Below are 72,089 nucleotides of genomic sequence, written 5' to 3' on the forward strand. Positions count from 1 at the left end.
TGAGTCATATGTACACTTCTGAAAATATGGTTCCTCATATACACATGGAAAAGGCATTAGTGTGACGTTACCAATGGAAAATGAAAGGAATTCTTGGTAGACCAAAGTAATAGCTGTAAAAACTGAGGTCATTGTTAGCTTGCAGCTGAAAACAATTGCACAAAATATTTTTCCTGGAGGCGATCATTTTACTTCATTATTTTGCAGAAGTATTCTATGAATACTTTCTATTTTGTTATACACAATGTTAAAAAGGCTTGTACTCAATGATTGAGAATTAATAAAAGTAATACTTTTTAGTGTTTCTTCAAGGACATAAGTGAAACTGGCAATTTATTTTCTGTGAGTGTGGTGGTGAATAATACAAAGATAATACAGATGAATGCTACTCTCTTGGTTCACGTTAAGTCTCCAACAGTTTTCCCCACTATTGCTTTTGCACCATCATTGGAAGTGTCAACATAATGAACAAGCAAAATAATGTCTGTATATAATTATAAATATAGTTTTGACCTCATGAACTCGTGAAAGTGTCTTAGAAACTCCCAAGGGTCCAATGATGACATTTTGGGAACCACTGATCTATGTGATTCAATAGTATTTACACTGAATTAATTTTCCAAATTTGTATACATTTTGTACTTTCAGCTAACATTTGAAGAAAAGTGTATTAGGACAATATACATTTCAAAGATATGAAATGTTTGATAGTGTAACACAAAATCTGAAATATAGATATTTTACTCTTGATAGAAAGTGAAGGAAAACAAGATTAGGACTTGCTGTACAATTCCAATGCCAAATCTAAATTTTTATTGAAAAGTACAGGTATTTCTATTTTATTGGTAGATGTGTGATATGGCTTGGCTCTGCATCCCCACCCAAATCTCACCTTGAATTGTAATAATCCCCACATGTCATGGGAAGGACCTGGTGGGAGGTAATTGAATCATAGGGGTGGGTTTTTCCATGCTGTTCTAATGATAGTGAATAAGTCTCACGAGATCTGATGGTTTTATAAAGGGGAGTTTCGCTGCACATGTTCTCTTGCCTGCCACCATGTAAGACGTGCCTTAGCTTCCCCTTTGCCTTCTGCCGTGATTGTGAGGCCTCTCCAGCCATGTGGACCTGTGAATTCATTAAAGCTCTTTTTCTTTATAAATTACCCTGTCTTGGATATGTCTTTATTAGGAGCATGAGGACAGGCTAATACAATGTACTACAGAAAAGCTGTGTGCATCAAAGCTTTTTTTTTTAATCAAGCTGTTCATGAAATATAATCCCATTTTTAATGTGCTAGAGTTCACTAAGTGAAACTGAAGTGAATTATTTTAAAAGGAGAGGTATTTTATATCATAATAATTACAACAGTCATTTTGGTAACTGTTGTGCTTTTGGAGCTTCAAAAGGATTAATTGTTTTGTTAACCTTATTCCTTTTAAATAATTTTCCTGGGATGTCATATTCATACACAGGCCCAGTGGAAGTACAGGTTGATCATTAGCAAAAACAAAATGGCCTCCTCAATATTTAAAATGAATAAAAATGTTTCATTAGTTGGTATCAAGAGATATAACATAGGTATTTGGATTTGGGGCTCTTTGTGGATAATCATAAGATCAAGAAACACTGGGCCTATGTTCCCATATAGAAACCGTCAATTGATGGCTACCCGTTTTGTATAGGCATTTACTCTCCAGTTTACTTCCATGCCAATTAGTCCTTATTATTTTGCATCTCTCTCAATTCATTCATGTTAACTACAAGGGGCTTGTATGCATTTGAGTATAGAACCTGTGTTTTGTAATTTGTATCCTTGTGTACATTGAGGATATCATCTCTTGTATGATAAAAAGTATCTTTGTCTAAGAATCATGAAACCTGAACTCTTGTTTGCACTTTGTATGATAAAAAGTATCTTTGTCTAAGAATCATGAAACCTGAACTCTTGTTTGCACTTTCCCCACCAATTTGCCATAAATTGACATTTATTAAGTGAAAGGTTTAGGCCATAACTATTTGCTTTTTAAGGGTTTTTTTTTTTTTTTTTGAGACAGAGTCTCACTCTGTCACTCAAGTTCGAGTGCAGTGGCGCGAGCCTGGCAAACTGCAACCTACACCTCCTGGGTTCAAGCGATTCTCATGCCTCAGCCTCCCAAGTAGCTGGGATTACAGGCATACACCACCACACCCAGCTAATTTTATGTCTTTTTATTAGAGATGGGATTTCACCATGTTGGCCAGGTTGATCTTGAACTCCTGACCTCAGGTGATCCGCCTGCCTCAGCCTCCCAAAGTGCTGAGATTACAGGTGTGAGCCACTGCACCCAGCCCTAAGGGCTTTTTTAAACCAGTGTGTTTCTATATTTTTTTTAATTATTAATTTTTGTGGATGCGTATTAGGTATATATGTTTTTGGGTGTCCTGAAATGTTTTGATACGAACATGCAATGCATAATAACCACATCATGGAGAATGGTGTATCCATCCCCTCAAACATTTATCCTTCGTGTGAATGTTTCTATTTATAATTGTCCTAGAATCACAACACATGGTCACACATGTTTAGTTTTTAGTACTGAATGTAAATAATTACACACTGCCCAAAGCTCACAATGACATTTTATTTTCTCCTTTGGAAACCAAGGCAATGGTGATCTCACCTTCATAAATTCTTTAGCAAATGACACATCAAATCCAAATATTCAGATTGACCATATTACATTAGAGTGCAAACATATCTGAGCTTTATTTTAAAGTGGTACCATATTTGCTATTATTTAACTAAATGTTCTCCATAATTTCTTACTCTATACTGTCAATATAGATTAAACACTTGATTGCTAACAAAGAAAAATAAAACAAAGGAAAATGATCACACTTCATGAAAAGAAAGTTAAAATAATTTTGGCAGTCTTCCCATCAACCTAATGGGATCAATATGTCTTCTGGATGCTCTACATAACATCTGATCTTTTTTTCCTTGATGGTTAACTCAGCGCTCCTCTGTTTTCATACATATTATAATTTTAGTATCACGTTTTCAAAACTTCAAGAATACCCTTTCTCACTCTGTCCATTGTTTCTACCTTTCTTCCTTTTTTCCTTCTTAGCCACTTATCTAACATCAAAGCTATCCAACATGGTGGGGGATATAGTCTTTGCCCTCATGGGTTCACAGTAAAATAAATGAGATGGGCATACATATTTTTACATGTAATACAGTGTGATAACTTAAATAATTGAGGTAAGGGCCGGGTACAGTGGTAGAATAAGGAGGAAGTGATGACATTCACTTGAGCAAGTCAAAAACATTTCTACCAAATAGGAGATATTAAGGAGTTATTTGAAGGATAAGGAAATTTTTTCTAGGAAGGTAAATGGGGACAGGGCATTCCAATCAGAGATAGAGTCAATAAGTAAAGCATGCTGGCATCTAATAACATGGCATATTTAAAAAATATTAGGTTGGTGCAAAAGTAATTGTGGTTTTTTCCATTAAAAAATAGGATTTTTCGCCATTATCAGGAAATTTACTATTTCTGAGCCATGAATTTGTGTTAAGAGATGAGGCAAGGGCAGGTTACAGAGTGTAGAAGCCCTTGTATGGTATATTAAAGAAACAGTAAGCATTTTTAGGCAGGGAAACTACATGGCCAAACTCATGTTTTAGAAAAGATCATGCTGGCATCAGTGTTAAAGATAACACGGAGAGTGAAAGACTTATTCTCATCTCTCTGTTTCTTTTATCTTCAGCCACAAAATGATAAAACTAGGTGCACTTGAGGGGTTTATTTTCTCTCAGATGGCTAGTGGGCTCTTCAGACACAAAGGATAGTTCTAACAGGAGATTAAGCCCAAACACTTCAGACTTGCCTGCTAGATCTTGCTTTTACAAGTACTAACTCTTCAGTCTCTACTGAGCCCGTGGGCCACCTGTTTCTCCAAATCCTTGGCTCATTTGCCATTCCATCCACATTACTCAAATTTTGGATTAAGTTTATTTAGTGGTAGTTTTCAGCTCGATTCAAACAATTTTATTAGGAGGAGTAAAATTTTACGGTGACTGTGGATCATTTGTTGGGAATAAAATGACATGTTGCTCTTGCTAAGCCTTAGGTACAGCTTTCAAATGATACTTGTTTTCCCAAGCTGTTTTACCTGCATTTGGCACCACTCAACATTGAGCATTCTGTTACTCCCACAGACCTTATATCTAATGCAATTAAAGAAAAACAATTTTTCAAAAGTTGTGCTGTTGGAAGACTCACACACAATGTTGGCATCTGGGTTTGACAAGATGACATTTAGATTTATTTATCTAAGCCCCAAACACATAATATCTCTGGTATGATTAAGTATTTTGGCTTAATAATCACGTTTAAAATCTGACCTAAGAAAAGCTAATCATACTACTTCTAAATGTCTTAAATATCATCGTGATCCTTTTTTTCACTAATGATAACACAAAAATTATGGGTAGGTTGACATTTATTAAAGGATAGCAATATCATTAAGATCAAACCCTTTGGAGTCAGAGAGGTCTGAATTAAGTGTTAAGTCAACTGCTTCTACTTACTAGCCTTGTGACATTGACTAAGTTACTTGACCTCACTGACCTTCAGTTACTTTATCTGAAGAGTGAAAATAACAATACTGCTTCTGTGTGGAGAAGGGAGTATTCAATGAGATCAAGCACATGGAGTGCCTGGCAAACAATATTCTTTGTAATTCATATTACTGTAGATGAAATTTAACATCACCTTGTCGAGACTTGGTATTTCTGTTTAGAAATAAGATGAAAGGCGTATCAAGGAATGAATTTTCCTTCCTTCCTGAACCAACCAAAAAATCAGAAATATTTTTCAAGACATTAGACATCAGACAATGAAGGATGTGGATCAATCAAAGATGAAGAATGCACAAGGTGAGCCCTACAGTTATCCTACCTGCCTGCTTTGTGAGAGTTTCTGGTCTGTAATGCAGAGAGGGGAGATTCAGGAAAAAAAATTAAAACAGGTTTTAATCATGAAGTTGAATAGATGGTGTCGAGAGTCTAGTGAAACCAATGTAGCTGGAATTCACAGGATAGAGTAACAGAGATGAAAGAGCTGCACAAAGAGAGACAGCTCAAAATATCTGCAGGGGATTTCCCTCAAGTATACAGGAGAGTACTAATCAGAGTATGCATGTAACAGAACCAGCACAGGCCCAGGAGAAAAAAGAAGAAAAAAAATCCCCCCAAATCAGAAAAGATAAGAGAATCACTGACTAATGCTCACATAGAGCCAGAAATAGCGCCTATTCCAAACAGCCAGGCTGAAAATTCTCGTAATTCATGTAGCATTGAGTTGTTTACACAAAAGGATCTTGCTTCAGTAATGGGAATAATAAGCCATAGACTGAAAATGGTTCTAGTTCCAGCTAGCAAATCCTAAAAGCAAGATATGAAAGGATTAAGTTGTTTCCAAGCAACTTTACTGTATCCCAGAGCAAAGCTTAATAATATTTATGGCCAGGTCGTGGTGCACGCCGGTAATCCCAGCACTTTGTGAGCCCGAGGTGGGAAGATCTCTTGAGCTCAGGAATTTGAGACCAGCCTAGGCAATATGGCAAAACCCTGTCTCTACAAAAAATATGAAATTTAGTTGGGCATGGTGGTACATGCCTGTAGTCCCAGCTACTAGGGAGGCTGAAATTGGAGCATCACTTGAGCCCTGGAGATCGAGGCTGCTGTGAGCCAAGATCGCACCACTGCACTTCCACCTGAGTGACACAATGAGACTCTGTGTCAATAAATAAATAAATAAATAAAATCTATACGAATATAAAAAATATCAGCACCTGAAAAGATAAAATTCACAACATCTAGTATTCAATAGAAAACTATAACACATGAAAAGAAGCAAGACAATATGAACAATTATGAGAAAAAATTTCATCAATCAAAATCAATTCAGAATGAATATAGAGTTAGAAGTAAGCAGAAAATAACACTAAGATACTTATAACTGTATCTCATATGTCTAAAAGTGAGACATGGATGATTAAAAATATCCTCAAATTAAACTTAGATTAAAAATTGCAATATGTGAGATGAAAATACATTGGATTAATAGGAGATTACATATTGCAGAAGAAAAGATTAGCATACTTGAAGTCATAGCAAGAGAAACTGCTCAAAACTAAACAAAAGAGAGAAAAAGAGTAAAAACACTGAACAGAGAAGCAGTAAACAGTGGAACACATTTAAGCAGCCTAATACATGTATTTATTATACATATCTGCATTATATGCATATAATACATATTTCTACTGCCTCTGTACCTGAGTTCACAGGTGTTCATCTTTCTCCCTTAGATGTTTGTTATTGGTTGTTCCAAACATGTCCTAGGCTCTGGTAGTTTCATGATCACTTCAGCCATGTTGACACCAACAGTAGTCTACCCTAAGACTTTTGCTCTCCCTCTATATATTCTCCTTAGGTCAATGAGGAGCTACATTCTTCAGCTTTTTTGGTCAGCGTGGTTCTCTCTCATCCGATGGTAGCCCCAGAGTGGCTTAGATAATGGAAAGCATCACTTTTGACAACATCATGGAAAAGGGGTGGGAAGCCAAGATTTCTCGGTTAAGTAAAGGAGGTTTTTAATTATCACCATTTAAAGATCCTTCCACACCTGATCTGCCACCTCTTCTCACTTCCCCAGATTCAATTCTAGAGGTACACATGTCAGGGAGAGGGTATTTCCTCCAAGTCATTCCCCATGGTTCATTGCGTTGTCTCTCACACTTCACCGTTATCTAGCATTTTGGACATTTTACCAAAAATTCCATCAGGTTAATATAGTCACAGTTAAGTCTCAGTACAGATGCAAGTCATTGCACTTCCCTCTGATAATTTATTTTTCATGAATCTTTCATTTCTTGGATACTATCAGGTAACCTTCCATTTCTACCCCCTTTGTCCAGTGTCCATTCAGATCCTCTTGGTTTTCTGTTTTCAGTCTGTTAAAAGTGACACTATTGATAGAAGCAACAATATAGATGAAACTCAGAATAATTACATTTAGTGAAAGAAGTCAGACAATTGCATATGTTGTATGACTCCATTTATATAACATTTTAGAAAATGCAAAGTAAGCTGTGGTTTCTGAAAGCAGCTCAGTGGCTGCCTGGATTTTAGAGGGTTTGGAAGGGGTGAGGAAGGAGAAATTGCAAAGAGGCATTGTTGGGGGCCGCACCGGGGGTGGTGGAGAATGAAAGAACACACACAAAGACAAAGACACACAGAGAACATGGCGGCCGCACTCAGAGCCTCCGCCTCACTTTATTTATACTCCATAAACCTCACGTCAGCAGAAAGAATGCAATGCAAAACAAACTTTCTTTTCCCACATGTAACCTTCTACTCAGTACCTTGTTTCTATATTCTTTCTTATCTACCCGCCTTCTTGGCGCCTACGGGAGTTCATTAAAAGTTCAGTTGGAGATACTGTCCTTGAGCCCTATCTATTCTCAGCATACTGTTTTCAAAGGCCCCTGCAAGGCATGAAAAAAGTTTAGTTATAATGAAGATGTTCACTATCTTGATTGTGGTGATGGTTTCATAGATGTATGCCTATATTAAAATTTATCAGATTGAATACTTTAAGTATGCTCCATTTATTGTATGTCAATTACACTTCAATAAAGCTGTCAAAAAGTAAACAGGTGATATAATTAGCACCCCTTACACAGAGAAATTCTCAGGAACCTTTTAAAATATTTTAATCAGTATGTTGGTGAAGATTAATAAACAAAAACTTAAGAAAACTTAAACATTTTCTCTAAAATTGTAAAGCCTTCTTTTAAATTCCCCTTAATTTGATTCATCAGATTGTTACAATTAATACTGTTATTTTTGCCTGTCTTACTTCATTTTCCTAAAAAAGAGAAATTCTTCTATGGCAATAAAGTAGTTTGTCATTCAGGTAAAATCCACACTACAGTGAGGCTTAAATTTCGAATTCCCTACTCTCTAGTCAGACATTGCATATTATTGTTTGATCTTAGAAAAGAAAAATCAAGTGAGCATTTTAAAAAGCTGAAAAATAATTACAGTAAATTAAGTAAAATCTATAACCATTGGAGCCAAATACTACGTTGCATGCACACGAAATCTATCATGCCACTTGGATTTCTAAGGCTGTTTTTCTTTAATTCATTCCTTACATCCATTTACCTTATGTTTATTGAATGTTTCCTATGACCTAAGCACTCTGACCAACATCAAATGACCTCAGTTAAAATGTCAGCTTTACCATTATGGTAGGCAGAATGAAACCTCCCAAAGCTGCTCATATCCCAGTCCCCAGAACGTGTGAATAGGTTGCCTCACACGGCAGAAAGGACTTTGCAGATGAGATTAAGTAAGGTTAGGGAATTTGAGACGGAGAGATTATCCTGGATTATCCAAGTAGGACCAATCTAATAATATGGATCTTTAAAAATAGAGAACCTTTCTCGGCCATGGTGAGAGAGATGTAAATACAGAATAATGGTCAGAGAGATGCAATGGTTTTCCTTCCACAAACTTCTGTTAAACCTGGATGCTTCTGTTCTGGTAAGAGAAGGCATTGCATCTTAATTGATCTACTTTCACTAAAATTAGCTTGCAGAAGAGGAGCCATTGAATCATAATTTATCTTCTTTAGCTAAACATCTCTCTCTCTATCTATCTCTCTTTTTCTCCTCTCTCTCGTGTTGTGTGTAAACACTTAAAATGAGATCTATCCTCTTCATAAATTTTTTTTTCTCTTTTTTTTGTTGTTTTTTCTTTTTTTAAAATTATACTTTAAGTTCTAGGGTACATGTGCACAACGTGCAGGTTTGTTACATATGGATACATGTGCCATGTTGGTGTGCTGTACCCATTAACTCGTCATTTACATTAGGTATATCTCCTAATGCTATCCCTCCCCCCTCCCCTCTCCCCACAATAGGACCCGGTGTGTAATGTTCCCCTTCCTGTGTCCAAGTGATCTCATTGTTCAATTCCCACCTATGAGTGAGAACATACGGTGTTTGGTTTTCTGTTGTTGCGATAGTTTGCTGAGAATGATGGTTTCCAGCTGCATCCATGTCCCTACAAAGGACACAAACTCATCCTTTTTTATGCCTGCATAGTATTCCATGGTGTATATGTGCCACATTTTCTTAATCCAGTGTGTCATTGATGGACATTTGGGTTGGTTCCAAGTCTATTGCCTCTTCACAAATTTTTAAGGAATGTGGACAACTTCTAGACGCCACAACCTTAATGGAAACGTGAACACTTTATTATCATTGATTACTTTTGATACTAATGTGGTCAGGAATCCATTGCTGGTTGTGTCCTAATTCCCTAAGTCCAAGTATAATAAGAGTTAAGCAGAGTTGTGATTCAAACAGTGAATCAATATTTCAAAATTAACTTTGTGACAAAAAAACCTGAAGATCATCTCTTGAATCCTCTTCTTCCTCATCAGTGAGCACACCTTCAGTGGTTTCGCTTCTTTAAACTTCTGTCCTTACTTTTTACATTTTTCTTCTTTAGCAAAAATTGCGTGTGTATTTGTGTTTTGTGTGTGTGTGTGTGTGTGTGTGTGTTAAGAATACTTAACATAAGGTCCATCCTCTTAAATTTTTAAGTAAACAACACCTATTGTTAACTCTTGTACAACTGTAAATTTACACCCATTAAAATACTCCCCACATTTCTATCCTCCCATGTCCTGGTAACCAGTATTCTATTGTCTACTACTATACCTTTGTCTATTCTAGATGCCTCCTATAAGAGGAATTAGGCAGTATTTGTCCTTTTGTGAGTGACTTATTTCACTTAGCAAATGTCTTTCAAGTCCATCCTTGTTGCCCTTTGACAGAGGAAAGAATAAAGAAAATATGGTATAAACATTCAATGAAACATTATTCAGCCTTTAAAAAGAAAGGAATCCTGCCATTTTGCTAAAACACTGCAGGTAAGTTTATTTCTGTCTTTCCTGAGCACAAGCCAAAGATAAATAGGATTCTGTTGCAATGAATGAAACTTAGGGTAAATGTTGCAAATAACTGTTAAATTTTGGAAAGGATCACAATAAAAAATGGATTACTCTTGATAGACTTGGAAGATATAGATGCTCGACTGAAGTTTGGATAAAGGCATTACCAAAGACTCAAGCTAGTCTTTTAAATATACAGTTATATCATTACAGGTATGACTGAAGTAAACTGAACTGTGACATTTGGCTAGCACTAATTGCAATGTTTTACTGAAATGATAATACAATGTAATAGGTTCAGGAATACTTGAGATTGCATTGACATTCCATTAAATAATTAACCAATGGGTGTCATAGTATAGTGAAGAAAACATGGTTCATGGCCAGAATTTTGGTTCAAATTCCAACAGCATTGATTAATTGTATTTATAAATCACTTAAACGTTGTGAGACTCAGAGTCTTCATCAGTAAATGGCTATAATTCTAGATCTCAACAAGATCTTTTGTGTTTTTGTAGATGCAAAAATTAACAAATACAGAAGTAACATGAAAATGGTAATGTATTATATGCCTCAGATTTTATAGTATTTTTATATTATTTTCATATTAAAAGCATCCTTATGAAGTAATTATTTTTATCTCATCTAGTACAGTTGGAAAAGACTCAAAATGGTAATTGATCACTCACAGTCTCACAGTCTATGAATGTCAGAATTACGCTTTTAACCCAGAATTTATTGTTCCAAATTCTGGGCATGCAAACGTTCTTATATAAGCCACTCTTTATATCATTGTTTTTGATTTGCTTGTTGAAATCAGGTTTTAGGAATGGAGCAAAGAAAGAAATATGCAGAAGGCATTAAATAGGCTTATTACTAGAGTTTGATATCTCTCTTCAAACAAAACAGACTAAAAAAATATTTAGGGTCAGTGTTAGGAACCTTGAAAGCTTCCAAATATGAGTAGAATTCGTGTATACAGACTCAGCATTGAAATTAACTTAACATTTCAAAGATTTCATATTCCTATTACTTGCAACTAACTTTAGATGGGGCCAATTTTGAGCCATTCATTCCTAATTGAAGCAGTTTCATTTTATAGGCCTACTTCTCAGAAAATATGTTGAGGAAATCCTAGCGGTATGATGAAGTAAAGTGCCTGTCACAATCTTCTTCAATGTCAATTTGCAATCACATGTTGGGGACATTTATGATAACACTGTGTTATCAGATTCTACAGTCACATACTAGATTCCAATTAAATATCAGTGACAAATAAACTTGGTCTTGAGATAATTAAATGATTTTTATACCAATTATTGTAAATAAATTTAAAAAACACCTGGTACTTGCCATTTGCACATTGGTGGGTTTTAGGAAACCCTTGAGCAATTTGACCTTGTCAAACTGGAAATGTAGAGATGAAAAATGATCCTTATATAAAAATTAGAAACTCAGAAAAAAATCCAGAAGTTAAACTTGAGGAAAACTGAAAAGTAAACTATTTGGACAACCTTCCATTATTTTAAAAATAATAAATCTAGATTAAGTAAATGAATAATGATCACGCTCCAGATCAGATGTTTTAGAAGTATGTAAGTAGCAGATGTAGCAATTGATCTAGAATTTTCCCCACATTAAGAAAACATAATCACTACTTTAACCATTTACAGTTGACTTTTACTCCAGCAAAATGAATTAGTAGATCAATAATTAGTCCCTGCTTTTATGACTTGAACATTATTAGGTTTAACTCAGTTGTCTAGGAGACTTTATTCTACATAGAACTTGATTAGGAAGGTTGTAATTGTTGCACTACTATTCAAACTTGAGAGGTTTCCAAAAAAGAATGCTTTCTTTTCATTTTAGAATAACTACAGTGATGGAAATGAAACATTTATTTATTTTAAATGGTAATTCATCCCTTATAGAGGAGGACATTTTAAAGAGTAAAAATATGTTATTATCTGCATAAGAGTTTGCATTATATTCACCAGGAAGGCATTTTCTTAAAGGTGCAAATCATTCTAATAAGTAAAATGAAGGGCGGTAATAGTGAAAACTGAGAATTTTCTCCCTTACCCACTGCAAAATTCCCACCTTAATAGGCATACACACACACACACACACACACACACAGACTATATATATAAAATATATAATATATATATTATAATCCACTACTATATATATACACATATATCTGCAGTAGTGGATTATTTAAGTTTCACTGAAATCTGATGGCGTTCAGATTTTCTAAGGGCATTATACACTACCTATCAAATATTATCAATGTTATTTATCCTAAAGATAACATTAAAATGTCCGGGAAGCAAACAGAGAATGCAAAATGCAGTCTGCTTCTCACTTTCTCCCCCTGACAAAACTATTTCAGGCAATTTTTGCATAGCTGAAATTTAATGCTTATCACACATCCATATACAAAAATTCAGAGATGAAATTGAAATGGGGTATTAGTCCTACTATGCCAAGAGCTCAGAAATTATTCTTGTGGAATTTCAGTTTTGTTGTTCCAGCAGAAGAGTTAACATTTGTTTAAATGAGATTTGTGTTTTTCTCTCTTCTGTGTGTGTGTATGTTGGGCCACATTGGGAAACACACATTAGAAAAATTACATTTTATGTTCACATAAGTAAAATCATATCTTGCCATATGGGGAAGGTAAAAATTTTGTGAGTAAAGAGCTCATAAAATAATACAAATTTTGGAGTCGTATCTGAATATGATTACAGCACTTACTAATGCTATATTATCAGTATACTATGATATATATATAAAATATAAAAATACTATAAAATCTGAGGCATATAATACATTACCACTTGGTTTTATCTGAAGTTGAAATTATGACACAAACAATCTCCTAAATACATATTATATAGTTTATTAACATAAAAAAAACCCTTTTAATAGAACTGCTTTCTACTTCAGGAGCATGTTTTTCACAGCGGGATTCTTTTCTTAGGCTTAAATCTAATCATTGTTTACTGCAAAGTGTCCATTTCTAAATGTGCTTGAATCGTTAAGCTTCAGCAGTGTTTGCCAGTTCATAAATGAAGGTGATGTATCTGCAATTACTTTTCTTACTGTCGGCAGCAAAATTCCCTGTGACTTCCTGGATTATGTTATCATAAAGTTTCAGTGCTGTAAGAGAAAATGACAAGTGGAGGCAAATGGGCTTCTAATATTAAACTAATTGTCATCGGGTGTCAAAGACTTGAGTTATTTATAGGTACCTTAATCGATTCACAGCTCACCAAGATTTTATCTTTTTGTTGTTGTTGTTCTGGCTGATAGCAGATAACTGGATTTAAGGTCCCAGAATCAAAGTTTGAGATTATGCTAGGAGCTACCAACCTTGGGAAAAATGTCTTAGTATCCTGTAGATGAGGAGATGGAAATAGAGATTACAGGGCAATAAACTGAAAGAAAAAAGTATGTTAATAATTTCAATGAAGAAATTGCATTATTTTATGGATCACACTGTGATGCTTGTGTGTATGTATCCTGTACAGAGAGTTACAGAAATACCTCAGGAATATGGCAGGTTCAGTTGCAGATCATATTAATAAAGTAAACCTTACAATAAAGGAAGTCACACACATCTTTTGGTTTTCTGCTGTATGTAAATATCATCTTTACACCATACTGTAATCTGTTAGTTGTGCACTCGCATTATATCTACAAAAAACATATGCATCTTAATTTAAAAATACTTTATTGCTAAAAAATGCAAACTGTCATCTGAGCCTTCAGCAAGTCATAGTATTGTTTTCTGGTGGAGGGTCTTGCCTCAATGTTGACGGCTGCTGACTTATCAGAGTGGCGGTTGCTGAAAGTTGGGGTGGCTGTGGCAACTTCTTAAAGTAACACAACAATGAAGTTTACCTCATCAATTGACTCTTCCTTTCATGAAAGATTCCTCTGTTGATAGCATTTTACCCCTAGTAGAACTTCTTTCAAAATTAGCGTCAATTCTCACAAACCATGCCGCTGCCTCGTCAACGATGTTTATGTAATATTCTAAAAACTTTCTTGTCATTTCAGAAGTGTTCACAGCATCTTCACCAGGAGTAGATTTCATCTCAAGGAACCACTTCTTCTTTTCTTTTTTTCTTTTTCTTTTTTTTTTTTTTTTCTCATTTATAAGAAGCAACTCCTTATCCATTCAAGTTTTATCCTGCGATTACAGCAATTCAATCAATCACACCTTCAGGCTCCACTTCTAATTCTAGTTTTCTTGCTGCTTCCATCACATCTGCAATTACTTCCTACATTGAAGTCTTAAACCTGTAGAAGTTATCCGTGAAAGTTGGCATTAACTTCTATCAAATTCCTATTAATATTGACATTTTGTCATTCTCCTGTGAATTATGAATGTTCTTAATGATATCTGGAATGGTGTATCATTTCTCGAAGGTTTTCAATTTACTTTGTCCAAATCTATCAGAGGAGTCACTATCTATGGCAGCCACAGCCTTAAGAATTTATTTCCTAAATATTAAACCTTGGAAGTCAAAATTACTCCTTGATCCATGGGCTGCAGAATAAATTTTTTGTTAGCAGGCACAAAAACAAAATTAATCTCCTTTTATAGCTCCTTAAGAGCTCTTGAGTGATAAGGTACATTATCAATGAGCAGCAATACTCTGAAAGGAATTCATTTTTTTGAGCAGTAGTTCTCAACAGTGGGCCTAAAATATTGAGTACACCATGTTCTAATCAGATGTGCTATAATCAGATGTGCTGTAATCCAGGCTTTGTATTTCATTTATAGAGCACAGGCAGAGGAGATTTAGCATCATTCTTAAGTTTCTTAGGATTGGTAAATGAGCACTGACTTTAATTTAACGTCACTGGCTATATTAGCCCCTTACAAGAGAGTCAGCCCATCCTTTGAGGCTTTAAAGCCAGGCCCTGTCTTCTCTTCTCCAGCTATGAAAGTCCTAGATGTCATCTTCTTCTATGAAAGGCTGTTTCATTGACATTAAAAATCCATTGTTTAATGTAACCATCTTCATCCATTATCTGAGCTAAATTTTCTGGATAACTTGCTGTACCTTCTACATCGGCACTTGCTGTTTCACCTTGCATGATTATGTTATGGAGATGGCTTCTTTCTTTAAACTTCATGAAACCAACATCCAAAGTAAGGCCCTAACTCTCTTCATTTCTCTGAAGGCTGAGAGAAGTGAGGAGGCTACAGAAGAAAAGTTTGAAGATAGCAGATGTTGGTTTCATGGGGTTTATTTTTGCTATCTTCAAACTTTTCTTCTGTAGCTTCCTTACTTCTCTCAGCCTTGATAGAAATGAAGAGAGTTAGGGCCTTGCTTTGGATTTGGCTTTGCCTTAAGGAAATATTCTGGCTGGTTTTTGATCTATCCAGACCACTGAAAGTTTTTTCATATCAGCAACAAGGCTGTTTCACTTTCTTATTATTCATGTGTTCACTGGAGTAGCACTTTGAATTCCCTTCAAAAACTTTTTCTTTGCATTCCCCACTTTGCTGACTATTTGGTGCAAGGGGCTTAGATATTGTCCTATCATGGCTTTTGACATACCTTCCTGCCTTCCTCTGTATGCCTAATAACTTCTAGCTTTTGAATTAAAGTGAGAGATGTGTGACTCTTTGTTTCAGTTGAACAATGAGAGGCCATTATAGGGTTATTATTTGGCCTACATTCAATATTGTTTTGTCTTAGGGAATATGGAGTCCTGAAGAATGGGAGAGAGATAGAAGAATGACCAGTCAGTGGAGCAGTCGGAACACATACATTTGCCATCTTTTATGGGCACAGTTTGTTGCACGCCAAAACAATTACAAGAGTAACATCACTGATTACTGATATCAGATCACTGTAACCAATATAATAATAATGTAAAAGTTTGAAATATTGTCAGAATTGCTAAAATGTGACACAGAAACATAACCTAAGCACATGTTGTGGAAAAAATGCATAGATAGACTTGCTCAATACAGGGTTGCCACAAATCTCCAATTTGTAAAAGCTGCAATATCTGCAAAGCCCAATACAATGAAGTACGATAAATTGAGGTATACTTGTACATTGTGTGGGTTCTTTGTTTGCTTGCTTTTATTTCTCTTAAGGGATAAACTTGACAAATGCCATTAGGCTTACACAAATATTACATAATATGTAAAATAGTACTCTATTAAATTAAAATTTTGAGCTAATGAAGCTTTACAACAACACTAAGAACATGCTTGTTTGTAAAGGATTGTGGTTCCGAATAGATGTCATGCTCTGTAGACAGAAAACCAAACTCCAAAACAATACGCTTGCCATGAGAGAAACATGATTTCCCAGCTTGTAGCATCAGAATTTAAATTAGTATTTTGTATATTCCAGAGAAAATAGCTAAGGACCACAAGTTATCATATCAAAATCAGCATACAAAGGTGTATATTGTTAGGGTGATTTTTAATTAGTTTTAATACGTACTCTGAGAACGTTTTCAAAATACATCATTTTAAAGTGCATCTTATATAGGCAGCAACTTCATTTATATATTCCTGTAGTCACCTTTCCATGTGCTGTATGAATTTTATTATATGCATTTGAAGAATTCAGGAAGTAAAGGGCCAGAGACTTGGTAACCTTGAGTATTGCCCTGAACTTGCACTTTCCACGTGTTGACTCATTTTCACAACAACTCTATGTGGTAGGTAAGTACTACCATGATCCCATTTTACAGATGAAGTAAGCTAGGCTAACAAGGCCCTTAAGTAGCCTGCCCAAGATCATATCACAAGGAAGTATCAGAGTAAGAATTTAATGAGGAAATTTGTCTCCACAGCCTGCATGCTTAAACACAATGTGACATAATCATGATAGGGCAGATACCATTTAACACGACACTATATTCGACAAAGAGTTTTCTTAGAAAGGCAACATAGTTACCACGGTTTTTCAAATGTCAACTGTGTTCAGCAGGTGCATAAGTGCTATAGGGACATGTGACAAAAGTACAAGCAATAGTACCAACTCTCATGGAACTTTGCATTGATGATAGTATGACATCCTAAGGTAAACAGCTTTCAGGCCATGACTCTGTGAGCTCTATCCATTTCATAAACAGTGTTTTTTTGTGGCAATTTTTAGTTTATTTTGTTACATGGTGGTGATCTTTTAAAATAATTATTTCTTTCCTCACTGGTTCATAAGGTCATTACCCAGGCTCTTTTCAGCTTTGAATCCTCAAAGACTACCACAGTATCTTGCAAACAGTGGAGCTCAATAAATGTGGTTTATGTGAGACAGAGGACATTTAGGAGACTTTTGTCTCCCTGCGTATCCGTGTTGGTCCATGCATGGTTCTCATTTAAATAGGCTTCTGATCATCAGAAGACAAAGGAAAAATTGGAAAATCAATATTTGGTTCATAAAAATATTCAATTGAGTTCAGTGCCATAGATAATTATGTAACATCAGTTTTGTGCCCACATCTCAGGTCACAGTATGAAGACAACTTACAAACTGGTAGGTCATATGCAATTAGAAAGGGTTTTATCAAAAGCGACTGTATTGAAGACCACATCCTGGTTTTCATTAGTTTTTTACAGTTGGATAAACAATCCAATTGTGAAGGCAAGTGGACCCTCCCACTTGCTAGCTTCGTCCACACTTAGTTTTTAGGCCTATATGACTGAATTTGGGTTGTGTAGCAATATTCTTCCTACAACAGTTTGGTGGGATAAGACTGTGCATAAATCCTCCTCCAGATGTGGGAACAGTACCTCCAGTGGTGCACTGTCGGTACAGTTCCCTTGATTGCCCTTTGGTCTCTGTGTACCTTCATCTGGACCCAAATACATACCACTATGGCACAGTGATCCTGGAAAGGGGAGTGAGCTTGAATCCAGGGTTCAAACTTTTGGACTATCCAGCCCAACGACATTACCAAGCGAATTGCTTACATATCTTCAGATTCAAGTTCTCCATAGTTAAATAATTTTAGGCCAAGCCCTGGCTCCCTCTCCTTTTCTACAATGTGTCTGACAGTCTGTATGCAAACTTCAAACTGTCGTCAAAATATTTCACTTTGTGAGGTATAACATGTGATTAAAATACTGCTCCACCCATAGGACGTATTCAATCTAATGAGTAACTAAGATAGCTTATAGGAAGTGATTTCTTCATTCACTGGTTTATTCCAAAAATACATGCTAAGAACTTGGAAAAGAAAATGCTGTTGAAGCCCACATAGAAGACATTTGCTATGAGTGTCAGGGAATCGTTTTCTTCAGCAGATCAGACCGCCATATGTGCGAAAGAAAGAGGAGAGGTATGCTTGTCCTGAAATGTCATCACAGAGATCTGAACACAAACACCAAAGGCTTCAGGGTAGAGGAAAGCTATATTGTAGCACATGGTGAAATTGATCCACTTTCAGTGTGACAAAGCTGTCTGCCAATGGCCGTATCATCCTAGGATAAGAGAAAGTCCTGTTAATGACCACTGTACGTTCTTTCCTAGGTGTAAATAAAAGTCCAAATCTGTGTTCTTCCTGATATATCTTATTGGCATGTTGAACACTTTAAAAAAATCATTGCTATATGTTACTTCAATTCAAAGACAGCTTCATTGGCACAACACAATTAAATATCAAATCATTTTTAGTGTGTTTTAAATATAGATGAGTCAGATACACTTCGTATATTCAAATATCTAATGGTGGCAATAAAGCAACTTCCCAAGCAACTGGCTGTTTTTGAAGGTTTTAGCAACGATTTGAGTTCTGAAATATGTGAAATATACTTCCTTACACAATATTTCAATATTTTCCAGTTTGACTCATGGTATTCATTTGATACTTTTGCAGAAATATTCCCTCAGTATATAATGAAGATTGTAAAGAAATGTAGTGGAAATAGAGACTAAGTTGCCAGAATATTAAAAATTTATAGTGCTGGGTTACCAGAAAATATTTTCTGCAACACTGTACAACTCCATCATACAACTTGGAGGCAAGAATATACTTTGAACTTCCAGCCATAATTTTATACCGTAGTTCTCATTGAAGAGGAATCTGAGGCCAAGAGACATCAAGTGCATTGTTCAAGGTCACAAAGCTAGATAGTAGCAGAATGGAGACTAGAACTCAGGCCATCATTTTTAAGGCTGCTTCTCTTTCACTTCAGTATAAAGTGGGCTTGTTATAAGAGCACATTGGGGATTTATTCATGAGGATATTATAAGGTAGGTTCTCTTCATGAGGTAAATTTGGAAAATGGTTTTAAAAGTCTAATGAATTTAGAAGAGATGTGTGTGTGTGCGCGCGCGCGCGTTTGATGGGAATACATTTCCTGAATTATTGCCTGTATAATAATAGAACTAACTTATAATGAAACTTCTACGTGAAGTTACCTGTAGGTCCATTTTGGATTTTTTGGATGTTTAGACCCTGGACACTTAAATGTGGAAGCAGTTTTGGGTCAGTGGTTCCTAATTTTTTAGGGTGTTAAGTATCTCTTTGAGTACTAGAGAAAAAATATTCTGTAAATGAAAATACATAGGCTCACAAAATTACATATACTATTTCCAGGGGTTTCTGGAGCCACAGTAACTCAGGATGCACTTCTTCCACTATCTCCAACCAAATCTCATTTGATAAATGAGTGTGTGGGAGTGAGGTTCGATCCTGCCTTACAAGCTGTCTCTTCTAACTCCTGTCCTTTGTGTAGAGAAACATACATATAAACAGAGAGAAGGAGAACGAGAGACTTCCAAAGTCCACACAGCCCTACCCCTTATTTTTGGGTTTAGTGTACTATTCTTTCCATTAAACCAATTCATTGAAATATTTTTGTCCTTTTCCTCAGAAGACGATGTATGAGTAAAATGGTATCATATTTGATTATGTATTTTAGGTCATTTTTTAACTGCAAAGCACTGGGACACTAATTTTGATTCACAACTGTTCTAGGCATAAATTACACAAAGGTTTTATATATAAAACACGTGTTATTAAAAGCTTCTGTTATTAAAAGACCAAGGTTAGAACTTCACATAGCTCCTATTTGCAATGTGTAATTGGTTATACACTACTCACTGCTGCATAGGTAATCATGAGCTGAAATACCAACATTATGAGATAACTTTGTACCTCAGAACTTCATTCCTGCTAAGATTGTATAAAATGATTGGAAGTGGTTTTAGTCTTTAAGTCTCAAGTGTTTAGCTTGACAATTATAAAATTAGTGTATTTTTTAGACAGATGACATACTTAGCTACATAATTGTCACAATTATCCAAATTACTTCCCATCAATGCAGCAAAATGCGCGCATTTTGAAATCCATTATTTGGCTTATTGATGTTGTGCACAGTTGCCTCTCATATCCTTTTGAAGAACAGTTTTGCAAAGGTTTGTCTTCGTCATGAAAATCAGCAAATCATCAGTATCACCTGACTGGAAGAGAGATGAAAGAAACTGTTTCACTACAGCACTGAAGAGCTAGCCTCTTCAAATGCATTGTCCTTGAACAAGACTTCCTAGTTTAATGGGCTTCTTGTCTATCCACAGGGAAACAAAAGGCAGGGAAGAGAATTAAGAATGTTTATCTGAGATGGGCTAGCGCTAGGAAGCAATGTAGAGATTGGAAATACGCTCTTAGTGAAGCCCTGAACGTCAGTTGATTGGTCTGCACCTGCCTTTCTGATCATCATTCTTCATTGGTGTGATGAAAGCTTAAAGTAGAAATGCTATTGATTTTAACATTTATATTCACACTCTTTCCCTGTCATAGGCAGAAAAACCCTTTGATTTTGCTCTGAGCAGCAAATAACTGTTGCAACAGACAACAGTTGTAGGCTGCAGATTCCACTCTTATCACATATTATAGAGTTCCATTTATTTAATCATATTAATAGAATCTTATCAATTCACCTTCTGGCTTACAAACCTGTTTGCTCTCTCTTGCTACGCTCTCTTACAGGATTAGGTTCAATTTCCTCAGCTTGGCAAACAGTAGCTTTCCTAATCTGACTTCCTCTCCAGATGCACCCTCACCTGTCCCCTTACATAGAACCTACGCTCCAGCTCACTGAGCTATCTAATGGGTGACCTGTCATGCCAGGCTTTTGATTACTTTCCTTTTATTTTACTGTTTCTTGTGTTAGAATTTTCATCTGCTCCTCTTTTATGCAAAAATTTGTTCTCCAAGACTCTGAATTTTATTCAAGTATTTCCTAACATGTCCCCTTCCCCATGACAGAGTTAATTGATCTGCTTTCTGTGTTCCTGGGCACTTAGAGGGCTTCTGGTATGGCATGCAGTAAGTGTTAGTGAAGTTTATCTGTTTATGGGTTTTTTCTTTTTGCCACTAGATCCAATGTCAGAGAATGTATTTTATCTTTGCTTTGTGTATCTATGCCACCATATTCACAGTAAAAATATTAAGCTCCCATTCCTATAGTCCCCATCTCCAGAGGGAGCATAAATAAATTGGTGACTTTGTGCTCATTAAAGTATCTAAAATATTTACTTTCAGCTCTGATGCAAACTATATGTTTAGCCATTTATTTCTACACCATTAAAAAAGTAATAGTAGAATAATTATTGTATGATGAGTCATCTAAAATGACTTATTAGCTTTTACAACTCCACTTGCTGTGTGATTTTTTAATTATCTTAAGTTGATCATCCAAATAACACGTGATCTTTTCAAAATAGAGATGCCTCAATCCCATCCCCAAGAGATTAGATTTCTATTGACCTGATGGGGCCAGACATCAATATTTCTAAAAAGTTTCCCAAAATATTGATATATGCAGCCAGGGTCAAGAATCACTGGCCTAGAAGCTGGAATTGACAGTTGAAGTAATGCCAACTGTCTCTACTTATTCTCCATTGGAAAGGATTACAGCCATTGTTTCTTGAGTATATTTTCTTGTATTGAGCACTTTTATACCTTGTATGCATTTCACATACTTTCACACACATTTTGCTTACATTACATTACATATGTTATCATTACATTTATTGCTATTCCTTAGGTGGCATTTGGTAGATGAGCTAGCCATGGCAGCAGGTATTGGTAACTGTAATTAGTGTTGAACTTGAACATGTAGAAATGATTTCTAATGATCCATCTGGCTGGGCATGGCTACAAAACAATAGAGTCTAACCCAAGAATCCAAAATAGGTTTTATCTCAGTAGCTGCCTGGAGAGCTCAGTTGTGAATCCTCATTAAATTGTAAGAGGGAGGCCGGGCGCGGTGGCTCACGCCTGTACTTCCGGCACTTTGGGAGGTTAAGGTGGGTGGATCACCAGGTCAGGAGTTCGAGACCAGCCTGACCAACATGGTGAAACCCTGTCTCTACTAAAAAATACAAAAATTAGGTGGGCGTGGTTGTGTGTGCCTGTAATCCCAGCTACTCAGGAGGCTGAGGCAGGAGAATAAATTGAACCTGAGAGGTGGAGATTGCAGTGAACAGAGATTGAGCCACTGCACTCCAACCTGGGTGACAGAGGGAGACTGTCTCAATTAAAAAACAAAACAAAACAACAACAACAACAACAAAAGCTGTAAGAGGGCTCAGTAAGAAAGAGTACTGTGGTACTGTGGTTATCTAGACATATTGTCATAGTACTGGGTTGGGGGGTAAATAGATGCATATGTATGGATGATAAAACTTTTTCTCCAGATATTTGTTGTTTCGGAAGTCTCTTTGTAATTCAGAGGATGGAAAATGATTCATTTGTTCCTGGCATAAAACAGAGATGATTCAAGGACCTGTGGTGAAGTATTGAATATCTCTTGCCAATTAGTGTCATGATTGCAAGATATTTGTCTCTTATTCCTCAGAAAGGCTGAGAACTGAGATTGCCATCACATATGTTCACTTCTCCCACTGAAAATTGGTATGGTGGTACTGATGAAGTAGTTGAAACTACCATAACTTGGGAATGCTTTGGACAGAAGTAAGAATTTGCCAGCCAATGAAAATATTATAAGACCTCTTTGTCCCTAGCAGAGAGCACATACTTCCCCTTGTTTTGCTGCCTACGAAAAAGGAAAACTGATCTATAAAATGAAATTGGATCTATGTACCTTTGAGATCCATTTCTACTTGATTTATGCCCTCTGTTCAGACTGGAATATGGTAAGACATAAATTGCTCAGGTATTCTAATAAATTTCCCGTCTCATCATTTCAGACTAGTCCTACTTCTGGGACAACACATTTTCTTAAAGGGCATCTAACTGTAATCCTTCATTGCATATTGAAAACTACAAACCTAGGGTTTGTTAACATTTTCCAACCTTTGCAATACCTCTCAGAAGGGTAACATAAAAAATGACATATGTCCCTTTGGTTGAGAACATTATGAATTGCAAGTTGTGACACTAATTTAGTCATAGATGTTGGAGTGAAAATTGTAACAGTGCCACATTAAATATATGCATTTTGTTTATTACACATCTAAATTCAGAAATATTAAAATGTGAAAAAAGACATATACTTAGAATCAAAGAAATATGGAAGTACCATCGTCTTGCCTTTGTATAGAACTTTAGAGTTTACCAGGTTTTCACAATTTTCATCTCATGGAATCTTTAAAAAGAACTCTGGGGAGTTAGGCCCAGAAAGAAAAACAAAAAACAAAAGCCAAACAAAACATGACTATACCAATGGGATTGAGGAAAAGGGATGAAGAAAAAAGGCATCCGGGAACAAATGACTACTGATGTTTTTCTTCACTTGGGCCTTTCTCCTTCAATCTGTCCCTGTCATTGGTTGTAAAGTTGCACGTTGATGAAGGAAACCAGAAACACCTGAATGATTCTACTGAGAATCCATCCAGAGGAATTTATTGGCACATATGAGCTCCAGAGTCTCTTGTTCTAGTGAATGTCAGGATGATTAAATATGGAAATAAAAATGGCATTTTGTTTTTTAGAAAGGTTATTACACTGTATTTTTTGCTGTTTTCTTTATAAATAAATGGAAAAGGCAATCATGATTAGCCAAGTAGTGATATTATGAAGATATGGTGGATATTCTTTACAGAGTAGTAAATTTTCATTAAAATGATGTTTTGCTTTCAGCATGAGTTCAATAATGTTGGAATTAAATAGAGTGAGTTAAATAGAGAAAAGTATTTAATATTTTAGGCAATGTAATAATACATGCATTTTCAGTGCAGACTAATCATCTCTAGTATTTTAAACCCTCCCTGCTATAGAATAAAATTGAAAGAAATATACTCAATATGTCTTATTCTTAACATAGTTTTAAAGTATTTTATTGATATCTGCGTGCAATTATCAATAATTTTCTGTTTTAAGAAATTCTAATTCTCATGTACTTTTACAAGTCAAATGAAGGAGGTGCTTGCATCCCTCCTCCAAAGTATAATGTCATATAGGGTTTACCTATATGTCAAAGCATAATGAAATATAAGGGTTACCTTTATGTCATTATACTTTGGAGGAGGGATGCAAGCACCTCCTAGCTTCAAGACTGGATCTCTATATTAGTCAAATATACCAGGTAATAATAAATATACCAGCTTCACTCTTACTTAAATGTGATTCAGAGGATAAATCTTTCAGTCTATGAGTCACATTTTCTCTTATCAGTGGTTAGTTTTAGAAAAATAAGTTTTGGTGTTATTGATATTTTACAATTGTTTTATTTTTATTTTGTTTCATTCATTACTTCTTAGCTTTGTATGCCTATCCCTTAAAAATAATATTAAGTTAGGCACGTTTCTTTAGATTTGTCTCATATAGCAAAGCTTGTGCTCTTTTATGTAGAAGAAAACCATTTCTTATTACATAGACAACTACAACAGAGACAAATTAAAAATTAAATTCAATTCATGACTCCATTCTCATTTACTGAAGGTCCTTGCATTAGTTTGAATTGCTGTAACAAAATACAAAAGACTGGGAGGCTTAAATAACAGATATTTACTTCTCACAGTTCTAGAGGCTGGGAAGTTCAAGGCCAAGGTGTTGGCTGATTCATTTCCTAGTGAGGACCCTCTTCCTGGCTTGTTGATAGCAGCCTTGCCACAGCAAACTCATATGGTGGCGACAGAGCAAGCTCTCATGTTCTTCTTGTAAAGGCACTAATTTAATCATGATTTTCCTCATAGCAATATCTAAATCCAATTATCTCCCAATGACTTCATCTCAAAATATCATCACAATGGATATTAGGGCTTCAGCATTTGAATTTTGCAAGGGTGTAATTCAACCCAGAGCAGCTTCTAAGCAAAATATCTCCTGTCCAGGAGATCCAGCCCAATTTTGTGTAATTCAATGTTCTTCCACCAGGGACTCAAACTAGACTTCTCTATCTTCTTGATTTTCTTTCATCAATACACTGTGGTTGTATCCAAAGGATCATTAATATAGGATTGTGGGTAGAAAACGCATACAGAAATCATGACTTCTTTTTCTTTCTTATTGTTAGTTAACAGAAAAAAATTTTAAAAATTGTCGGCCAGCTTTTGAGTCAATGCTTTCATGAATAATAATTCCCTTGCTGTCATAGAAAATCAGATACTATCTGCAAAAGTCACTGGGTATTATCGATTCCTGTGTATTAAATTACTTCAAAACTCAGTGGCTTATAACAACAAGCTATTATGTCTTACTTTCTGAGAGTTAGGAATCTGAGAGTGGCTTACTTCAGAGCCTCTGGCTCAAGGTCTCTCATGAGATTACAATTAAGCTGTATACTACGATGTAGTCTCATCTAAAGTTTTAATGGGGGAAGGAAGATTCACTTCCAAACTCACTCATGTGGTTTTGGCAGACCTTGGTCCCTCACATGTGGATCTCTTCAAAAGATTGCCTCATAGCATAGAGGCTGGCTTCTCCTAAGGCAACTGATGCAAGACAAAGTGAGAGAGAGTATCCAAGGTATAAATTTCAGTCCTTTTATAACCAAATTTCAGGAGCGCCATTTCATCACTTCTGTATTCTAATTGTTATAAGTGAGTTAGATCCAGATCACGCTTAAGAGGGTGGAAAGATTGTTTTTGGTGGTGGATAACACCAAAATAACAATAGGTGTGGCATAATAATAGGTGTCAAGGATAATCGGAGGCCTCCTTAGTGTTGGCCTAGCATGCGTTCCTTTTACTCAAGTATGTGTTTAATGTATATGCCTATTTCGAATATCACAGTTTCTGACTACTTCGTTTGAATATACCTTTGCTCTTATATGTGCGAAAAATATTAATAGTGATTCTTATCATATATATAAAATCTCAATAATATAAAGAGAAAACACTTAAAATTTAGAGTGAATGTGGGGGACAAATTTCTGGTGAAATAAGAACATTTGAAAATTAATTTCTCTATATAAGCTATGAGAACTGGCAAAATATGTCAAAATCAACTTTTTCAGATCTTTGAAAATTAACTGTAGTCTTGCAATAGTCTGAGGAACATTTATTTAAAAGAAATCATGTGTCATGGTAAGGACAGTGTGCTTTATAGAATTTTAACTTTTCCTAGCCCCATCTTCATTTCTCTATCGACAGCCTTGAAAACCAATGGTCTCACAATTATGGAAGCTGTGAAAATGAGAAGTCTACCATGCATTGGAAGTGGAAGAATCTCCACAGAAAACTGCCATAATTTGACGTGTTATTTCCTTGACAAACTCCATTTTTAGGGCCTATCTTTATTTGACCTTATTCATAACTTGTTCTGTGCAAATAGCCTTATTCCTAGAGTGTTTATTGAAACCAAGAGATGGAAATTGTACAAAATAGTAGCTAAGGTGGCTATACCAGTTGGAAAGAGCAAAAGGCTGAAGAAGAAAACTCAATAGGAAAAACAAAAATGAAATGTCCATAGGGGCTATAAAAAACGCCAATGTATTCCTGAGAATCTAGAAGACCATAAGCATGTGTAGAAATGTGTGCATTTCAAAGGATGTGTGCATCCCAAAGGATGATTTTATATCTGAGAAAGACCTGAGAAGGTCTCTCACCTGTGGCTGACTTTGAGTTTCTAAGCAAACAGGAAATTGAGACTAAGACAGAGTTATTTGTCAACCGGATAAGTGCTGAAAGTATGTTCCAAAATGCAAATAGAATCCCTCGGCAAAGACAAAAAGATATTTTGTTTTCAGACCTTCAAGGAATCTCTGTTCAATCATTTGCTGACCACTAAGTTCAATCATTTGCTGACCACTAAGTTACCTAAGAAGCAGCTTCAATGACCACACATGACAAAGAATGCAAAGTTTACAGAATTAGTTCAGAAAAATTACCAAACCGGCAGCGATTACAAGAAGTGAAAAAAGCAGTAAACTCTGTGCTGGGGAAGAGGAAGGAGATGGAAGAACCTGACTTTTGGAGTTGTCACATTTTATTATTGAAAGTAGAACGTAAAGTATAATAAAAAATCTAGTTTTTGACAAAGCATTATGGTACATATAAACAAACAAGGAAGCATAACTCATGCACAAGAAAAAAAGCAGTGAATAAAAATGAGTCCTGAGGATTCCCAGATGTTATACTTATCAGATAAAGACTTCAAATCACTTGTGATAATTAATTTTACATGTTGACTTGACTGGATTAAGGTATATCTAGATAGCTGGTAAGCATTATTTCTGGGTTTGTCTGTGAAGTTCCATGGCAGAACGGTGTGTGTGAGTCAGTGAACTGAGTGGGGAAGATCTATTCTCAAGGTGAACAGGGACCATCCAGTCAGCTGGGGGTTGGGATAAGACAAAAAGGCAGAGGGAAGGAAAATTCTCACTCTCTTTTCTGGAGACAGCAACTGTGTTTCTCCTACCCTTGATCATTAGAACTCCAGGTTCTCTGGCTTTTGGACTTCTGGACTTGCACCAGTAGCCCCTGGGTTCGCAGGCCTTGTACCTTGGACTGAGAGATATACCATTGGCTTTCCTGGTTCTGAGGATTTTAGATTTGGACAGAGCCATGCTGCCAGCATGTCTGGGTCTTCTGCTTGCAGACGGCCTATTGTGGGACTTCTCGGCCTTCATAAATGCACGAACCAATTTCTTTAAGAGATCCTCTCCTATATATATATATATGGAGAAACCTGACTAATACATTGCCTATTTTACCTATTGCCTATTTTAAAAATGGTCAAAGAACTAAAAGAAACCATATCTTTTAAAAACTACTAAAAATGAACTGAGAAGACATGAAAAATGACAATGGTCTTATAAAAAGGAGACACTGAATTAATAACCAAAAATCTTCTTGTGAAGAAAAGACCAAGCACAAATGGCTTCCCTGATGAATTCTCCCAAACATTTAAACAAGACTTTGATTTTTAGATCCCACAAATAAGTGAGAACATGCAATGTTTGACTTTCTGTACCTGGCTTATTTCACCTAACATAATGATCTCCAGTTCAATCCATGTTTTCCATTGAAATAAATATGTAAGTTAAATAAAACAATGAAGACTTAAGACCAATCCTTTCAAAAACAATTCTTTTAAACTCACTCTGACAGTCTAGTGTTACCCTGATACCAAAGCCGAAGACGTCACAGAAAAAGAAAACAATAAACCAGTATCTCTTATAAACATAAATGTAAAAAATCTCAATACAATAGCAGAAATGTGATTCCAGTAACATACAAAAAGGATTATATATCTGCAATAACCAAGTGGTATATATCCTAGGATGCAAGTTTGGTTCAACATATGAAAATCAATCAATGTAATACACCATATTAATAGGATAAAAGAATTAAAAATGAGTATCTTTATAGCACACATAAAACACATTTGAAACAATCCAAAACCTTTCTTGATAGAAATACTCAACAAACTAGGACTAGAAGGTCACTGCAACAATCTAAAAAAGGCCATCCATAAAAAATCCACAGTTAACGTCATAGCAGTGAAATTTTGAATGATTATCACTATGATCATAAAGAAGACACAGATATCCACTTTCACCACTTCTCTTCAGCATTTCACTGGAATCTCGCATAAATTTTTGTGATCTTGGAATAGGCAATTGTTTCATAGCTATGTACCAGAAATACAAATAACCAGATTAAAAAATGGATGAATTGAACTTCCATAAAATTTAAAAATGTTGTGTATCAAAATGTGCTATCAAGAAAGTGAAAAGGTGAGTCCTCAGAAGGTAAGGAAGTGTCTGCAAATCACATATCTGATAAAGGATTAGTGTCCAAAATATATAAAGAACTCTTACAAGTCAACAGCTGAAAAAGAAAAATCCCAATTAAAAGTGGGCAAAAGAGTTGAATAGATATTTCTCCAAAGAAGATATACAAATGGCCAATAAACATACAAAAATATGCTCAACATCATTAGTCATTATGAAAATGAAAATTAAAGCCACAATGAGATAGCACTTCAGATCCACTAGGGTGGTTAATATTTTTTTAAAAAGAGAGGGACAATAACAAGAGTTGGTGAGGATGTGGGTAAACTGGGACAATCATACACTGCTGATGGGAACGTAAAATTATGTAGTCACCATGGAAAACAATTTGGTGCCCTCAAACATTAACCATAGAGTCACCATATGACCCAGTAATTACATGCCTAAGTATATATCCAAGATAACTGAAGGCTTATGTCTACAGAAAAAATTGTATGTGACTATAGAATCATTATTCATAACAGCCAGAAAGTGAGAACCACCAAAATGTTCATCAGTTATTTAAAAAACATATGTTGTATATTCATACACTATGAATACATATATATGATTATATGTATGTGTATTCATACATACATCTATGGCTGAACATTATTCAGCCATAAATATGAGTGAAGTGCTGATACATACTGTATGGAAGAACTGAAAATATGTTTTCTATTTGAAAGAAACCAGACGTGAAGCAAGATACAAAGAAAAGTATGTACTGTACGTTGATATTTAAAGTCCAGAATAGGTAAGTCCATTGAGATGAAAAGTAGATTAGTGGTTACCAGAGGATGGATGAGGAGAAAATAGGAGTTTCTTTCAGAGCATTGAAAATATTCGTAATTATATAGTGGTGGTGTTTGCACAACTCTGTGAATATGCTGAAACTCACTAAATTGTGCAACCTAAAAGTGTGAATTTTATGGTTTATTGATTATATCCCTATAAAGTTGTCATTAAAGATGGATAAAAATTATTATGAATTCAATTGTAAATCTAGTAGACTCTGAAAGGACATTTATTTTATTTATTTTGTTGTTGTCATTGAGATGGAGTCTCTCTCTGTCGCCCAGGCTGGAGTGCGGTGGTGCTATCTCGGCTCACTGCAACCTCTGCCTCCTGGGTTCAAGCAATTCTCCTGTTTCAGCCTCCCGAGTAGCTGAGATTACAGGCATGCACCGCCATGCCTGACTAATTTTAAAAAATATTTTTAGTAGCGACAGGGTTTCATCATGTTGGTCAGGCTGGTCTTGAACTCCTGACCTCAAATGATCAGCCTCTCAAAATGCTGAGATTATAGGCATGGGCCATGACCCCCAGCCAGGACATTTATTTTTGTGTAAAACTGTGTATGGGTGATATAGTTGCTGGTCCCTGGATAATTCCAGTAACTTATTTATACATATACATAAAGAGCTTTATTAGAGATTCAGAAGCATAGCCTGGTTTACATTTAACTTCTAAAGGGTAAATTACTGGCTCTTGATTTCTCTTCTGAAAAACTGGTAGGAACCAGTTTTCCATGTCCTTTCTGCTTCTGTTGGGAGAATGTATATTAAAAAAAATATACATATATACACACATACACACACACATACACACACACACACACACACATATATATATACTGGTGTCTAAATAAGATGCAGGTATGAAAGTAGCAAAGTTCATATTTCTTGAAATTTTTATTCAGTTTCTGAGAACAGTCATTGCTGGTTCTTCTTTGGAGGTTTTTTCTCATTAGAAATAAGACAATCAAACACAAACCAATGGGTTCTGCAAACACAACTGAGCCCTTAAGCTTGCATATCACAGTGTTATATTTTTTATTCCTTTTCTCAGCGTTCACAACTTTTGTCCAACACACCTTATTTTAATCCAAGCTGTAGTTGACAACCATGCTCTTTTTTTATGTCACGCAGGTACAATATAGGAGAATATAAAAGGGAACCATGTTCTCTTTCAGAAGAAGCGTGATCCAACCTGCCAAAATGTCATTGAATTTATATAAACCCAAGAGTTGGTCAGGTGTGTTTACTATAAACCTTCTCTGGTGTTTATGAAAATTTCCAGCTGAATAGAATTTGACACTTTAATAAAAGGGAGTGTGGCATTATGCCGCGGTTAGCATGCCTGACTAGAAACAGTCCAACGTGCTGAGAAGATTATGAAGCTTTCCCTCGTGCCCTTTAACTTCAATCCAGTAATCAAAAGATTGATTTAGTTCTCAAACTTAATTTGCAGTTCTAATTTTATTATTTTTCCAAGCCAGCTAGATCTTATTAATCTATTGGATCAGCTGCAGCTGTGTCGCGCCTTGCGCTATGGGATGTACCCCCACGCCTCAGTTATTCCTAACCATAACAAGAGAAACGAACAACAACGTCAAAAAAAAAAAAAGTCCAGAGTCATTGCTCTTCTTTGAATCAAATCACGTTTCTGATTCCAGGAACTGGAATAATCTTTCTCTTTCAGATAGAAGGATGTAGAGTTTAAGGATTAGGAAAATTTCAATAAATGAGAAATTTCTCTTCATGAGTTTAGGGGAAAAATATCTGGGACTATTCATCTAATGCACACCAGAATACAAAGGCAAAACACGAAAAAAGAGTATTGAAACTCATAACAAGGATCAGTGACCTGGAGTAAACAGCACTTAAAAGCAAGGATCTTAACCTTTTTCTCTGAGCAAATGCAGAGGTACTTGGATTTTCTGTATACGTTATGGTACATCAGGAAACCCTCTTATGTGACTGCTGACATGCACTGCTAAACTAACAGCCATTTATTATAAAGCCAAGCTATCCAATTTTTCTCAGATGGTATAAAAGAGTTATTTTTAAATAAACTGGGTGCTGAGAAAGAAGTTTAACTGTGCTTGTAGGACCCAGTCGTCCACTAAATACCTCTTTATTCCTCTTGAGCTATCGGATCAGGGAGTGCAGCTGCAGGCTGCACTGGCCCTGCAAAATAAAAGGCGAATCATCTATAGGAAGCAATGAGGGACTTGAGAAGAGGGAGAAAATACCGCGAGCAGCTGGATTTTTGTTTTATGGGGATGCTGGGACTGGAAAGCTGCCAGCTGACCTTGTCTCCCCACATCTCTTTTTCCTCTTGTCACCTGCCTCACTGCTCATTCATCTCTCTTTGTTTCTCCTATTATATTTGGTGCTTCTACATTCCAGTGTGTTTTAAGATACTCTGCGTTTCATGGTGTGTCTGGTTTCTATACTTCTTCTCTAGATTGATTAAATATTCAGTATAGAAAGGTACTGAGTCTTACTCAGAAAAATATTCTGACAGTATTCAGAAAATACAAGAAAATAAAACAGATCTTTCCAATCTCTCTCTGTCTCTCTCTCTCTCTTTCTTTCTTGCACACACAAATTTAAAAACAACAACAAAAACAAAAAACCAGAAAATACGCTTTACCTGTTCAGCACGAAACAATTTCCAAAAAATAGCGTTGACTTATACCTTCAGAATCTAGGCCGTTACTATGTGTCACAGGGCATCATTTACACAGCAAAACGTAAGCCATAAATGTGAGCACAGTATTGCTCTGTGCTGTCACCCACATTCTGCTCTCAAGTCCCAGTGAAGCATGTACTGCAATGAGCATGATTCGTTAAATGCCCCCCAAAACACCATTTGGGGATGGGGATTTTAACGCTGGAATTCCATTAATCTCCCAGCTCCACTCCCCTACACCATGAATTTGTTTGCCTTATTCAGTACTATTCCTTCAGGCCTTGAATAGGCCTCTTTGCTTTGGGGGTTGGGGGGTACTGATACATTTCCTATGTGTTTCCGCTGATGGCCCTTTCTATTTTCCAGGCCTGTGTCGTTTCTGATAGGCCTCCAGCACCCAAAGAGAAAGGGAATGTGAATTCTCTGAGAAAACTCCTCCCGGCATTCTCTCTTGAGCACAGCCAAGCATCTGGGGCCCGCTTTCAATAGCAAGAAGCCTGGAGAGCTGCCCAAGCCTATCCCCAGGTGGGGTTGAAAGAGATCCCGATTTCTACAGATAGTGCCCATAAACTAGATTATAAACCAATGCAACATACTATAAGTGCCTCACGACTACAGGCTTAAACCAAGGCGTCAAAATGGGAGTGAAGGGCTATCACATTTCATGATTACAAAACAAACACACTTAGCTAGGCATTAGGTACTTAGTTTTATCCTAGGTGAGAGGAAATGAGGGGTTTTTCCAACAGTAGAGACAGCAACAGTGCTGCACCGAGTAGGTTTTCCGGGGAGCTGTGAAACACTCTTCCACTTAACTCTCCTCCTCCCTGGCATCCTTCACTCTTGCTACCCTTGCTTCTCCCCAGGACCTGGGAGTCTCATTCGTAGACTTAGTCCTTTGAGTGAAGTGTGAAGTGGAGAAGAGGGGGACGAAAAGCATTGCCACATTCTCAAAATCTCTTGTCAAAATATTTATTTTTAGTAAGTATTTTTATTAACATAGTTGGTTACTATGATTAAGTATTACTATGTGGAAGGCAAAGAGAATCAGAGAAAATACTTCGTTCTTGGAGGTTGTATCAGGAAAAGAGAGAAGCATGATATAGGCCAGTCTGGGTGGTAAATATATCATGGCATAACACAAGGTGGCAAAGTCTTGGCCCAAGTTGGTAGAACACCTGAAGCCAACACATGGGGAAAGAGATAAAGGAGTGTGACTGGCCTTCCTAATGATTTATGTAATTATGTCGGACAGGCAGCAAAATGAGTGAGGCACTGAAATGCTGTGGCAAATATCTTCTGTGTTACCAGATGACATTCAAAGTTGGAAGCAAAGACAAGAGTATATGAAACTTCAGTTCAAAGGGAAAAGTAGAGGTAACCTCAAAGCTTGTGAGAAAAAAAAAAAACAACAACTAGGTTTGTGGGCATATGATTAGTCATTCATTATATACATTTATTAAGTGATGGCCAGAGGGAGGGAGGTGGAAGCGGCAAAGATGTGGCCATCAAGGAGCTAGCTAATACAAGCTGAGACGTGTGTGTGTGTGGCGGGGGGCGGGGGGCACGCAACACTGTTGCGTCCCTGGCCATTTTCTACTTTGCATTAATGGCCTCAGCATCAGCAGATTGATTTTTGAGTACTTGCTCAGCTGTGGAGGCTGCAAAAGCTAATCACTTCTCTCTAACTATGGTTTGATATATGTCTGACTATAGATGAAGGTGTTATGAGGGGATGGATCATTTGAATGTTAATTACATTATGATGATGAATAAACAATGTTTACTTAAAGTGCAGAGGTATTACAGGAGAAACTACATTTGAAAATTTGCCATATTAAAAACAATCTCAATGATTGAGTTTCAAGTAAGTTATTTTGTTCTTCATTTTGAATTATTCTAAGGACACAGTTATATGGCAAAAAGTTTCCTTGTAGGTTTATAAATAGTTAAGCATTAATTTCCAGCAATCTGGCTTCTCCTACCATGCTCTTGTTACTGTTCACACCTTCGAAGGGAAGATTTGATATGCTATTTAGCCTTAACTGATGATTGTTGACCTGTGAGGTCAGATGAATACAGCTCTAGAATCCTGATAGGAGTGTTGCTTTCCTCATCAGCAGAGGGTAGAAGTGCTGCAGAAATGATGTGCTCACAGTGTACAAAAGCAGAGAGACTACTTGGTTTGCGATTGGACGTCACCTAGGTAAAGAAAGCTTGATTTGCAATGCACATCTTAAATGTGATAGATGAACTAGTGTGAGTTGAATCACTAAAAAGTAAAATAGCCATGACTTGTTGGTATTGAGGTTGGCATAAATGTAGTATTAACCTCTGATTTTTATTTTATTTATTTATTTTTATTTTTAATTTTTGTGAGTAATAGTAGGTTTATATGTTTACGTGGTACATGAGATGTTTTGATGCAGGGACGCAATGCGTAAAAATCACATCATGTAAAATGGGGTATCTACCCCCTCAAGGATTTATCCTTTGTGTTGCAAATGATCCAGTTATACTCTTTTGGTTATTTTAAAACGTGCGTCCAGAAACTTGGAGAAATTGCCCTTAGGCCTTGCTTATTATATTAGGCAAGAAATTTCAAATGTGTAGTATTGCTTAAGTCTCTTAGAATTGGACAGAAGAGAAAATACAGATAATAAATAAACTTAAAGAATTTAATATTTCCAAATACAAAAAGAAAGGGAAATAAGAGTAACCACAGAGTATAATTTTCTTCCATGCAATTAGTGATAACAAGTTAAAAAAATGCTAAAATCCACCAACAGTAAAGTTGCATTGAAAATTATACACCAATGCACTATTAGAGGCAGACATTGGCACTATATATAGGGAAAGATGTATGACAATATGTTGCAGAATGCTGTAGATGTAAAGACTCAGCATGCTGAGTATTCTCTTTCTGTTGGGCATATTAAAGACCAAATTTTTGATAGATAAATTTGTCCTCTGTGGCATCAACTTCAGAAAATTATGACTCTCCCCTAAGCAATCCTCAAGCCTGTCACCTGACATTAGGGATTTGGTTTCTGTATGATATTTTTCAGACATTTGTTCTGAGAAGACAGGCCGTAGGCTTTCCTATACTTGCAAAACAGTTAGCACATGGTTTTAGATAGTAAAATCTCAATGCATATTTTACAATTAAATTTATACACTCAGTTTCTATCACCTCCTAGGGTAAAAATGTGTGAGTTCATGTCTGTGTTTGTGTGTGTGTGTGTCTGTGTGTTATAAATTATTGGCCAATAGTTCCTGGCAAATAATAAATATTTGTTCATTCATTCATTCAAAAATGTGTAACAGATGGCAGATAGTGTGCTAGGCAGTATGATACAGCAGCAAAGCTTCAATTCTAGTGAGTAGAAATGGACAAAAAAAATGAAGAGTGATTATGTAATATGTTTTAAGGTAATAATTTATGTAGATAAAACATAGAACAAAATAAGAGGGATTAGAATTGCTTGTGGTAGCTTTTAACCTTAAACAGGATGATTAAGTCATGGGCCATGGAAAAAGTAACATTTGAATAAAGGCTTAACTGATATGAGGGATAGAGCTATGTGGATAAGTAGGATAGGCATGTTCTGGGTATGAGAAAAGGCAAAAGCTCTGAGGCAGAAGTGTGCTTCAGGGGTTTGAATAACTGCAAGGAGATAAGTGAGGCTGTAGTAGAGTGAGAGAAGAACAAATCTTGGTAGTAAGAATTTCAGTTAAAGAGGTAATAGAAGGACAGATCAATAGGATATTATTGGCCTTATTGTTGGTTATATTGTGGGACAAATGGGAAGCCATTGCGGACGCTTGAATAAATGAACGACATCATCTGACTGACATTTTAATAGGATCATTCCCACTGCTTTTTTGAGTATGTACTCCAGAAGGGCAAAAGTGAAGGCAAGGAGATCGGTGGGTTGCAATTGAAGTAATCCAGTTGACAGGTGCTATGGCTTATACTAAAATAGGTAGAGGTAGTGAGAAAAAGCTTCTGAATACAGAACTTGTTGAAGCACTGAGTAAATTAATAACATCATAGTGTAGAACTAACAGAAAAATCACTAAACAAGCCACGGATTAGCCACAAACTTATAATATCAAATAAATACTAAATATCTAAGTCAAAGTCTACAATATTCTCAAATTATAAATTATATTAATATCATCATATCATAACTTTTTTCATGGTAATATTCTTCCCAAACATTTTTGACATTGTCCAAGAGTTATGGCATATGCAGAAAAAAAAGTGGAGAACAACCTAGCTTGGCTAAGCTGTGGGTGCTAAGGGGCCAGATGGATGCATTCACTGTTTGAGAATCTATACACGATTCTATAGTGAAGAATATCTATATAACCCAAGATTTTGAAAGAATCTTTTCCTGACATTTAGGATTGTCTTGATCCTTTGTAAAAACCCATCCGGTCTGGAGTTCCATGGATGAAGAGATTTGTGGAACGTGGAAAGGATTCAGAGGACTGTTACCAAGATGATTTAATCATTAGAAAATCAGCGCTATAAAGAAAGGTTAATAGAACTGAGACTGTTCAGCTTGGAAAATAGAGAGCCAAGAGGGAATTTAATAATGGTCTTTAAGTGTATAAAGAGCTATAGCACACAGATAATGCCCAACAGCTGGTCTCAATCTTCTCTTAGGACAGAATAAGGAGAATGGAGTATAAATTGCATCATGACAGATTTAGGAAAAATACTAGAAATAATTTTCTGACAAAAAATACTGTTAAAAATTGAGCTAGGTTGCCAGTCCAGAGTAAATTCGACAGTGTTTCTGGGATTCTCAGCAATTGATTCATTAATGTCAGTTCAATATATATTTCCTGAGAACAAAGTAGTTACTATGTGTTAAGATATTTTCTATGGAATGACAGTGTTGCAATTCGTACAATTGCAACACTAGAAAAATGGGTACAATTTGGCTTATATGACTAGTGAGTTATAAATTCAGAAACTAGAAAGCAGAAACCTAAGGTGGCATGATGCAAGACCAGTTAACTTTGATAGGCAGGCATTGGTGTAATCTGGTAGAGGGGGAAGAAAGATGTAGAATGAAGAATAAGGGTCCAAAGGAAGGGGTGAAGGTAGGCTTTGAGAGGTACTTGGATAAAATTGAACCATAATATTCATTTCACTCAAGGACAAAGGCAGTGTGACAGGTAACCTTGCCCCTTTGCTTCACGGAATTAGGGTGGGACAGTGGCAGAGAAGCTTGTACTGCACCAGCCAGCCCCATGAATGGAAAGGGATGCAAGCAATCAAAAGAGACAGGAATCCAAGATTCCCTTGTCCCTAGTCAAATTGAATTTCTAAACATAAACATAATCTTTATGATGTTTATTTCTTTTTCTCCCATTGTAACTTTTTTGTTTTGGGGGAGGGATCGAGTTCCGACCAATTTTTTTTTTCTCAGTTACTTTTTTTTTTTTTTTTTTTTTTTTTAGTTGCAGTGGGATTGAGAGAAGGGGTTAATTGAAAAAGAGAGTTTCTGTGGTTTCCATGTGAGGTCAAAGTCTGAAGCCAACACGTGATATTGATACCAACTCAATTCGTTTCATATAACTTTAACTCATTTAATCTTTATTATGATGTAGTGAAAGAAATACGTGTTCTTCTGAGTTTATATCCGGCCTCCTTAACAGCTGCGAGACCTTAAATAAGTTTCGTAATCACTCTGAGCTTTACATTTTTTCATCTTTAAAGTGGAGACAGTAATTAGCTCAAGGAGTTTCTGTGAGAATTAAAATGCTTAACATGGTACTTATCACCCAGTAGGTACTCATCATATGCTAATTCCGAACACCTATTACACATAACAAATCCTCAATTATGAAATGACATCATTTTATGTTCTTTATTTGATGAGCACCTTAAACCTTTTTTACTTCAGTCCAAACCTCTCCACTTCGTTACCTTAACTCTTATTCATATGGCGAGACATCTGGGTTGCTCTCCTTGAGATATTCTCAAATGTATTAATATCTTCCTTAGGAAATGGGCTGCTGAGGATGGAAGACACATTCCTAAATATAATCCCATCGGTACAGAGTATTATGACCTTATTATGCCTTCCTTGATGTGGAAAATATATTTATATTAATACATCCTGAAATTGTATTGCTTTCTTGGCAGGCACACTCTACTTTTGACACAAATAGACATTTTTAGAACCTAGGTTTTCCTTGGAGATGCTCTAAATCTAGCTCTGTTGGAAGGTAATGCACTGGAGCAAATGATCGCATGTCATTGTTTTGAGACCAATAAATCTGTGTTTCTCAAAGGCTGGGCAATTCTGAATGAATAAATTTTATGGCCAAAGTATCTAATTGAGTTTGTAACATATAATGTGGTATAACATAAAATATTCCTGTGAGTTGGCCTACCTGTCATACTACTATATCAACTCTCTTTATTGCTAAACTTTATGGAAAAGCTACTTCTGTTTTCAGCTTTCAATTCCTTACCTATTATCTTCTCATCCCAAAGCAATCTGGCTTTCCCTTGAAACTACTTTCCCAAAGGCCATCAAAGACCTAATGGTCCAACCCATTAGTTTCTTCTCAATTATTTTCTCTCTAATCACTCTTTGGCATTTGGCATTATTGACCATTAGTATCAGTGCCAATTTAATCTGAAAAAACAAACAGAAAGCACGTGAATATTGAATGCAAAACATGAATGCAGAGAATTGTTTTCACGGGTAAAGAAGAACTGAGAAGTCAAAAAGTGGACAGTAGGATAAACCAAAGTTAGCAACATCAGAAATCACAACAGCCCAAGGCCAGAGGACAAAGGGAACAGGCAGGGCTATCAAATCCCAAGAGATAAAATTACCCGGCTAAAACTAGAATTACAGGGAGAACTAAAGCCACAGAGGAGATGCAATTGCTACTTGAGATCTCATTTGAAACAAACAGAGTAATACTCTGGTTTCTGCTGCTCACTTTCTGCTTTCCAGTGTTCTGTCAGTGCCTCCTATTGGCTGAACCCAGATAGATGTCAGCTATCAATGGAACCTGGGAAACAGATTTCAGAAGTTACTCCCTCAGCATTTGCCATATGGAACAGAGCAGGAAAAAGGAGAAAGGTGAGGAATGAATATGAAGGAAAACAGGCCCCGTAATGGCACAGTACTTTTGTCATTCAGCATTCATTCTCATACTTCTAACTACATACAACATCTTTACACTTCTACGTATTATAAGGCAAATATCTGTTATATAAACAATAATCACATCCTCCACTCAAACAAAAAAGACAAAAGGACTCATCAGTCATTATATTCATCCCAATTCCACAATCTTTAGATAATACAAAGTTTATTCCATCAGATTCAGATATCACTCCTCATAGTTAAGTGACATATGGACTAATTTGTAAAGCTGTGCACCTCTCACTCTCCTTATACAAAATATAGTACGGGTACCCTAATTTGTTGATAATTTAACATTTTATTGAAGAGAAAGAACTCTGCCCTGTTACCCAAACCAGAAAACTGCAAGTAATTCCAGAATCCTTTTCTTTCTTTCCCCTCATTCAGTCTATCATAATTCATGCCAAACTCACCATTTTACCATCTCTCAAATCTTCCACTACCACTTTGTTAATTCAGGCTTTCGTTGTATCCCATTTGGATACATGAAATAGTTTGCTAATTTGTCTCCCTGCCTTCAGTGTTTCCCGTGGGTAATTAAAACTCCACACTTCCATTCAAGCCAGCAGAAACACAGATCTGATCATGTCATTTCCATTGTTCCTGCATCAATATAAAATTCAGGCTCCTTAACATGACTGCCAAGGTCCTTCACCATCTGTTAGCAGTCTACATATCCAGGTTCATATTTTCATTCCTAGACACATTTCTTTACTCCAGGGAAATTAGATTATACAGCGTTCCTCAATGTGTTATAAATTTTTAAATCTTTAAGCCTTTAATAATTCTATTTTCTTTACCTGAAATATATGCCTACCCTCCTTACCTGTGAGAATTAAATTCACTCTTTAAAATTTTGTTCAAATATCACATCTTCTGTGAAGCCTCCTTTGATTGTCTACATTCCTATCCACCATCAGCTGTAATTACACCTTCCTTTATATGCCTTATACACTTAGTGTATATTTCAATATATCACAGATTGCATGCTGTAACTTTCTGTTTTCTTGTTGGTCTCTTCAACTAGAATAACTTTGCTTCAGTAACTACTAGAACATTTGGGATGAGGTTGGTACCTTAGTTTGTGTTGTGTTGCTATAACAAAATACACAAGGCGGGGTGATGTATAAAGAATAAAAAGTTTATTTTACTCATGCTTCTGCTGGCTAGAAAGTTCAAAGGCATGGCCCTGGCTTCTGGTGAGAACTTTTGTGCTGCATCGTAACAGGATGGAAAGGTCAAAGGGGAAGCAGGCACATGTGAAGAGGCAAATATTAAGAGGCATGCTGGCTTTATAACAACCCACTCTCATGGGAACTAATTCAGTTTTGCTAGAGCAAGAATTCACTACTGCAAGAATGGCACCAAGCTGTTCATGTGGGATCTGCTCCCACGACTCAAACACCTCTCACTAGCTCCACCTCACTATTGCCTTATTGGAGAACAAATTTCAACATGAGGTTTTGTGGGTATAAACTATATCCAAACTATTTCGTTCTACTTCTAGTCCCCCCAAACTCAAGTCCTTCTCACATAGAAAATACAATTCTTCCATCACAATAGTCCTAAAAGTCTTAACATGTTCCAACTCCAACTCAGAAGTCCCAAGTCTAAAACCTTATTGAGACTCAAGGCTGACTTATTCCAGCTATGAGCCTGTAAAATCAAAAACACTTACTTCCAAGATACAATGGTGGGACAGATATTTGATAAACATTCCTATTCCAAAGAGAGAAGCTGACCACAAGAAAGAAATCATAGTCCTCATGCAAATCCTAAACCCAGTAGGGCAGTCACTAAATCTTAAAGCTCTAGAATAATCTCCTTTGATTCTATGTTCTACTTCCTGAACACACTGATGTGAGGGGTGAGTTGCCAAGACCTGAGGTAGCCCCACTCCCATGGCTTTGCTTCGTGCAGCCAACATGGCTACTCTCATGGATTAAAGTCAAATGCCTGCGACTTTTACAGGCTGATGTTACATGCTGCCAGTGGCTCTACCATTCTGGGGTCCCTATGGTGGCTTCTTCTCTGTAGCTCCAATAGACATTAACTTGAGGATATTCTGTGGCAGCTCTGACCTCACATTCCTGCTTAGCATTGCTCTGGTAGAGGCTCTCTGCAGTGGCTCTGCTCTTCTGACAAATCTCTGCCTGGGCCTGCATGCTTTTCTATACATTACTTGAAATCTCAATGAGGAAGCCACACCTCAATAGCTCTTGCACTGTGTGGGCTTGCAGACTTAACACCACATGGAAGGCGCCTTACTGCCTGTGCCATCCAGAGCAAAAGCCAAGCTTTCCTGGGGCCATTTGTGCCGTGGTTGCTTCCGCTGGAGAGGCGAGGATGGGGGAGCAGCATCCGAAGATGGGCAGGGCAGCAGCATCCTGGGCCAATTCCCCAAAATCAATGTGTTGTCCTAGGCCTCTGGGCCTGCGATGGATTGGGCGACCTTGAAGATCTTTGAAATGCTTTCAGGGCCTTTTTTCCCATTTTTTCTAATAATTATCACCTGGCTCGCTTTTCTCTTTTGCTAATCTCTTTATCAAGCAATCCCTAGGCCACACCTTTAGATTTCTCTCCTGAAAACATGGATTGGATTCTCTACCACACAGCCAGGCTGTGAATTTTTCAAACTTTTGCGCTCTGCTTTCCTTTTAATTATAAATTCTGCCGTTAGCTCATTTCTTTCCTGCCGTAACTGAGCATAAGTTATTCAATGCAATCATGCCACTTCTTGATCATTTTCCTGCTCAGAAATTTTTTCTAGCAGGTATCCCAGTTCATCCCTCTTGAGTTCAGCCTTTCTCAATATCCTAGGGCATGGATACAATGCAACCATGTTCTTTGCTACTGTATAACAAGGGTGATCTTTGCTCCAGTTTCAAAATAAATACCCCTTACTTTTGTCCAGCAGTTTGGTCAAAACTAGTTAAGCAATCTCTTCCAAACTTTTGCTGGTATTTTTGCCTTTTTCTAGTCCTCACCAGAGCTCTTAATATTCTATTCACTGCAATGTGATCTCTCTGTAGCCTGTTCCTCCAAACTCTCCTAACCTCTGTCAATTACCCAGTTCCAAAGCTGAATCCACATTTTCAGATATCTTTATGGAACACCCAACTCCAAAAGTTCCAATTTTCTGTCAGAGTTCATTTTGTGTTGATATAACAGAATACCTGAGACTGGGTAATCTTTTCTTTTTAAAAAGGTCTATTTCACTAATGATTTTGTGGGCTGGGTAGTTAAAGGCCTTGGCTTCTAGTGAGGCCACACTCTTGCTGCATCATAACACGATAGAGAAGGTCCAAGGGGAAATGGACGTGTGTAAAGAGACAAAACCTGAGGGGCATCCTGGCTTTATAACAACCCACTCTCAAAGGAGCTAATCCAGTCTTGCCAGAGTGAGAATTCACTAACTACCATGAGAATGGCACCAAGTCATTCATGAGGGATTTGCCCCCATGACCCAAACGTCTCCAACTAGGTCTCAACACAAGCACTGCCACTTTGTGAAAAAAATTTTAACCCGAGTTTTGGTAGGAACAAATTCAAACCATAGCAAACATAGGCTAAATAGAGGTCTATATGGATGAATACATGAACTAATTAATCATACACTTGATGGATGAGGACAGAATGTCTTAATGTTGGCTTTACATTTTATTGTATTAACAATTCTTTGTTTAAGCTAAAATTACTAAAATTATGCTTCAAGAATATACTGTGATGGAAGTCCACCCCTTAACCCTGGAACTCAGTTCTTCTGATTTCCTCTAGAGAAAATATGCTAGAATGAACTGTGAGAGGTTTATGGGTTAGAGGAAAAAGCCTCGAAAGGTTGATGTTAGGGAGATAATATGAATTACTGGAAAGAGCACCTGGCCTGTCATTTGGTAAAACTGGGTTCGTTTTCTGGCTCTGCTCCTTAATTGCTATTGTACCATGATCAAATCTTAATTTTCCAGTTTTCTGCATCAAGTCTCAGAGATTTTCTATAGAGATTAAAAGGGGGCTGCAAGGCAGCATATGTGGAAATCCTACATAAATGAGCAAATACTACTACACAAAAATAAGTGAGTGTATTAGTCTGTTCTCATGCTGCTAATAAAGACATACCTGACACTAGGTTATTTATAAAGGAAAGAGGTTTAATTGACTCATAGTTCCACATGGCTGGGGAGGCCTCACAATCACGGCAGAAGGCAAATGAGGAGCAAAGTCCCATCTTACATGGTTACATGGCGGCAGGCAAGATAGCTTGTGCAGGGGAAGAATATACCATTTATAAAACCATCAGGTCTCATGAGACTTATTCACTGCTACAAGAACAGTATGGGGGAAACTGTCCCCAAGATTCAACTATCTCCACATGTCAGGACCCTTGATGTGTGGGGGTTATTAAAATTCAAGGTGAGATTTGGGTGAGGACACATCCAAACCATACCAGTGAGGTAGTACAATTAAATCATTAAATGTTTAGTATTTAGAGTCACACAGTCCTGGGTTTCTGTGTTAAATCTATTTCTTCTAACTTGTGTGAATTTTGCCAAGTCATAGAACTTCCTTGAGCTTCAATTTCCTCATAATATATGTTACTTGAGCATTGAGTGGTACCTACTTTCCTAGATGGTAGCTGTGATTAAAGCTCAACACAAATGCAAATTACATAACAAAATGCAAAGTGAGTAAGTAAAATCTCAGTTATAATGCTACTAATAGCTAACAATTATTGCTGTTACTATTATTATTATTTTATTATTTTTAAGACGGAGTCTTGCTCTACTGCCCAGGATGGAGTGCAGTGGCATGATTTTGGCTCACTGCAACCTCTGCCTCCTGGGTTCAAGCGAGTTTTCTGCCTCAGCCAGCTGAGTAGCTGGGATTACAGGCATGGGCCACTATGCCTAGCTAATTTTTTTTTGTATTTTTAGTAGAGACGGGGTCTCACCATGTTGGCCAGGCTGGTCTCCAACTCCTGGCCTCAGGGGATCCTCCCACCTCGGCCTCCCAAGTTTTTGAGATTACAGGCTTGAGCCACTGCGCCTGGCCTGTTGTTATTATTATAACTCACAACTAATGATCAAAGTATCAAATCACACTAGCGAAGAGATATACCAGCATGGAAACTGTCACAAAGATTAGTAATTTCCAGTTGTCTGGGGAAATTGCCCAAGACGTGTATTTCCAGTTATCTTCATATAGTTTGGCACTATGATGCTCTGAAATACTATATAAAGTGCATAGTGTATTTCTATTGTAGCACAGTGAATGCTACACCATGGTATTTGCTAGGAAAACATTTAAGAATGCAATCATGGATAACCACTGGCTTAAGGCTATCATATTGGGCCAGAGTCAAAGCTCTTCCTAATGTAATAATGAATGGGTGATTTATTCTAGTTAGATCAGTGTTTGTAAACGTTGATTATGACAGAATACCATTCTTAATGCTACAGCCGAGGTAAATTCCCCATTTCATTCCAATTCTGTGTAATGTAAAAATGACTTGAGCTGTCATTATTAAATTTCATTATCTGAAAAAGAAAGACAGAAAGTTAACAAGCCCTCCCTCAATTTTTGCATGCTTTTTAAAAGTTGAGCTGTGCTGATTAGCATCTGAATTTCTAATTGCTTTCCACAGTAAGTATTATATAGTCAACTTGCAGAACTGCCTAGTAGAGACACGTACTAAGAAACTTTATTTTTTTTCTATGATATGAGAACAATTTTAGTTTTAACAGTATCTTTAAGCCCAGAAGCTCTATGTCTTTAATATCAATAGGAGATCATGGTAACATTGTAAAAAAGTGTTCTTTATATTATATCTCTGATGACATTTTATAGGTTATTTTGCTTAATTCTAAAGATTTCCTGGAAGAGATCTCAGATATTATAACTCTTAACCAGAAAAAGCATAGAAAAATCTGGGCATCAGACAGGGTGAGTAACGGGCTTAAGAGGATAGCACCAAGATTTCTTAACTATGAAGTAATCTCATATATGTATAATCTAACAGATTAGTTCTAATATAGATAACCTAATTATAATATTATCTAACATATTTATGAATCTGTAAATACAGTTACATTTTACTTATTAAAGACATTAAATACATAGGCTTGAAAAACAAATTCAATCTTTTTTTCTGCTACTAAAATTTAGTCTTCTATTTTGTTAGGTCTATTGCAAAAAAGGAGGTAGAAAAAGATCATACTTTTTTAAAAGTCTTCAAAATTCTTTGGCTAAAATAGATTTCTGTTTCTGGCTATGATGGTGTAACTACTACTAGCTCTCCCAATATAAACAATAAAAATAAACTAAACAAATTCTTTGAGGAAACTTTTTTCAGGTATTGCCAACTAGATAACTGTGACAATTAGAGATGGTAAGCATATAATTGAGTTCCAGGACATCCGCGTTCATTGGCTGGAGCAATTTTTCAAAAACAGTGCAGTGACCTGAGGTGTAAGCAAAACATGAGATAGTCTTGCTCATGTATCTAATCTCAGGATACAGAGATTAGAATTTTGGGCAGCTGAAATTTCTGGATTCTGCAGGTCAGGCAACAAGAAAGGAGAAAGATGTGCAAAGGAAGGTCCCTGAAGTCTGTGTGGGAATGGTCCATAAGTGCTACTTGGCAATATGAAGTGGGAAGTTGGAAATGGGGAAGTGTAAAATGTCTGCTGTTAAATAAAAAGTGGGAAGTATGAAATAGTAACCGTAAACGTGAAGGTATAAAATATGACGTATGGTGTTGCTATATACATATACGTATATATGTGTATATCACACATATATATGTATATCAAGTCATTTTTACATTACATATGTATATATATGTATATATATGTATGTGTATGTATATACATACATATATATACGTATGTATACGTGTGTGTGTGTATGTATATATATATAGAGAGAGAGAGAGAGAGTCTTGCTCTGTCACCAGGCTGGAGTGCAGTGGCACGATCTCGGCCACTGCAACCTCTGCTTCCCCAGTTCAAGCAATTCTCAGCCTCCCAAGTAGCTGGGACTGCAGGCACACACCAACATGCTCAGTTAATTTTTGTATTTTTAGTAGAGACAGGGTTTCACCATGTTGGCCAGGATGGTCTCGATCTCCTGACCTCATGATCCGCCTGCCTTGGCTCCCAAAGTGCTGGGATTACAGGTGTGAGCCACCACCCCCGGCTGGTGTTGCAATATTGATTAGACTTTGATAGATCAAGCTAACATATAGTTAATCCTAGCAAAATCACTGAAGAAATTAAAAGAGGTATATCTATGAAGACAACATCAAAAATAAAATGGAATGTAAAAAATTTAATTCAAGCAAAAGATGAGAAGAAAAGTGCAATAGAGGAGCAAATAAAAAAGAGATGTGCAAAGTGGAAAAATATACCAGAATCACAGCATAAAATCCAATGATTTCAACAATCCCATTTAAAGTAAATTGATTACACACTTTAGAATGCAGAGATTTTTCAGATTTGATAACAAATTAAGACCTAATAATAAATTACTTATAGGAAACAAAAGAGACATTAAAGACAGAATTAGATTGAAATTAAATTCACATTAATATCTCAACAGAGACAGAAAAGGCTTTCAATAAAATTTAACATCCCTTCATGTTAAAACTCTCACTAAAGTAGGTATTGAAAGAACATACCTCAGAATAGTAACAGCTGTATATGTCAATCCCACAGCCAACATCATACTGAATGGGCAAAAGCTAGAAGTATTCTCCTTGAAAACCCACAAAAGACAGATGTTCTTTCTCACCACTCCTGTTCAACATCATGTTGGAACTACTTGGCCAGGGCAATCAGGCAAGAGAAAGACATAAAGGACATCCAAATAGGAAGAGAGGAAGGAAAACTATTCCTGTTTGTAGATGATATGATTCTATACCTAGAAAACCCCATAGTCTCACCCCAAAAGCTCCTTAAGCTGACAAGCAACGTCTCAGGATATAAAATCAATGTGCAAAAATCATTATCATTCTTATACACCAACAATGGCCAAGATGAGAGCCAAATGAAGAATACAATCTCATTTGCAATTGCCACTAAAAGAATAAAATACCTCGGAATACAGCTAACTGGGAAGGTGAAAATTTTCTACAAGCAGAACTACAAACCACTGCTCAAAGAAAAAAAAAAAAAGCAGATGACACAAATAGATGGAAAAAAACATTTCATGCTCATAGATAGGAAGAATCAATATCTTTAAAATGGCCATACTGTGCAAAGCAATTTACAGATTCAATGCTATTCCTGCAAAACTATCAATGACGTTCTTCACAGAACTAGGAAAAACTATTTAAAAATTCAGATGGAATCAAAAGAGAGCCAAAACAGCCAAGGCAATCATAAGCAAAAGGAAAAAAAAAAACTGGAGGCATCACACTACCCAACTTCAAACTATACTACAGGGCTACAGTCACCAAAAGACCATGGTATTTATACAAACACAGACACATAGACCAATGGAACAGAACAGAGTCCAGAAATAAGGCCATATACCTATGGCTAGCTGATCTTGGACAAAGCTGACAAAAACAAGCAATGGGGAAAGGACTCCCTATTCTATAAATGGTGCTGGGATAACTGTCTAGCCATATGCAGAAGATTGAAATTGGGCACCTTCTTTACACCATATACAAAAATTAACTCAAGATGGATTAGAGACTGGAATGTAAAACCCAAAACTATAAAAACCCTGGAAAATAACCGAGGCAATACCATTCTGGACATAGGAATGTGCAAAAATTTCATGACACAGATGCCAAAAGCAATTGCAACGAAAGCAAAAATTGACAAGCAGGATCAAATTAAACTAAACAGTTTCTGCACAGAAAAAGACTATCAACAGAATAAACAGACAACCTACAAAATGGGAGAAAATGTTTGCAAACTATGCATCTGAAAAAGGTCTACTATCCAGCATCTGTAAGGAACTTAAACAAATGTATAAGAAAAATAAACCAACCCTATTAATCAGTGGGCAAAGGACGTGAACGGACCCTTCTCAAAAGAAGACATAAATGTGAACAACAAGCATATGAAAAAATCACCGATTTTTACAGAACATCACCGATCATTACAGAAATGCAAATCAAAACCATGATGAGATACCATCTCATGCCAGTCAGAATGGCTATGATTAAAAAGTCAAAAAGTATCATATGCTGGGATGATTTCAGAGGAAAGGGAGTGCTTCTGCAGTGTTGGTGGGAATGTAAATTAGTTCAACCATTGGGGAAAACTGTGGCAATTCCTCAAAGACCTAAAAATAGAACAACCATTCGACCTAGCAATTCCGTTACTAAGTATGTACCCAAAGGAATATAAGTCATTCTATCAGAAAGACATATGCATACTAATGTTTACTGAAGCACTACTCATGGAATCAACCTACATGCCAATAAATGGTAGACTGTATAAAGACAATGTGGTACACATACACTTATGGAATACTATGCAGCCACAAAAAGAATGAGATTATGGATGGAGCTTGGGGTCATTATCCTTAGCAAACTAAAGTAGGAACAGAAAATCAAATACCACATGTTCTCACTGATAAGTGGGAGCTAAATAGTAAGAACACATGGACACATAGAGAAGTGCAAGAGACACTGGGACCTATCGGAAAGTATAGGGTGGGAGGAGGAAGAGGATCAGGAAAAATAACTAATGGGTACTAGGTTTAACACCTGGGTGATGAAATAATCTGTACAACAAAGCCCCATGATGTGAGTTTACCTGTAAAGCAAGCCTGCACATGTACCCCTAAACTTAAAATAAAAGTTAAAAGAAAAAGAAAATAAAATAAGAATACATACTGTGTACACAGTAAGAGTAAGAAAGCTGGAGAGGTTATGTTCAAATCAGAAAAATTAAACTTAAAACAGTATTTTACGAGATACAAGGAAAGATTTCATATTGCTAAAATGAAGAGTTCATCAGGAAGTAATAAGTCGTAAACATGTATATATTTAGTAAGAGAGAATTGAACTTCATAAAGCAAAAGCCAATCAAATTACAAGTATCAACAGTTACAATCACAGCTAGGGATTTTTGTACCTTTCTCTCAGTAATTGATAAAAGTAGACAAAAATCAGTAACAATATGGGAGACCTGAATAACACCATCAAGCAATTTTAAATCAACTTTAAACTAATCAATGTTTACAGAATCCTATGTGCAATAAATGTAAACATATTCTTTCAAATTGCCCATGACACAGTCACCAAGATAGCCCACATGCTGGGCCATGAAATAACCCCAAATAATTGACATAATATGTAAAATAAAGAAAATTTACAAAGGCAAAAATGGGCTGTTTGCAAAATTGGTAACCTCTTTGTAAGACTAATCAAGAAAAAAAGTCAAATTACAAATATCAGGAATTAAATTATCACTACATATCCCACAAACATTAAAATACTATTAATTTGAAGATGTTCCAGATTGCCGGCATCTTGTATGAGCAACCTAGAAAATAAACTCATCTTCAGAAAACAGTGCATATTTTGAGGACAGCAAGGCCAGACCCATTTTGTATGAGCAAGCCATGGCCTGCAGCTTTTCCAGGGCCTGTGGCATCAGAATCCTATCTATAGGAACCCTTTCTGTGTTCTTGGGCCAGGTTTCAAAAATGGAAATCTGTATTTTTCATGCTACTCACTCTTGCTCAGTGAATATCCTGTTTTTTGTGCCACAATCTCCGTTGCCTGCCAGAGTTAACCAAGTGATTGTATTTGCTACATTGTATCATACAGCACATTTCTGGCACTATAATTTTGGAAAAAGAAAAAAAACAACACTAATGAGATCTGAACTGATCCTCAACAGGCTGAAAGCAAATACAAAACACAATGTATTTACTAAGAAGCTAACAGCTGTGAAATAGGTAGTGTGACCAGCATCTTTACTACTACCATTGAAGTAGAAACTGACAATATTCATGAAAAACAGATAGGCTTCCTGTCGCTCAGGGCCGGAAGCTACACCCTAAAGGCCTTTCTAATACTGCTCCATATAGAAAATCCCCTAGAGGAGAATTTTAGAAGGAGGAAGTGAGAATAAACTATGGCAATAGATCCCCTGGAATACGGTTCTAGAAGACTTAAAAAAAAAATCCATTTGTATGACCTTGCCTATAGTAAAGCCATGCTAGAGAACATGGTGGAGCACAATCTAATTTCAATGAATTCTTGTAAAAGCATGGATGTCCTCTATAAACCCTCTTGGTGATGAAAACAGCGTTATATATGAAGATTAGCAAAGGACTTCTATGCTGCTGGAGCAGTATCTTGAAGTTGTCAATCACATAGATCTTAAAGTCAGGCTTTGTCATGGAGATGAACTTGGGTAAAGCAAAGAAGAGTGCTAGTCTCAAAGTCCTGTCACTACCAGATAAAGTAAAAATAGCAAAAGCCAGAGATGAGGACCAGGTGATTAAGAGTCAAAATACTCTGAAGTCAAAAGTATCCAAGTCTACGGAAGTTGTGAACTAGCTCCATCAGGAGAGGCCATTCTGCTCCAGCATGGAAGCTGTTCACCTGAGTTTGAAATCCAAAGTCCAGAACCCTCTCAGTGATGGGAAAAGAAAGCCAGATACCATTATTGAGTGCTATGGCTCCCCTGAGAAATGCCTTTCTTTGCCTACCCTGTACAATTGCATTTTTGAAAGGGTCTATTGTAATTATTAATATGAATTTGTTCCAGAAAAAGGCCCAGGGATGACATCTGAGAAAATGTCTTTGAGAGATAAAGAGTCATTGCTAGACAGCAGTGTATTTGGAATACTCAGAAGAGTACAAAGGGCTCAGAGGAAGAGGCAATCAAGAGCTGAAAATATTACACAGATAAAGAGGAAATGATCATGAAAGATGAGATTGGGGACCATAATTATTAGAGCTTTAAAAACTGTTCAAAGATTTAAAAGACCGTAAAAGTGAGGAATCGGAAGCCCTTAATAATTCTTCAAATAGAGAGACAACCTATTTGTTGAAGAAAGTTACTGCCTTGTTCAACTTGCTCCCTGAGGATTCAAAAGACTGGGAGGTAGAAGAGGAAGCTGAAGGAAAACATGATGATGATTAGATAACACTATGTATGAGGTATTGATAAAATGCCTCTTTCAGGAAATTGGTCTACAGGGCCCTCTGACTCCTTCCAAAAGCAGATTTCACCGAGAAGTTGGCAGGAAGATAATCTGGAAGACCCAAGAGCTCCCTCCCTCCCCACTTCATCATCTGGCCCATGAAGAATAAACACAAGTAGCAGCTTAATGTACGTGAAATCATCCCTGTGATTTACGCAGTGAAGTTACAGGGAGCCAATGAAACTATTATGGCAAACTCTAGAAGAAACATACCATGGCCAAGCAGGAGAGATTAGTCTGAGACAATCTTTCTCGGGTCACTGAAACATACCTGTGAAAGATAAAAAATCAAGGTGTCTCATAAGCTAACAAGAAATTCCAGGCAGTTACTGTGGAAGTTTAGAAAAATCCCGGCTGATACATAGGAAACAAACTGATGAGTTCCACATACAAAGAAGAGCTTAATATTGCATATGCAAAATAAGAAAGAACAGGTGACCGCTTTCTAAGTTGGAAATAATAAAATTCTGGTAGACCAAAATACAAGTTCATAAAAGGTGAATGCTAAGCTTTTAAAATGTAAGTTTTAAAACAGTAAATAAAGGGAATTGGATATAAAAATAATAAGTCAACATTATATGAATGTTATACATTTCATTATTTAGTTGAAATTGATCATTTTCTTTTAAATTACAGTTAAATCACATGAAATGAAAATAAACTTCTTAAACCTGATAAAGAACATTAATGAAAAACGTATAGTTCCCATAATCACTAATAGTCAATGACTGAATATTTTCTCCCTAAATCAGTGACTAAGCAAGAGGTCACTCTATTTACCTTCACTCTTTTACTGGTAAGAGTAGCTATTTTAATAAGACAAGACAAAGGGCATAATGTTTGAACATAAAGAATTATATGGTTTCTATTTCCAGAATATGTGATTTCCTATGAAGAAAATGAAAAATACCAGAATTAAAAATGATTTTACAAGGCCACAGGATGCAAGTTAAATATATAAAAAGTGATTAAATTCTCATACATAAGTGATAAAAGATTCAAATAGATTTAAAAAATACAGTGTATGACAGCATCAAAAATAATTAACCAAATATGAGCATTATCAGTAAACTGAAAACTACATTGCTGCTGAGGATAGTTAATGAATACTTAAAATAACTGTCAGGCATATACTATGGTGATAGATTGCAGGAGTCAATATTATTAAGATGAAGTATTTTGTATATTGTCAATGCAATTCCAATCAAAAATCAAGCAAGCTGATTCTAAAATCTATATAGAAATAAAATGGATCTATGAGAGACAAAATTGTTTTGAAAGAGAACAAGTTAGAGCAGTTTACTCCCTTATATCAAGGATTACTCTAAAACAGTGTTTCTCAACCTCAGCATTACTTTATTGGGCCTAATATGAATTATGGGATGGCTGTCCTGTGGATGTTTACCAGCATCTCAGTTCTCTGCATTCTAGATATCACTACTGCTGCCACCACACCTCGTTTTGAAAACCAAAAGTTCCTGTAGACATTGCCAAATATCCCTTTGGAGAGCAAAATTGCTACTGGTTGAGAACCACTGCTCCAAAAATTGTAGCAATCAATATAGTGTGGCATTGACGTAAAGAAAAGCATAGAATCCAATGGAATAAGCCAGGTTTCAAATAGATTTCCATGAGAGAATTTAATTGTTGATGCCCTGAGGAATCCATGTAATGAATTAACTTGTATTCTATGCCATTTTATATGATATTAACTCTGTATTATCCTTGAGAGAATCGAGAACAAAGTCATTCAAATAACTTTTTGCAGTTCTCACTTACCTTACAGAATCCTGATTGGAAATATCAAAATAAAGTTCAGAAATAGTTCCACAGTTAGGTGGCCAATTGATTTTTGACAAAGGAAGCTATGTAATTTAGTGTAGAAGATACTATTTTCAGCAAATGGTTCTAGACTAATAAGCTATCCATACGAAATATAACCTTGGAACCTTGCTCACACCAGACATCCACAGGCACATGTACACACACACACACACACACACACACACACTCACGTACATTTCATTCCAAGTGGGTCATAGACTTAAACGTAAAACCTAAAAGTACAAAACTTCTAGGAGAAATGTTAGAGAAAATTATTTATTACCTAGTATTAGGCAACAATCATTCAGACAGCACATGAAAAGCATACACTGTATGTGGCAGTCAGACTCTAACGTGGTTGCTTACGATCACCAACTCTGTATATTCGCACTGTTGTGAAATCCATTCTTTTTGAGTGTGGATAGGATTTGAGACTTGTTTATAGTCCAAGAATATGGCAACAATGATGGGATGTCATTCGTTTTATTTTATTTTATTTCATTAAACTTCATCTTGTTACTTGACTCGGTAAAGAACTGTGGGAGTCCTCCAGGAACTGCCTCTAAGGACTGAGGGAAGATTTCTGATGACAGAAGAAAAAAAAAAATCCCCCAAAGCCAGGGCCCTTTATCCTACAACTGCCAAAAAATTCTACGAACAACCTGAGTGAATTTGGGGGAAGATTTTTCACAGTTGAGACTCCAGACCACAGTCCTGGCTGACCCTTTGATGATAGTTTTATAAGACACTGAGCATAGGACCAAACTGAGCCATATTCAGACTCCTGACCAACAGAAACTGTGAGGGAAAAATGTGTGTTGTTTTAAGTCACTAAGTTTGTGGTAATTTCTTGTAAAGCAAAAAAAGCTAATATATCATAAACCAAATAAAAGCACAGGAAACACAATAACTTGAACTTAAAACTAAAACTTACGCTCTTTAAAAAATATTGTTAAGAAAATAAAAAGGCAAGTCACAGACAGGAAGAATCTCCTCAAAATACATGTTTGTCAGTCAAAAGACTTGTATCCAGAATAAGTAAAGAACTTACAACTCAATAACTGTAAGTCAAACAACATGATTTTAAAAATAGGAAAAGATTTGAACACATAGTTCACAGAAGGAAATATAGGGAAGGCAAATAACAACATGTCTTAATATTATTATTCCTTAGGGAAATACTAATTAAAACCACAATCAGATACCATCACACATTATCTAAAATGGCTAAAATGTAAAAAGACTAATAACACCAAGTTTTGGTGAGGGATGTAAAACAATTGAAACTTTAATCCTTTGTTAGTGGTAGGGGCAAATTGTGCAACAACCTTGGCAAACAGCTTGCTAGGTTCTAATAAAGTTAAACATACATTTATCCTATAATTCAGCAATTTCAATCCTAGGTATTTACCTTTGCAACATAAAAGCATATATTTACACACAAACTTGTATAAGAATGCATATAGCAGCTTTATTTAAATTAGGTACTGCAAAAACCACAATTACTTTTGCACCAACCTAATAACACCTCAAAACTGAAAAATACCTAACGTCTACCAATAGGTGTGTGGATAAACCAATTGTGATACGCACATACAATGTAATATGATTCAGTAATTTAGAAAAGAGAGTAAACTACTGATAGTACAATGACATGGTTGAATTAAAAAATGTATAGTGAGTAAACAAAGACAGACATAAAAAGAATATATTGTATGATTTTATTTGTATGAATTTATAGCACCAACAAAAATAAATTATAGATATACACATCTGATCAGTGTTTGCTGGGGTGGGGGAAGGCAGTTGAATATAACAAGGTACAAAGAAACTTTCTGGGGTGATATATTCCATTATTTGAATGAGGTCTGGATTACCCAATTGTATACATTTGTAAAAATTCAATAAACTGTTCACTTAAAATGTGTGCATTTAAGTTTACTTTCATTATACTTTAATAAAATAAATGTGGTACGTATACAACATGGAATGCTTCCCCCACCCCAGGTAAACACTGATCTGATGTCTATATCTATAGGGTAAAGTAATTTTATTGAAGTGTGGTGAAAATAAGTAAATTTACTTCAATAAATAAATTCTAGCCATTCTAGATGATATGAAAATCATATTCCAAAATATAATTTCATTGTATTTTCCAATTTATTATCTGTAAATGGAGATTCTACTACCCACTCTCTCAATCCAGAGACTAAAATAGAGGAGAAAGCATTACTCCTGAAATCAGGGATTATTGGATTCAAATGTGAACTCTGAGGTTCCCAGCTGCCTAACCATATACAGGTGACCTTGCTGCTTTGAGGTTCAGCTACTTCATCTTCTTCTTTAAAATAATGTTAAAAGCTATCTCAAAGGGTTGTTATGTGAATTAAATACAATGGCATGGAACTACTTTGAAACTTTTAACATACTGTTTGAATCCAAATGTTACAGTTGTTGCCAGTATTATCCTGAGAGGGAGATACATCAAATCGTATCTTGGGAGGAGGCTGAATTACAAATCAATAAATGCCAACAAGTCATAGAAAGTCTTGGTCATCCTGAGATTTTTGGCACACAGGAGCTTTTTGATTCATTTTAAAGGAATCTGATTTCTAATTTGACCATGAAATATACATTCATTCATAATTTATAGGAGAAACAAACACAGAAAACTCATTGCAGTTATCTTGATTTTTGTGTTCTGAACCCTAAAAGAAAGAGGCTCTTACTTTTTAATATTTTCCTTTTGAAAACAGATTTTCAACCTTTTTTTCCCAACAATTGTCAGTCGCTGTGTTTTCTGTTACCTCATTTCATATCTGTAATATATAAGCTCAGCATTTACCTGAAGCCTCTGCTCATTCGCAAGCCCCTTGACATCTGTTTCCCCTGTCTTTCACTATTGGAAGTCTCAGAGCCTAGAAACAATGGAACACAGGCATTTCTAATTCTCCTGCCTCTATTTCTATTCTTCATTTTCCTTTGTCTTTTACTTTTTCTTCTCTTGGTCTATCTGCATTTTCCATAATATCATGAATCTTCTCTAGTTTACAGAATCCAAATTCATATCCCAGGACAGAAGTCACTGCTAAACCATCATGTATTAACCCTGAAATAGTTCCATTATGCCTATTTAGTGAAAATTGGGAATGCTTGGTGAACATATAGAAAGCAGACACCAGTAAAATCTGGTTACCTTTCATATTTTGAGGATGCTGATCCTTTCTTTTACCATCTGGCTCAGTAAGTATCAGTGTAGAATCAGTCTGTGTCAAGATCTTACTTGGGTCACTTGTAAAAATTTGCTACTAAACAGCAGCCAAGATTTGAGACCATTTTGAGCTTTAAGTCTGATGTAAATTGTCCTGCTTTCTCTTCCCTCTACCCACCCTCAAGTGCCTGCTTCATCCCTAGTCTTGGAAGAGGTTAATTTCATCTGGAATGGACTCTGAACCATCCCTGCCCACCACCCAGAGAGACATAACCTTGGTTGAGTGGACCAGCAATCTAGACTTGAATCTATGGGGAATGACTGCCTATCTCATTTTTTATCTTTCTACCTTTAGTGTATACAGAATTGGTGATATTTTTTCTTGGTTAAATGACAAGCCCCAAATCACAAAGACTTATCAAAAGATTTATTTTCAAAAGAACAAAAAAATTAGCCAGGCATGGTGGTAGGGACCTGTAATCCCAGCTACTTGGGAGGCTGAGACAGAATTGCTTGGACCCAGGAGGCAGAGGTTGCCATGAGCCGAGATAACACCACTGCACTCCAGCCTGAAGACAGAGCAAGACTCAGTCTCAAAAAAAAAAAAAAAAAAAAAATTTATTTTCAATTACCCAAAGTATATTTCTTTAGATAGCAGCTCAGTGATATGAGCTGATAGAGTTTCCACCATCCTATAGTCTCATCTAGAAAAGACGACCTCTTAGGTTGAAGCAGCAAGGAATAAGAGTGATTAGATAAATAATCATAGCTTTTTAATTACTTGAATCCAGAGGAAACCATGCCCTTTCCATGCGGCTAGAATTCATCATGTGATTTTTTAAATTGGAAGGGAGATGACTGATGAAGTCTTCCACGTGCCAGGTGATCATAAGTAATGTTTTGTAAATACTGTAAATACTCCAGTGTAATGATTTATGACAATTTATAATGTATTTCTTGCATTATTTTTATTGAATATCATCAACAGTAAGGTACATAGTGAGGCAGGTTAATGACTCAGAATTGCCAAACTACCCTCCCAAATGATATCATTTATCAGTAAGATTCTATGCTACTTCATGCATATAATCTTTGAATTTGGGTGAAATTGCTCTCTGATTGGATGTTTTATTTCACTGCAATTCATTCTAGGTCTTCTAACCAGTGCCATAATGTATTGAATAATACCTTCTTTTTATTAGAAAATTGCTTCAGGGGATTTAATTTTACAGATGAAAAGTGGGTTTATATCAGTATATGCAAACCTAGTAACTATCTGAATATCCCTGCTTTTTGGATAGCCTTCAGAGAGGATGATACTAAATGAATTGGACACTCAAAATTATTCACTAACTAGAAAACTCGTGGAGATATCTGAGCCCAAAATAATACCAATTGGCTTCCTGTTCCACTGAGAAACCTGAGTACCTATCCCTAAGCCACTTTACAAAGTCCTGTGTCTTTGGTAGAAAAAGTAACTAATAATAGTGATTACCAAATACGAAAGTAAAATGTTGACTGACACTATATTCCTGATTTTAAAGCCTGCATTCAGAAATCAAGTTCAAACTGTCACTTTTTAAATGCATGCAGATTGTATCATCTCTGGCAATCTGGCTTATATAATAAACACTGCAACCACCTCCGAGGAGTATGAAACAACTATATGCCATAAAATACAACTATCTGCATCATGTCTGTCTTGGATTATTAAAGTGAAAGCAGAGTCCTTCATGTTTTATTTGAAACCTACCTGCATGTGAATCATTTTAGGATTGCTTTGTATGAATTCATTATAATTTCAAATATTTCTATACGTTTACATTGCTGATGTTACTTCCATTTGTGTCAACGGTGGTATCCTGAAGGTTTTATGCGGGTATGCTGGTATACACGTATAGTAATATGAGGTGCAGAAGCTCACCCAAGGCAATGCCCGATTTCTCAATGAGTAGATAATGATGAAAAAAAATACTTATGTCAAACTTCTCATCTTTGAGACCTAAAAAGTCATTACAAAACCATCAGGAAACAAGTATTACTTAAACGTCAACTTTAGATTAAATTTTGCAGCCATCTTGGAGGAAAGTTTAAGGTCTAAAAGCACTTCTTTGAAAGATGGTGGCTCCGAAGTTTTTAATCCTAGTTATTTCTAAGTTGCCAAAGAACTCTGCAACGGATTACTTTAAGGACTGGCAAAGATTGTTACGTCACCTGGATTTAATTTGTTCTAGGAGGCATTTTGCTTCGGGTTAGAAGGTGGGAGGAATTAACACAGGTTTGACTTGTGAGATCTGAGTTACAAGGCCAGTGTGATAAGAAAGGGGAGAGAGAAGCATTCCTTCGTTCTGACCTCTGAGCGAACGAAAGATTATCGAAAATGACTTCCAGAAAAAGTGCTTTCCTGTTCAACTAAATGGAATTCAGACCTTATCATCTGGGATACAAGGTACTGTATTAATAACGTGCATGACTATCTGGTTCTACTCACTCTGAAGTATTTACTGAGTTATTTGAAAATGTGTTTATGTACAGACACACACACACACGACGTAAGATTACATTGTGCTAAGTAAATACACACAGACAAGTGTTATTAAGCAATATCAACAACATAGAACAGCATTTCACACAGCAACTGGAAAGGAGTACCATGGAGGTTTGCAATAGAAGAGTTTTTTTGATAAGCACAATGTAATACAACGGGATACTGTTTTTAATTCTGTTTCTGAAAAGTCACCTTGGAACTACATGATCTTGAGAAGTGGACCCTCCTACTTACAATATAGGTTGTGTAATTAAAGATGCAACTAGAGGGCCTCAATCAAATGATTTCTCTAGTGAACTTACTGTCTCTTTTGAAGTCAAAAATCTGTGAATGTTCAAGTGTAGTTTGTATTAAGCATAAGAGTGTTTCTCCTGCCCCATTCTTGTTTATCAAAAAGTACTATTATCTTGCTTCTTCCTCACACCCTTCTATTGAGTATAAAACTATCATCTTCATTTCATCCTCATTTTTTTTTTTTTTTTGAGTTTGGAAACCAAGACTTAGAGAGGTTAAGTAACTTGTTCACTTCACACAGCTATAAAAAACAGCAATAGGACTCATATACAAATATGTTTAACTCTAAGCAATGTGGCATGGCAATCAATGTAAACAATGGCAAATTTTCCATTTAAAAAGGGGCTCAAAGATTATTTAATACAACATCACCTGATAATTTGATCTCTATAGAGCACCCATATTTGTTTACCTATAATTTTTATACTGGATAATGTGGAAGATGTAGGAGAATTCAGTTCTTCATGTTTGAGTTGAGTGGATCTTTTCAGTGCCCTAGTTCTTCTGCTTCCACCCAGCTATTGGAGCTCTCTCCTGATACTTGGACCCTGCAGATGGTCTTGGACTCTTGCTCTCCATATTCCCCCATCTGCAAGCCTAAATGAGGGATTCAATATGTCCAAAATGAAGACATACTTTTTAAATAAGAGCATTTAAGGCACTTGGTGGGATGATTGGGAAACTGGCTTTGAAGCTGGGTGGATGGTAGTTGAGTGTTTGTTCAAGATTATATTTGAGAAAACCATGGTTAACGATTTTAGTTCCCTGGGGCCTTGCCACCCTCACCCTTTTACCAGCAATCACAGCTACAGCATTGTGCCCTGTCCCGCACAAAAACTGACCTTGATAATGCCCCACACTCTCTAGTGCAAAGTTTTCTTGTTCATGAAACTTGCTAAAGTGCAGGATCCGTGTGACTTCCATAGCATTCCATAGTAGTCTTCATCCCTCCTTCTCTTCCTCCCTCCTTCCCTTCTTCTTTCTCTCTCTCTCTCTCTCTCAAATAGATTACTGCTACATTCACAGGATTGTTTTGATATTTATAAAATAAGGCAGATTTTTTTTAACAGAGAAAATTACTGTATTTCAGTTAATATTAGGTTTGGTAGGGGGATTTCATATATTACACTATTGGGTCCTGTTGAGCTCTCTATTCACATAATTCCTGAGAATTTTCTTTTTTTTTGCCCCAATACATGTTGTTACTGCTTCATTTCTCCTTCATCCTCCAGCTATAAAGTTGAAGTTTTTGATTCCAAGTACCAAGCCTTATCATATTAGATTTATATCTGCTATCTCAGGGCTTACTATATTAGATTCATTGTACTCCATTTAGTCCATTGTTCCATTGTTATTTTTTAAGTAATTTAGTAGTCAATATTTTTCACGTTTTGAAAAAAAATATTTAGGAACTGGTGGAAGAATTGCGTTTTTTATGATTATGAAGCTAAGTAATTTTGTATTTGTATTTTTTGGATGAATTTCTCTTTATATGCTTTGACCATTTTTCTGTGGCATATTCTTACTTTTTCTTTGTATTTGTTTATTTTTTTTAACTTTTATTTTAGGTTCAGGGGTACATGCACAGTGTTGTTATTTTGGCAAACTCATGTCACGGGAGTTGTTGTATAGATTATATTGTCATCAAGGTACTAAGCCTAGTATCCAATAATTATTTTTTGTGATTCTCTTCCTCCACCCGCTCTCTACCCTCAGGTAGTCCCCAGTGTCTTTTATTTCCCTCTTTGAGTTAGCTATATTCCTTGATATTTTATTCTTTTTGTAGCAACTGTGAATGGTATTACATTCCTGTTTTGGCTTGCTGCTTGATGGTTGTTGGTGTATAGGAATGCTAGTGACTTTTGTATGATGATTTTGTATCCTAAAACTTTGCTGAATTTTTTTCATCAGGTGAAGGAGCTTTTGGCTGAGACTATGGGGTTTTCTGGATACAGGATGATGTCATCTGCAAACAGGGATAATTTGACTTCCTCTCTTCTTATTTGGATCCCATTTATTTCATTCCCTTGCCTGATTGTCCTGGCTAGGACTTAGAATACTGTGTTGAATAGGAATAGTGAGAGAGAGCATCCTTGTGTTTTTCAGGTTTTCAAGGAGAATGCTTCCAGCTTTTGCCCATGCAGTATGATGCTGGCTGTGGGTCTGCCATAGATGGCTCTTATTATTTTGAATTATGTTTATTCAATAATTAGTTGAGCATTTTCAACATACACAGGATAAATTTTATCAAAAGCCTTTTTAGTATCGAGAGGATCATGTGGTTTTTGTCTTTAGTTCTGTTTATTTGATGAATCACATTTATTGATTTGCATATGTTGAACCAACCTTGCATCCCAGGGACAAAGCCTATTTAATGGTGGTGGATTAGCATTTTGATGTGCTGCTGAATTTGATTTGCTAGTATTTTGCTGAGGATTTTTGCATCAATGCTTATAAGGGATATTGGCCTCAATTTTTTTTTTTTTTTTTAATTGTGTGTGTGCCAGGTTTTGGTGTCAGTATGCTGCTAGCCTCACAGAATGAGTTGGGGAGGAGTCCTTCCTCCTCAATTTTTTGCAATATTTTCAATAAGAATGGTGCCAGCTCTTCTTTGTACATCTAGTAGAATTTGGCTATGTATCTGTTTGGTCCTGGGCTTTTAAATTTTTTTTTATTTTTGGTTCATAAGCTACTTATTACTGATTCAATTTCAGACCTCATTATTGGTCTGTTCAGGTTTTCACTTTCTTCCTGGTTCAGTCTTGGGAGGGTGTATGTGTCCAGGAATATATCCAGTTCTTCTAGCTTTTCTAGTTTTTGTACATAGAAGTGTTCATGGTTTTTGTCTCGGATGGTTACTTGTATTTCTGTGGGATGAGTGGTAACAACCCCTTTGTTATTTCTAATTGTATTTATTTGAATCTTCTCTTTTTTCTTTATTAGCATAGCTAGTGGTCTATCTTATTTAGCTTTTTTAAATTTTTTTTTTATTTTTTATTTTTTATTATACTTTAAGTTCTAGGGTACACGTGCACAACATGCAGGCTTGTTACATATGTATACATGTGCCATGTTGGTGTGCTGCACCCATTAACTCGTCATTTACATTAGGTTTATCTCCTAATGCTATCCTTCCCCCCTCCCCCCTCACCACAATAGGCCTACAAACCACTGCTCAGTGAAATAAAAGAGGACACAAACAAATGGAAGACCATACCATGCTCATGGATAGGAAGAATCAATATCGTGAAAATGGCCATACTGCCCAAGGTAATTTATAGATTCAATGCCATCCCCATTAAGCTACCAATGACTTTCTTCACAGAATTGGAAAAAACTGTTTTAAAATTCATATGGAACCAAAAAAGAGCCCGCATTGCCAAGACAATCCTAAGCCAAAAGAACAAAGCTGGAGGCATCATGCTACCTGACTTCAAACTATACTATGAGGCTACAGTAACCAAAACAGCATGGTGCTGGTACCAAAACAGAGATATAGACCAATGGAACAGAACAGAGCCCTCAGAAATAATACCACACATCTACAGCCATTTGATCTTTGACAAACCTGACAAAAACAAGAAATGGGGAAAGGATTCCCTATTTAATAAGTGGTGCTGGGATAATTGGCTAGCCATAAGTAGAAAGCTGAAACTGGATCCTTTCCTTACTCCTTATACAAAAATTAATTCAAGATGGATTAGAGACTTAAATGTTAGACCTGAAACCATAAAAATCCTAGAAGAAAACCTAGGTAATACCATCCAGGACATAGGCATGGGCAAGGACTTCATGTCTAAAACACCAAAAGCAACGGCAACAAAAGCCAAAATTCACAAATGGGATCTAATTAAACTAAAGAGCTTCTGCACAGCAAAAGAAACTACCATCAGAGTGAACAGGCAACCTACAGAATGGGAGAAAATTTTTGCAATCTACTCATCTGACAAAGGGCAAATATCCAGAACCTACAAAGAACTCAAACAAATTTACAAGAAAAAAAACAACCCCATCAAAAAGTGGGCAAAGGATATGATAGACACTTCTCAAAAGAAGACATTCATACAGCCAACAGACACATGAAAAAATGCTCATTATCACTGGCCATCAGAGAAATGCAAATCCAAACCACAATGAGATACCATCTCACACCAGTTAGAATGGCAATCATTAAGAAGTCAGGAAACAACAGGTGCTGGAGAGGATGTGGAGAAATAGGGACACTTTTACACTGTTGGTGGGACTGTAAACTAGTTCAGCCATTGTGGAAAACAGTGTGACGATTCCTCAAGGATCTAGAACTAGAAATACCATTGGACCCAGCCATCCCATTACTGGGTATATACCCAAAGGATTATAAATCATGCTGCTATAAAGACACATGCACATGTATGTTTATTGCGGCACTATTCACAATAGCAAAGACTTGGAATCAACCTAAATATCCATCAGTGACAGACTGGATTAAGAAAATGTGGCACATGTACAACATGGAATACTATGCAGCCATAAAAAGGATGAGTTTGTGTCCTTTGTAGGGAAATGGATGCAGCTGGAAACCATCATTCTTAGCAAACTATCACAAGAACAGAAAACCAAACACATGTTCTCACTCATAGTTTTTTTTTTTTTTTTTTTTACAGAAAAAAAACAGCTTCTGGATTTCTTGATCTTTTGAATGGTTTTTCATGTCTCAATCTCTTTTAGTTCAGTTCTAATTTTTCTTGTCTTCTGCTAGCTTTGGGTATTGTTTTCTCTTGCTTCTCTAGTTCTTTTATGTTTGACATTAGGTTGCTAATCTGAGATCTTTCTACTTTTTAACGTGGGCATTTATTTAGTGCTATACATTTTCCTGTTAACACTGCCTCAGCGGTGTCCCAGAGATTCTGGTGTGCTGTATCTTTGTTCTCATTAGTTTCAAAGAACTTCTTGATTTCTATGTTAATTTCATTATTTATCCAAAAGTCATTTAGTAGCAGGTTATTCCATTTTCATGTACTTGTATGTTTTTTAAATCAATTTTCTTAGTCTTGATTTCTATTTTTATTCACTATGGTCCAAGAGAGTAGGTGATATAATAGCTCTTTTACATTTGCTGAAGATTGTTTTATGTCTGACTGTGTGGTCAATTTCAGAATACATGCCATGTGGTGATGAGAAGAATGTATATTCTGGTTTTGGGGGTAGAGAGTTCTGTAGATGTCTATTAGGCCCACTTGGTCCAGTGTTGAGTTCAAGTCCTGAATATCTTTGTAAATTTTCTGCCTCAGTGATCTGTCTAATACTGCCAGTGGGATATTGAAGACTCCCACTATTATTGTATAGGAGTCCAAGTCTCTTTGAAGGTCTCTAAGAACTTGCTTTGTGAATCTGTGTGCTCCCGTGTTGAGTGCATATATATTTACGGTAATTAGGTCTTCTTGTTGAATTGAACCCTTCGCCATTATGTAATGCCCTTCTTTGTCTTTTTGATCTTTGTTTATTTAAGGTCTGTTTTGTATAAAATTATGATTGCAACTCCTGCTTTTTTCTGTTTCCATTTTCTTGGTAAGTTTTTCTCCATCCCTTTATTTTGAGCCTCTGCATGTCATTGCATGTGAGATGGGTCTCTTGGAAACACCATTTCATTAGGTCTTGCTTCTTTATCTAGCTTGCTACTCTGTGCCTTTTAATTGGGACATTTATCCTGTTTACACTGAAGGCTAGTGTTGGTATGTGTGGATTCGATCCTGTAATCATGCTGTTAGCTGGTTATTATGCAGAGTTGTTTGTGTGGTTGCTTTATAGCATCAGTTGTCTGTGTACTTCAGTCTGTTTATGTAGTGGCTAGTAATGTTCTTTCCTTTCCATACTTAGTGCTTCTTTCAGGAGCTCTTTTAGGGCAGGTCTGGTGGTAACAATTTTCCTCAGCATTTGCTTGTCTGAAAAGGATCTTTTTTTCTCCTTTGCTTATGAAGCTCAGTTTGGCCAGATATGATATTGTTGGTTGCAGTTTCTTTTCTTTATAAATGTTGAATATAGGCCACCAATCTCTTCTGTCTTGTAGGGTTTCTGCTGAGAGGTCCTCTGTTAGTCTGATGAGCTTCCCTTTGTAGGTGGCCTGTCCTTCCTCTCTAGCTGCCTTTAATATTTTTTCTTTCATTTTGATCTTGGAGAATCTGATGATTATATTTCATGGGGATTATCTTCTTGCAAAGCATCTTGAGGAAGTTCTCTGCATTTTCAGAATTTGGGTGTTGGTTTCTCTTACTAGGTTGGGGAAATTCTCCTGGATAATATATTGAAATATAGTTTCCAAGTTGCTTCTATTATCGCCATTTTTTCAGGGAAGCCAGTGAGTTGTAGATTTGGTCTCTTTACATAATTCCATATTTCTCAGAGGTTTTATTCATTCCTTTGTATTCTTCTGTCTTTACTTTTGTCTGACTGTCTTATTTCAGAAAGCCAGTCTTCAAGCTCTGAATTTTTTTCTCAGCTTAGGCTTTTCTGCTATTAATTTTTACCTTTGCAGTATAAAATTGTTGTAGCATTTATCATTCAGCTCTGTCAGGTCATTTAAATTCTTTTGTATACTGGCTATTTTGTCTGTCAGCTCCTGTATCATTTTACTGTGATTCATAGCGTTCTTAGATTGGGTTTCAATGTTATCCTGAATCTTGATGATCTTTGTTCCTATTCATATTCTGATTTATACTTCTGTCCTTTCAGCCATCTTAGCTCAGTTTTGAACCCTTGATGGAGATCTAGTGCAATGGTTTGGAGGAAAAAAGACACTCTTGTTTTTTGAGTTGTCAGAGTGCTTCTGTTGATTCTTTGTCATCTTTGTGGGTTGATGTCCATTCAATCTTTGAAGTTACTGTTCTTTGCATTTTTTTTTCTTTTATTCTATGTGATTACCTTGGAGGTTTGATTGTGGTATTATGTGGGTTCAGGCAACTGGCTTCATTTCTGGAAGATTTTAGTGGGCCAAGACTCAGCTCAAGACTCCTGGACGGCATTCTCTAACTTCGGGGGACTGGCATTGGGCCCGGGCTTTGTTCTCTCACTCCTTGAAATTGGAAACCTGCTTTACTGGAGGGACTGAGGTGCTCATGGACCATGGGTCACTACACTCTGATGGATTGGGCCAGCCAAAGCACTTTGTAGGGCAGTGTCACTGGGATTCCATTCTCATTTGCATGTGCCAAGAGCAGCAGCAGGGGCAGCATGGCAGGATACAAGCTCTTCAGTTACAGCAGGGTGCTACCTGTTGCTGGGGTACTGGCCTTTTGCGGTCGTTCACAGCAGTGGCAGTGGCAGCACAGCTTGGGGGTTTCTCTGCCAGTGACTGTGTGTGTATTAGTGTCAGTGTTGGTATTAATACAGGGGGACAGTGCTGGTGGGTGTAGAACGGTGTTTGCCTTCACGTGGGTGGCAGTAGCCAATCAGGGTGGGACAATCGATCCACTATTTTCCTTGCTTAGTTTCATGCTAGTGGCCATGTGGGCTCAGGAGCCAGGCACTGGCAGGGATGGTACTGGCAGGCTCCCTGCCCACCCATGCTCCCATGGCAATGGCACTGGGGTAGGAAGTATGGGCAGTGGTGCACTCACCCTGGCAGAAGCAGCATGACAGGGTGTATATGCACACCTGCCCTGTCAGAGAAAGGAAGACAAGGTCAGCCTGTGCAAACATGTCCTGACAAAACAGTGTAGGGGGTGACTGTGGGCAAGTGCCTGGAGGCAGAGCAGCATGGGGAGGTGGAAGTTGCAGGGGGTACAGGCAGACTGCTACATGCCCATGGCAGCCATTCTGCTGGAACTCTCTGCCAGTGAGGTGCAGTCTGCCAACCCAAGACCTATGAAGCGGGCTCTTAGAAGATACTACTCCTGGGTACTTCAGGTTGTACTGCAAGCAGGTGCAGCCGGGCTTGGGCCCAGGAGAGGCCAGCATACCAAGGGGTAGTCAGGTCTGACTGGCCCTGTCTCATGGGCAAGACCACTCTGCAGAGTTCAGGTCTGGCAGTTCCTCTAGAGCTAAAGTCTCCTATAGGAACAAGTCAAGCCTGGGGGAAGGGCATCCCTGGCCATACTTCACTACAGAGGCTCATGCACCAAAGCCCCTGGGCTCTGCATCAGTTGGAGCCCCTACCACTTCTCTAAACAGCTCTTCCTGCCATCTCAAATATCTGTGGTGGTCATGGGGCCTCCTCCTGCCGGGATTCCAGAGTGGTGACAGCAGGTTGCTCCTTGCTTGCTCACTCAATCCTTCCCCAGGAGTCACAGGGGACCAGAAACAAGTCCTGGTGTGTGGTGGCCCTGCACAGATTTTTCAGCTTCCTCCCCAATATGGTTTGGCTCTGTGTCCCCACCCACATCTCATCTTGAATTGTAACCCTCATAATCCCCATGTGTTGAAGGAGAGATCTAGTGGGAGGTGATCGGATAATGGGGGCAGTTTCCCTCATGCTGTTCTCGTGATAGTGAGTGAATTCTCGTGAGATCTGACGGTTTTATAAGTGTTTGACAGTTCCACCTACATGTACTCATGCTTTCTCTTCTGCCACCTTGTGAAGAAGGTGCCTGCTTCCCCTTCCTACATGATTGTAAGTTTCCTGAGGCCTCCCCAGCCATGTGGAATTGTGAGTCAAGTAAACCTCCTTTGTTTATAAATTACCCAGTATTGGGTAGTATCTTTATAGCAGCATGAAAGTGGACTAATACACCCTCCTTAGGCCTAGCATGTGTGTCTTCCCTCTATCCACTCTCAATGCCTTCCCTCTGAAGATCTGCTAGGAGTGTGCCAGTCTTCCCAATATGCCAGTCCCTTGGTGGCATGTGTTTCTCCTGGCTACATCTATTTGGCCATCTTGCCCCTGTTTTTCTTTCTCATCTTTTTGATATTTCTACAGATATGTCAATTATACCTTGTATGTTCTTATCCAACCAATTAAGGAAAACAAGAAGCAAGGTAAATTCCAACAGAAGTTTGCAGCATAGTACTGTACACTTTTCCTCACGTTGATAGCTGTAGTTAAATTGCACACCTTGCATACATTTGTTAACACAGGTACTGATCCACCTAATTGTCCCAGCTTTTTGTTCATGTTTCCATGTTGCCTTCAAGGGTGTCGTGACAGCCCATGTCAGATTCCGGGATCGTGCTGATCTCTGCAGATGGTGTCTTTGCATCGTTAGACTGAGGGGGTTCGATGTTTATGGATCTTAAAATCTGGGCCCTTTCTTGGGATCTGGGGAGGCTATGGCCATGAATTGGTCCTAGACATCCCCAAAGGAGTTTGGTTTGTTCTAGAAAATACCAGAAAAAAAGGATTTGATCTGAAGTGGGCTTATAAAAGAATATTTAGATGACCTCTGGCAACTAGTGTTGGTACCTTTTATCCTTAGTTTCATTATTTTTTCTGAAATCTCTTATACCAATTTATGTCACGTTACAACCTTATTCCATGTTGTGTTGGATAAATTATGTGGAAGAGAGGCCCACCTGGAACCAAATAATGAAATATAGTATTGTTAGCTTTGTGAAGCCAACCTCTGAATGATTCTTTCTGTATTCACATAATACAGAATTCACAGGATAGATTCTCATTTAAGAGTTGGATTCATTTATTTAATTTATTAAGAAGCTTCACCAGTTTTCTCCGGGAAGATGCTAAGTGGGCTAGGACTACCTTTCATGAGCTCTGATGTTAGTCTGGAAGCAGTGATGACCTAAGGTGAATGGTTATCAGCATTCAAGTGGAGAATATGACTTCTCATTTTAAACACCTCCCATTTTGTGATAGCATAGACATATAAATATATCAGAAACCATTTATACTCATCATACAACAACTGAAATTCCTGAGAGTGCATGACAAGAGGCCTGTGAAGGTAACTATTATTTTTTAATTCTCTTTAACCCACTGATCACATATGTCAATATTGTCCATTGTCAGAAATTTCAGGTCCCTGGAACTTCTGCTGTTTCAAAAAAAAGTGAGAGTCCCTAGAGAAACAGGGAATGAACACAAGATCTTGGTATGAATCCACTTTTATTGTTAAAGAAAATGATGGAAGTGTCTGGTGCCAATCCTTGAAGTCATACTGCAGTATAAAAGTGATTGTTTGGCTATTAGAAAAACTAATAAAATAAATCCCCATGCAGTCAAATTCAAGTAAATCTAGATATGTGGGGCAAAATAACACATATATTTACCATTTCTCATTGTATTTAGTTAATTGTATACTTCACCCTATTGTCTAGAGTTCACTGCAGTAATTGCCAATTTTAGTACATCCTTTACATGCCGTGAGTAACAGGTGCAGCTTTTTAAATTGCTCACTATCACATTTATTACCCTACATTGGGAAATTAACTGAGTCATATTTGAATACTTACTCACTCCAGTTTGCATGCAGATTGTTGAAAATTCTCTTTACATCTACAAGAAACACCATTCTTGTGTTTGGCATCTCTCACTCTTTTTCTCTCTCTCTCCTCCTTCTGTCTGTCATACTTTTCTGGTGCCTGTACTTCTATGCCCATTTTTTCTGCATTGAAATAATAAATGCTTCTGCAGTTTTCAAAGCTCTACAGGTGATTCTGATGCTCAGACAACATATATAACCCTTAGATTAACCTGTTAACCAGGCTTAGTGTTAACCAGGCTTATGGATGATATATTCTATTAGGTGTAGTAAGACATGTATGTTCTTTTAATCACATATTTAATTGTATTTTTATCTCCAGTTCTAGCTTGTTGACATCTATTAGCCATAAGAGCGATACTCTCTCATGTATTCATTCATAAATTCAATTGATTGTGTATCTACTATTTATTAAACACTGTGACACTATAGTCTATGTCCCTTCTGAGTATTATTAGCTCTGTTATTCTTGATTTTGTTTTAACACTTTTATTGACTTTTCTATGAAAATGGAATTCTGAACTCCTATGTTCATGTCTCATTTCTCTAATTCTTTCTGATTCCAATTTTTGAATCTGTACCAGGTTCTCAATTTCTCCCATGGCTTCAGAGTTTGATTGTTTTTCTTTCCCATACACTATATATTGACTCAAGTTAAGCTTACCATTGCGGTTGTAGATTTAGAATCTTAACAACTCTGGAGAAGAATTCAGTTCAAAAACATAGTTTTGGGAGCCAGCCACATAATAAAAAAATTACATGAGAATTTAAAATACACTAATAACTGTGTTTTCTCATTTGACATTCTGGAAAGGTCTTATTTTGTAGGTAAAGAAACTGAGATTCACAGAAATTAAGTGACCTTCCCAACATCACAGAACCAATCAATGACAGAGTCTGGTCTTGAGCCCTTTCTAATTGCTGTATCAACACTGCAGTGCAACTCTGCAGGGAGACTCTGTCATTGCCACCTTACTGGTTTGCCTCACACCCGAGGTGGAGAGAGCTCTGGGTGAGTAGCAAAACTCTGAAACCTTAGTTCTCTATCTTATATTCCTTCTGCCAGACTATAGAACACAATCATCTTTCTAGAGATAAGCTTCTCAAATTTAATGGACATGTAGATCCCCTGGGGTTCTTGCAAAATGTAAATTCTGGCCCAGTATGTCTGGTGTTGCACGGGAGATTTTTCATTTTTCACAAGCTACCAAGTGATGTTCATGCTGCTGGTCTGCAGACCTCACTTGGAATAGCAAGACTTGACTATTCTGGGTGGTACTATTACTATATAACAGGACTTATAGAAACAAGTCTTCTTCTCTTCCTTCATTGGTAAATTATTCTTTGGGACTAAGGAAGAGCTGATGGAAACATTACTAAGGTCTTTATTTATTTGAGGTCTGGAGTGCTGCTACCTTGTCCGGAGAAGCTTAGTCCAATAGCCTGATTGTGTCCTTGTCTTCTCCCAGTGAAGAGAAGCGATCAATCTCTCGCTCTTATTCACTCTAGCGTTTCTGATTGTGTACATGATAACAAATGCATAATTAAATCCCTTCCATTTTATTTTACCTTTGTCCTCCAAAAGCCTTTTGATCTGAAATAAATGCATCACTGAGATTTTATGTTCTGTAGCAGCAGTAAGCAAGGATTCAACGGAGGCAGGGAATGAAGCCTCTACCATGCATTACTTAGTTAATTACTCAAGGTCAAAGCAAGGTATCTTGATACGTTGTCACCTGAATGAGAGCTCCTAAAATTCTCCAATT

Source organism: Theropithecus gelada, chromosome X (assembly GCF_003255815.1).
Source record: "Theropithecus gelada isolate Dixy chromosome X, Tgel_1.0, whole genome shotgun sequence".
NCBI lineage: Eukaryota > Metazoa > Chordata > Mammalia > Primates > Cercopithecidae > Theropithecus > Theropithecus gelada.